This window comes from Meriones unguiculatus, chromosome 10 (genome assembly GCF_030254825.1).
Source record: "Meriones unguiculatus strain TT.TT164.6M chromosome 10, Bangor_MerUng_6.1, whole genome shotgun sequence".
NCBI lineage: Eukaryota > Metazoa > Chordata > Mammalia > Rodentia > Muridae > Meriones > Meriones unguiculatus.
The window spans coordinates 101,649,431-101,704,259 of record NC_083358.1 but is presented as its reverse complement, the minus strand read 5'-3'; the positions used below and the strand labels follow the sequence as shown (position 1 = coordinate 101,704,259).

The window sequence follows — 54,829 nt, the reverse complement described above, 5'->3', positions numbered from 1 at the left end:
GTTCAACCACTTCAGCGGCCCTAATTCCTGTCATAGTAGGTCAACCTCTTCTGCACATACCTAGATATTTACTTCCTCACTGAGGAAACAGGCTGAGCACCTACTGAGTATCTGATGCCATGTGAAGGCTGAGGATGTGCCAATCAAGGACGATAACAGCTGGCATTCACTGAGGACTAAATAGTGTGCCAGGCTACATTTAAAGTGCTTCACAGGCGTTCCCTCATTCAAGTCTTCCTTCACCCCCATAAGATTAAAGAGCTTGCCCGAGGTCACATAACTGAATCCAAATATGGATTCTGTAATATGGCAAGGGTAATGCCAGGGATATACCAGAGCTGGGAGGCCTCCCAGGGAAGGACTGCCTAATCCAGACAGCTACACGTCTGTTCTTTAGAGATCTAAAACTAAAACTCTGAGACCTCAGTCTCATCTTTTCCACGACAGAGCCCTGCAATGGCCTCTTGGTCCCCAGCAGCAGTTTGTCCGGTCAGGAGCTGATAGGACATCACGGGATGTGCTCGTCACATGCCACCCTATTCCATCACCCCATAGACATGCTCTCTGATGGATGATCCTGGGAAGGCAAAGCCTTGGTTTACCCTGGCAGCTGGACCGGAAAGTTGCACGGAGCTCAACAAAGACAGGCATGCTCACTCCTGTACATGAGGTAGCTCCGGCTGGATGATCAGGAAAGACAGGGTTTTGGGGACCTGGGGGAAATCATTCGAGCTAAGGCACTTCCCCAGGTCCACTCAGTCTCCAGGCATCACACCTCCCCTTCCCCACAGTACCAGATCCTGACTCTCCTGCCACAAGAGACAGCCAGCTCAGGACCCAAGTGCTGTGGAGAGGCCCTGTGAGCAGACATGACTGTGTGCCCCGTGGCTCTTTTTTTAACTAGCTGCAGATTGGGGGAGTTTGGTGACATATCGGGGACTATCCAGACACACAAAGAACACCCACCTAGGCAGGTGCCTCAGGCTTTCCTGACACAAAACGTTTCTTCTCTCTGCGGCTCGCCCTCCTGCAGTCTGTGTCAGAGCCAGGTTTGTGACAGCCCCTTCAGACCGGGACAGCGTTGAGGAGAAACTTGTGGCTAGAAATTCTAAGAGTCTCCGGAAACGTGAGTCCCTGAGATGACAGGGGACTTGCTAAATCATCGTTGAAAGGGACAGAGCCAATTTTGTACCCTGGTCTTTCATCTCCCCAGAAAATTGCTGACAATGACACGCGGCAGTTAAAATAGATTGTGAAATCAAAGAGCCGTACAAGCTTCAGATACCGCCTTCCTTAAATTATCAATAACGTTCTCTTTCACATGATCCACACATGCCGAACTTATTTTGCACGGAAGCCCATATGCGCACAGCTGCCCTCATGCCCTTTGCTTCCTCCACTCTCCTACCAATGAAGCAAGGGTACAATTGGATTCTCCAACTTATTGAATCCCAATAGCCACCTGCTTATGCAATGTTGCTTCCTGCCAGATCTTCCTGGTAGGGATGGATTCATCTCTATGATACCAATTTGTTTGGTAAACTCAGGAGCTAAGGTTCTTCTAGAAGATCTGGGTAAATTCCGGACTTGGATTTCTTTGATCTTGCTATGGTTTGAATGTCCCCTCTGAAATGTGTGGGGTGTGTGTGTTTGGGGCGGGGGGAATTGGAGTCCCAGCCTTATGCATGCTATGTGAGCTTTATACCACTGAGCTACATTCCCAGACTCTCCTGTTAGAACTTAACTGCCCTCTTAATTGTATTAAAAGCTGAGACCTGCCAGAAATTATTAGATCCGTGAGTGTTGTGTCCTCATGAAAAGATCAGGGATATCATCGTGGGCATGGGTTGGTTATCTTGAGGATGGATTCCTGATAACAAAAACTGAGCTAGATTTTCTGCTCCACCATAAGTGCTCACTTGCCCTCCCATCACAACATGACCCAAGCAAATGCCATCACCATATTCTTAGGCTCCCTGGCTCCCAGGACCATGAACCAAATTTCTTTTCTTTGTAAGTTCTCCAGTCTGTGATAGTCTGTTACGGCATCAGAAAATGAACTGAGATGACAAGCCTCTCCGGGGGCTCCCTGAGCCTCTCTCGGCCTCATATGTGTCCCCTGACAGCAGCCGCGCACTGCCCAGCTGAGCTTCTGGGGGAGGGGCAGGGCCATGGATAGGGAGGAGGACGCCATGCTCCTCAACACCAGCACAGCCTCCCAGGTCTTTGAAGGCCTCTCTGCACTCACCTTTCACAACTGAGTAACTTGAGAACAAAGGGAAGAAAGCACTATGCTGCTCTGAAGCTGAGGAAGGGCGGGAGGGGCGGGGGAGGGACGCAGGCGAGGAATAAATCAAGTGGCTGCGTAATTAATTTAGAATAACTTAAGTGCCGAGCATTAAGGAGAAACAAAAGTGGTGACATTTAATGAATCGTCAGTCGATATCTCACTCATTCCAGCTGTCTTTTAAAATGTCAGCTATCTCACAATTCCTTTTCTTTGCAGCTGAAAGGTGTGTGTGTGTGTGTGTGCGTGTGTGTGTGTGTGTGTGTGAGCAACAACCACCAGGCCAGCTGTCTGCCTGGTGGGTCAGCTTAGACACAATTTCAGAAGCAGAGGGTCTTGCCAGCTGCAGGGGAAAGAGGCAATGCCCACTGAGAGCTCAATGAGCAGCTGAGCAGCTGTTCACGGTCCCCCACTGACTCATTCTCCGAGCCCTTCACCCACCCTTTTGGCACCAACTATAAAAACACACAACCTGTTTTCATATGTTCATTCATCAAGAAAGACTAGGTGGGGCTTTGTGCCCAGGAGCATTTGCTGTGCAACCGTGGGGACCTGAGCTCGGATTCCAGCACCCAATAATAAGCCAAGTATGGTCTCAGTTGAGTCTGCATCCCCAGTGTTAATAGGCTGTGGAGACAGGAGGGTTACTGGGACTTAGCTGAAGAGCTCAAGTTCTGGGTTTAGGGAGAGATTCTGCCTCAAAATAATAGAGCTAAGCCATAGAGGACGATACCTAACGGCCCTCTCTGGGCTCTGTGTGCATAAGCATGGTCACATTTGGTGCTGCTTGTCTCTCTCTGTCTCTCTGCCTCTGTCTCATTGTGTCTTGTTCTGTGTCTCTGTGTATCTATTTCTGTGTCTCTCTCTTTCTTCCCAGAGCTTTGCATTTTCCAGAGAAGACCTTAGCTGAACTCCAGTGGGAGAAAGCCAGGCAACGGTTGCTCCAGAGAACTCTGGGCTCCGGAATTCCCATCAGAAGCTGACTGGCCCTTGGTTTGGTCCCTATAAACACCAGATTCTGCTTCAGAGACCTAGTGGGGAAACACGCTAGCTGGATTTTCACTTTAGGGGAAAATGTGAAGACACATTTGGTATAAAAAAATGTTCTCATCCCAGACACCCAATCCCTATCCCTGAAAGTGAGCTTCTCCCTGGGGGCCCCAGCTGAGAGCCAATCTCTCTGACTTTACAGGCTCCTTGAGGTATTGTAGGAGGAACAGCTGAGGCAAAATAGAAAGCTGGCTGGTGTTTGGCCAACCTGCAAGTTGGAGTGGCCTGGGCAGATAAAGGAGCTCCAGCAACCCCGGCTCATGTACTGGAGTACAGCTTCTCTGGCTAGAGAAGCAAAGGGCTGTGGTCGTTCCAGGCCACTTAGCAGCTCAGTCTTGGCCAAACACAGCTTCTCACAGAGTACACATTGACAGGTAGAAAAGCAATCACGCCCTTCCATGGATGGGCTTATAACCAGGTGTGCGAGGAGTCCATGCCAGCTCTGCAGCTAAAGCCAAAGGCACTGAAGTTCCACTTCCTAAAGACACTCACTAGGGACCTGAGTATTCACTCCGCTGCCTTCTCTCCGGCCTGCAGAACTGGTGGCTTATGACTGCAGGAAGCAGTCCCAACCTGTTCCTCTTGAGTTCTCTCCCGGGGTACCCAGACAGGCTTCCCTTCTGGGCACTCCTGCCACGCTCTTCCTTGGTTTAACCCTTGACTCCCCTCCCACAATCTCCATGTGCCACGTTTATTTAGTCTTTCTTGTCATTCTTCCCTCACTCTCCTGCTCTGTCTCTAGGAGCTACGAAGTCCCTCCTGGATTACTCCTGCAGTCTCCACAACTTGGAATTTCAGCTCTTCACCTTCCTCGGTGCCAATCCGAGAGCTGAGAACTCTAGTACCTGCAGGGGCTGGGCTGGTGGCATGGGTGTGTAAGGCCATAACATCAAGAGAGAATTACAGGCCGGGGAAACTAGAGAGTAAAGGCCCTGCTCAAACACAGCTAAGTTATTTTTGTTAAAGCATCACTGAGCAAAGTAGTCATGTTTGGCCCCTAGATAACAACTAGACACCCAAACACTTCTCCGTACTTCTCTGGTAGCTCAGCCGCCATAAGACTTTGGCATGACACCTCTCTGTGAACCAAGAAACTTTACTGACCCCCTCCTCTTGCCCACAGGAAGAGAATGAAATAATTAATGTTTGCAGAGAGCTTTAAAAATTAGCAAGGACTTTGCCTCCTGTGAAACTGACACGCATTCATCTTCCATTCAGAGCATGTCACAAGTGTCTGTGCTTCCTTCTCAAGCCCGTGACCCCTCTGTAATTGAGCTCGCCTTTCCCTACTCAAGAAACCCAACCCCACTTGGAGTTTGGGGCCTATCCCCAGCCTCTCTGGGAACCCCAGAGGGGACTGTCCCTCCCTCCATAGCTGAAGCCTACACCAAATCCACACAGCTATTCCACCTCTTTCTCACCAAACCTGTCTTCTACCAGGGATCCAGTCAGGCCCCTCTCATCACCTGGCTCCTTCTTGCTGCCGCCCTGCACACCTGGGTCATGGAGGATTCTGCTAGAGAAAAGCTCTACCATTGGAAAGGGACACAGAGAGGGTCAAGCACCAAGCTTAAAAGAAGTTGAGGGCTTCTATGACAGCAGTGCTGAAATTGTAGGTGCACCTAACCACCGGAAAACTTGGTAAAAATGGAACTCACTGGCCAGAGATTGCAACGCGGCAGTTCTATGCTGGAGCCTAGCAATCGTATCTCAACTCCTGGCCGCTCATTCCGATGCAGGGTGAAGTCCAGGCGCATGCATCCAGGAACATCTGGCCTCAGAAGTAGAGGCTGGACTTGAGTGTGAATGGTGGTTCCCCAGAAGACTGTTACCCAGCCCCAGCTTCCATAGGGCTATGCTCAAAATTTTGCCCAGCAGGGTAGTCACAGGAGAGGAGGGGCTCAAGTCTACCCCAGTCATAGAGTGTGATTACTTCCTCTGCCTTGGCATCTGTCTGGAAGCCCTTGTTCACAGGATGAACAAAAAAAAAAATGGTCTGGCTGGCAGAGATGCCCACCCTAGAAGCTCTGTCCTAGATCCTGGAGGTTACCTCCTACTCTCTTCAGTGCTGTCCACCTCAGCCTCCATGATGGCAGGCTGAGCCATCTGCTTCCCAAGACCACCTCCCTACTTCTGCCTCCAGACTGAAAACAGAGACAGACAGTTGGTCCTGACGGAGAACATCTGTCTATAACCCAGTCTGGGGACAAACAGGAATAACAGGAAGTTGGGGAGTGCTGCCCTGGCCTGGCAGCTCTTTTTGGCTGCGCTCCAAGTTGTCCATCTCCTTCAGCCAATCCTCACCTTCCCACAGCCAGCAAGCATTGCACAGGCTCCAAGAGACAAATCCCGGAGGATTTGATTTGAAGCGGACGTGTAATGGAAGTTTGGATTTCTTTAAAAACTCAGCTATCTTAGATAAACATGTTTTTGCTTTAATCCCAGGTGTGGGTTTTTAGTTTTCCTTTAGTTTGTCCACAGCTGATAATTGACTCATGCAGGGGTGTGGTCTTTGCCAGCTTGAGTTAATTGAATTTTGAGGACTCTTAAGGGTATAAATATGAGAGTCCAGAGAGAGGTGGCATGGCAGCTTGAAGGAGACAGATGGAGAGAACACTTTGAGAATGCTTCAAAGAAAGAAAAAGACTGTTCGCTGGTTTGCTGGTTACCTGGACTGCTCTATATCATGATGACTGAGATTGGTATTGCCCCAAGAAGAGCCCAATGACCCTACCCAGCTGGAAGAAATAAAGAGGTTCCCTTTCCCTTCTAACCATCTTCCTCTCCTACCTGGGGTAGGGAGGTTGGAAGGGAAGTAACGGCTTTAGGAACCCCAAATAAAGAAAAGTTTAAAACACTATTGCCTACACAGATGCTAGACAATAAGGAACCTGTAGGTACAAAAGGTAGAAGCAAGGGTGAGGGCCTGGGCAGACACTGGCTTTAGCCCCTGAGTCCAAGAACGGGACTTTGGCTGAGCCTCCACCTCTCTCAACCCATGAGAAACTGTTTTTAGTTGCTCCAGGGCCACAACCTTCCTCTTGAGCTCCCGGCTTTCTGCTGGAGAGCCCCACACAGATTCTGCAGGAAGTTTACACAGAATGCCAGCCCTGACGGACTCCCAGTCTCTTGTGTCTCCTCTGTTGGTTGTGGCACCTTTATTACTCTCAACCCTAAGCCCAGCACCTCTCATCCCACCTCACCCTCTCCTTGGCCCAGCTACTTGTCAAATCCTAACCCCCGTCCAAAGAATGTTCTAGACTCGTCCCCACCATCCGGACATCAACATGCCTTAGTTCAGGCCTCTTCGTTTTGGCTCTGGGCAGTGCAGGGGCTGACCGAGGGGTCTGCAGACCCCTGCTAGTCTACTGCCTATCCCTTGCTTCCCAGCTTAGCCCTCTCCATAGCTAGGAGTCATCAGCGTTGGAAAGAACCGTGATTAGTAACAAAGGTAATGTGTTAGAGCAGTGGATCTCGGCTCTCCTGATGCTGCAGCCCTCTAATACAGTTCCTTGTGTTGCGGTAACCCCAAGCCATGAGATTATTTTTGTTGCTACTTCGTAACTGTAATTTTGCCACCGTTATGAATCGAAGCGTAAATAGCTGTGTTTTCCGATGGTCTTAGGTGACCCCCATGAAAGGGTCCTTCAACCCCACCCCAAAGGGGGTTGCAACCCATGAGTTGAGAACCACTGTATTAAATGTTTGAAATTAAGCTGTCAAATCTATGGGGGAACATTGACAGGGTTTTCCTGGCAGTAGAATGTTGGGACTCGTTGTCCGTCTGTGTTCATACAGTCCTAGTTGGTGATTTCTCGGGAAGAAATGCCTAGTGTTCTCTTTCTCAGGCCTTCCTTATGGCGTTCCCACACCGCACCTTTGAGCCCTGTGGCTTCGCTCAGGCTGCGTTTGCCAACCACCCATGCGCTCTCACTCCCCCAGGAGTTCACTAAAACCCTTCCCTCACTCTAGAATGTTCTCCCACCCCGCCTCTGCCCATCAGAAGTCATCTTCCACATTTGCTGTGGTTGAAGATGGTCTGTCCTCCCTGATAGTCATGTTTTGTGAAGTTTGGTGGCCACTGTGTGTCCTTCAAGAGATGCAATCATAAAGAGGAAGTGTCTTTCTCACAGGAGGCTCATGTAGCAAGGGCAGGTTTTTATAAAGCGGAGTCACCATTTTGCCTCTTAGACTACACTTGCTATGCTTTTCTGTCAGGTTATGGCTTAAAAGAAGGTTCTTGCCAGCTGCAGCTGCCTGATCTTAAGACATTCGGCCCCCAGAACCATGAGCTGAATAAATTCATTTTCAGAATAAATTATTAAAATTTGAATATTTGTTATAGCAACAGGAAAAAAGAACTAAGAGAATGTTCTTGCTCAAACATCCCTCCTATGTCTGCCCAGAGTTCTGTCCTTTTGAGATCAAAATTAATAACTCCTTTTTGTCCCTGAGTTTCACACTTGTGCCTTCTTTCCAGAGTATAATCTAGGGAGGGGTCTCTCCCTCCAGAAGCTGCTTGAGAACTGAAGTCCCCCATACTGCAATGAATAGGCATCCAGCGTGGAATAGGTGCTTAACAAATGCTTATTCTCTAAAGAGAACTGGGAAAGAACGAGTAGATAACTTCTCCTACAGGCCAAGTTAGCAGCATCGTAATAAACCCAAGCTGCCCTGCGCTGTGCACACAGCCCAGGGTCACTTTTAATGGTGCTGGGCTTACGTTCTCCAGAAGCCACTTAGAGCCAGGATGGCTTTTATCTACCAATGACACTAATCATACCAGCTGCCATCTGCTGAGTTGATGATGAGGTGCCAGGCACCTTGCCCGTCCATTTCCATACGTTACTACAATTGCTTCTGCCGTTACCTGGGAGATATCTCCTCCAACACGGTCCTACCACATATATGAGGAAGCAAGGGAAGGAAGGAGCATTCCAGGCCGTGAAAGAAGCTAAGGTTCCAACGCAGAAGAGTCGGATCCTAACCACATTCTCCTTCCTCCACTGCCTGGGCTCCTTCTCTCCATACCCATCAGTCCAGAGCCAGTGGAACAGATGGCAGGCTCATTTCCTGCCAGGGATAGCAGAAGTCTCACAAAAGAGACTGGGCCCCTGCGGAAAGGACAGGTCGCTAACCAGGTTTTCTGTGCTCTGGTCAAACTACAGGTTCCATTGCAGACTAACCTTTCCCAGAACACCTGGTTCAGGCCACTGAGTGTCACTGTACTGAAAGCACCTCCTCTGGACCAGACAGCCTCCCTTCCTCCACGGGATAGTACCTGGGATACGGTGCCTCTGATGAAGGATGCTCTCTATATTTTGGCAAGTCCCACTAGGAAGGCTTGAATACAAACTGGGCCAGCGGAAAAGGGTAATTAGGCCGAGCTTTCCTGATGAGGTGGGAGGGTCAGCAGGTGTAAGCTCAGGGACCAGGGTCCTGGTGTGCATTTAATTAAATATCACCATTCGGTTCACACATTGGCTGCCAAGGCTTGGGGGGGGGGTACGGAAATCCCAGCCAACCTCTTTTCTCACAACCCCTGGTGGGAACAGAGGAAAGAGGGCTGCCCGCCCACCCTCGCCCCTCAAATCAACAAGACAAAAGCAGAGCAGCCAGAAGCTGAGCCACTTCTTCAAGCTCAGCCTTTGATTACTAAAAAGAACAACCAAACGAGAACAGAGTGAACCCTGGGGAGACAGGCTCTAGACTCCCAGGCAAACAAAAGGATTGGAGGAATGGAAAGGCATGCCTGAAAATAAGTTAGGCGGTAGCTTCCAGTCATCCCATTTAAATCCTAACAAGGCCCCTGCTCGGAGATAACAAAGGCCGTTGTGTTTAATGAAGGGTATAAATGGTAGAAATATGAGACAGGAGCTTTTGCAAGATGTTAATGAGGTGGATGGGAAACCTCTAAAAATAAACCAGGGCAAGTTGAAAGGGTAATTAGGAGTGCAAAAATAAACAGAGGGTGTCAAGTTGAAAGAAGTTCAGGGCTCTTTCGACATGCCTTCAGTAGGTAGGGCAGGAGAGGGGTAAGAACACGGCGTCAGAACATATATCTCCTCAACTGACCTTAGACTTTTAAGACTGATAAGGAGCTCCCACCACCTAGGGCAAACAAGCGACAGCTACCTTGAGGTCTCCAAAAAGACCTGAGCAAATATTAGGTGAGGGGCAACGTCAAACACCAAGTAATAAAAAAACCAACCTGGTTCATGCCTTCGAACTGATTGCCAGCAATTGTGCTGGTGTGTGGGTGCACGGCTGCACAAACACAGTTGCTTGTACCACGCGTTCAACCCACACAAACAAATCCCCACCTACCTGTTGAGATTTCCAGCCAAGGTCAGTTGTACATGACTAGAGAGTGGGTGGTTGGAAGCCCTTGAGGTGGATTTGAAATGTTCCTGTGTGCCTCCCACCTCCCGCCTTCCACCTCCACAAGGTCTTTCTCCCCTTCTCCATCACTGCTTAAAATACTGCCACATTAGAAAGCTGTTCTGCGGTCAAGTACGTTTGGGACATTCTTGGCATGCACTTGTCTAGGAGCTGTGTATTAATGCATTAGGAACAGACATTCCCTTTTGTTTAATTCAGTGTTTCCCAAAGATTTTGACTATGCAAAAATTTTTCCACAAAATACTATTTTCTAACATCCTTACCCACTGTCCACTTCCAATGAGCAGGTCTCCTCCAGAGAGGCTGGAGAGCAATGAGGCTAGTGATGGTAGGTAGAGTGGGGGGAAGAGAACCCCCCCCAGAGGAAAATGAGAAGGAGATAAACGCCCCTTCGTTCATTTGCTCCCTTCAAACATTTCTGCAAATGTCAAGTCATACCAATCCTGGTGACTACAAAGTGGTACTCACTTTAAGAGAAGAATTGCCTCCCCAGATTCTGGCCCAGGGCACATAGCGATGCCCTCTGAATTTAGAGTCCTTTCCGTTGCTAAGGAACTGAAAGATGGACTCATCCTAGGCTTTTACAGTTATTCCTGTAGGCTGTGTGGCCCAGGCATAGTTAACTTCACCTTTTTCCATCCCTTTGCTCATTTGTAAAATTATAGCAGCAGCAGCAGTAGCCACCTCACAGAGCTGCTTAGAAGGCTCCACAGGATTAATAAAGGCAAGTGTGTACTTTCTTGTATGTACTTCGTAATACAAGGCATTTATAATGACCAGAATTAGAAGTGTTTCTTTCATCTATATTTTCACTGTGTAATTTCCTACACTGTTCATGGAAATGTGGATGGATCTGGGAATTGTGTGTTCCCCTAGATCTTCTTTTTCTTGAGCTCACAGTTTATACTTATTATTATACTTAGGCTTGAGTACAAGAAAGAAGAAAGGCAGTGAACTTCAAGGACCTCAGAAGACCTGGAAACCAGAGAAATTGGCTAGGCACGAGGTAGAAGCCCCTGTCTCTTCCCCTCAGGAGTCATCAGCTCCAAGGATTTGGTTTGTTCTCCTCCCCGACCTTCCTCAGCTCAGCAAGTTACCAGGCTTTAGAATCCAACTCCAGAGCCCCCTCTAGACTCCAGGTCTCTGTGCTCAGATTTTGAGTGTGTTCGGAGGAGCCTGCTCATTCACAGGTCTGGCTCCCCAGCAGAAGGTCTCCCACATTCCATAGCTATGGCGTTACAGAGGGAGACATTCATGTGACACGGGGCTGTCCCTTCCAGCCTCACTGGACAGGGCATTTTCGTTCTGCTACACACCTGCCTGACGCATAGAACCTTTTCTCTGCTCCAGCCTTTTCAGGGATGCTTATGTCTAACTCGATCACGTTTGTAACTTCAAGCCACACCTCTCCTCCCCACAGAAGACAGCTTGAAGGTATAGTCTGCTCTTCCGTTGAGAGACGGTAAGTGTCAAGAGGTCATCACCACATTCAAATTTGATCTTGATCCATTCCTTTTTTTTTTTTTTTTTGTTATTCTGTGAGATTCTGCAACATTTGTCTTCATTTTGTGAAGTAAATGATAAATTTAACCTTGGCTATACCCCCAGCATCCACACAGTTTGCAAAAGCAGGAAGGCAGAATTTAAAACAGTTGTCTGTGTAGGGAAAAAAAAAAAAAAAAAAACAGAGGAGAAAGGAAAAGCTCTTCTTCAGGAACAAACAACAGCATAGTGTTTTGGTTCAAGTATACAGTAAATACTACTGCTACAAAGAGCCTTGGCTGGTTCCGCAAGCACAGTGTCCCTGGGATACTGCCCGTTCTTAATAGTTGAAATGAATTTCCAGTATCGTGCCCATAAATTTCCTGCTGTTTAGAATGTAGGATTAGCTTCCTCAACCTGACTTTCTTTCTTTCAAATGGTGATGCCATATTATATATGCCGTGTAGCTGACAGGCACAGCTGTGTTCTTTCCAATCTGCCTTTCATCCACAGTCTAACCTTAGCTACTTAGTGAAAGGGGGGTGGTGCTCCTTGTTTTGTGGGGAAGGCAGAATAAGAAATATCTTGGAGGAGCTTTTGAGGGTGCTGTGGCCCAGAAACTTTTCCCCAACAGCCCTTTCCCAATGGCCCAAATATCTATCTTTGTCAATCAGGGATTTAGCATTGGCACTAGAAACTCAATGAGACAGAAAATTAGGACTAGACCACAGTTTAGCAAGGACCATTAGTTTCTGAACTTGGTTCTCAGTAATCAGAGTGCTCCAGCTACAGGCAAAATGGGCTCTTTGCACCAAAATTATATAATCACCCTGCCCTTCTTATTTTCTGATAGACGGCCTTCAAGAAACACGCCTGTCTCTCTTCTTCTAGCCTTTAGCTAAAGTCGTAGGCAATGAACAGTCTTCTGCATCCTCTGTTAATTCAGTCATCAAGCCTCCCATAAGTTTACCTATGCATATGACCTGGATTTCCAGGGCTTATATGTGTCTATTCTTCATTTCTTCACCAAAAATCATAGCCTGCAAACTTCCCATCCTGTAGTATGTTTTTATTATATATCATTCCAGTGACAATACATTAATTTTAGATTTTAAGGCTTTAGCACTTGAAGCCCCACAGTTGGTACCAATTTCTGTTTCAAATGAGAACTCTGGTTATACACACACACACACACACACACACACAAAAAAAAAAAAAAAACTAAAGTGAAAAAATTTAAGTATTTGTTTTATGTGTGTGTGTCTGAGAGAAAGAGAGAGAGGGATTTACTAGAGTGGCCCCAGGCTGTGGTCCAGCTAGTCCAACAATGCCTATCTAACAGAAATCCCAAGAATCCAGTAGTTGTTCAGCGCACGAGACTGACTGTCTCAGCTGGTCTTCAGTATGTGCCAACATCCTGAAGAAGTAGGCCCTGATGCCAGCCAAGGAATGAACTTGCTAGCAAGGATGTGGGCAGGCGGGCAAGGAACAAGAGCTGCCTTCTTCCATGTCCTTTGTATCGGCCGCCAACAGAATGTGTGGCCCAGATTTGAGTCGGGTCTTCCCACCTCAAAGATCGGATTAAAGGAGGGTCTTCCCACTTTGAATCATGTAATTAAGAAAAATTCATCACAGGTGTACCGAGCCTCTTGGGTTTTAGTTAATTCCAGACGTAGCCAAGCTGACAACCAAATAACCATCACAGTATTCAACATGTAATATACGTAAGAAAGTGTGTCTGTATGTGCACATTTGGTCATTTAGTTTAAAGAATCAGATACTGAAAGTCACAAAAAAGCCAGGTGTCTCCTCTTTTCCTGTCTCTGTCTGTCTATGTGTCTTTCTCCTTCAGAGACTCAGGGGTGGTGATTTGGTTTCCAATCTTTTCCTCTTTTCAAGTCTCTTAGGAAAACAATGGAAGGTGGCAACTTGCTGCCATCTCAGCAAATTACAAACCCTTCTGACAGCTGCCACAAAGGAGAGTCTCATGCCGTTATCTGTGTGTCTGGAAGTCCTGGGTGGCTTGGTTGAAACTCTCCAGAGACAGACTGGTTGACATCCATTTACTCGAACCTGACCACACTAAGTTACCGGTTGGCCAGCATGTTGGCTGCTGCTGTTTCTGACGGTTGTCCCCGTCTAGTCCGCACTGGCAGTCATGGGAGAGCCACGCAGCCTGTAATTCGGTCCTCTTTCTGGAATTGTGGGCATCCGAGAATTCACCATCAAATATAAATAGCAGAATGTCTCAGTAGCTGTCTTTGCATGTGTGCACACCTCTTTCATCTCACAGGGTCTAAAGTCCACCAAGCCATGCTACCTCCCAGACTGAAATTATCACCTCTCCACTCCCAGCCCCACTTCTCTGGCCGTGACTGGGATCTCGGTAGGTGGCACCACCGGCCCTGTGTTTATCCAAATATAATGAGTGTTTTGCCCTTCACTGTTTCTTCTGCTCCGGCCCTTATATCTAAGCAAACATCGAGTCTTATTGATTTTTACCTCCCAAATATCTCTTGAGCCCATGTCACTCTGTGCAACCCTCCAGTGCTACCTTGGACCAGGCAATTATACTCTTGACCAGTTTACCCTAGCCGCCTTCCAGGTGATCTTTTTTAGCTCATCTTTCTCGTGACAGATATTTCCCCTGCAGCATCCAGACAAATCTGCTTATGTGGCCCCCTGCTTAAAACTTTCAGTGGCACGCCAGTGTTCTAGCTCCTTTTGTGATGTGATTTCTGCCTACTTTTCAGCCTTCCTGTTTGGCTTCACTCTTAGATAGACCCTTTCTGAATAGTTTTTTGTTTTGTTTTGTTTACCTCCCAGAATCCCTGTTTTCCATCTCTTTAGATGCGCCAAGCCCACTGCCTCTCCAGGAGTCCCTGTCTGACCCATCTTGAACCTCATTAGTGTACTTTCTGTGTGTTCTCATAAAGGACTTATTACTATTATAGTTCCTATCATTCTGTATTGCAAGTGCCTGTTCCTTTGCCTGTCTGTGTCGCAGGAACTTTTTAGGTGGATGTGGTGGCTCATGCCAATCATCCCAGCACACAGAAAGCAGAGGCAAGAAGGATCAGGAGTTCAATATCATCATCTGCTATATACCAAGTTCAAGACCACCTTGGACTACATCAGACCTTGTCTCAAAAAAAGAGGGGGAGATAATAAAGACATACAAAAGTGTCTTTTATCATTATCCTTGAGGCATATGCTATTCAATAAAGAACACACATATGCATGTGCACATACATGTATAACCTGCCCCATGTAGATACATCATCATTACAACGATTGCTCGTGTCTATATAGGGACCCCTTTTTTTCCTATGAAAGATAGAAGTATGTTTTGGGATCATCCCCAAAGTCTTCCAACCCTGGCACAATGTTAAGGAAAAAAGTAAAGAAGAAAACAACACTCTTATTTACTTATAAGAAAATGTGCTCTAAATATAGTAAGTTTTTTACTGCTAGCAAGTGGCTGTGTCTGGTTCCTGTTGGGAAAACCCCGTGGTTGGTAAGCAGGTCCCCATCTCTGGCAGCAGAGAGAAGAGGAGAAGCAAGAGTGCTCTAAAGAGAGATGTGCTGTGAGTGGTGTGAAAAACTGAGACCCTAACTCACAAGATGCTGAACTTGTGAAGAAGACAGCGGAGAGCCTGTTCTGGGAGCTTGTAACTGCCACTTGGACACAGGGAGGGGGTGACTTTTTGTTCCAACCATTAATGCAGGTATTATGGTCCTTAAGTGGTGATTTATAATGTTCCTAATGGCAGTGCACATAGCTGGGGCTGAGCGAGGATCAGATACAACACAGCAGGCTCAGGAAGCAGCTAAAAAATCATTGGCCAGGGAAAAGTTAGGTACAGGGTGACCTGATTTTCTGGAGAACAGCATGACAAGGTAGGCCAAGCAGAGGGTGGAAATCGAGGGTCAGGGTGGATGGCAGAATAAATACAGAGTGGATTAAACAGTGGCTGCTTGAGAGGAGTGAGATTTGTCTGTCTCACGGCACTCTCTGATTCCTGGTGCCATTCAGAGCCTCTTAATCAATAAGAGCACTGCTGCTATTGTTGTTGTTTTTACTATTATTTAGTGCTAAGAAATCAGGGCATGTTGCTAACACAAGCACTTTCCATACAGGGGGTGGACAGCCTCCTGGGAAAAAGACATTCATTAAATTAGGTTCTGTCCAGGGAACCCATGCCACTGGCAGGTGCTTCGCGACAGATGCATACTTGCATTTGTTTACCAGTTGTCCCCATAGGAAAAGAAAAGTGACACCAGAAACAAATGGCTCACCAACAGACAGCCACCAATAGGGAGATCTCAGGCAGGCTGAAGTTCTTTTGCTGGGTCCAAAACTTCGGGCTGAATGAAAGCTTCCTAAATGCTGACATCGTAGTTCTCCAGATGAACACGTGTTTGCATTAATTGATCTAACCACGAGTAAATTGAAGACCTGTGTTTCTCAGCGTTGCGCCCAAAGCCACTTTCATATCAGTCTTGCCAGGGCTGCGATCACGTTCCTCACACTGGCTCTGCGAGGAGTGTGTCAGCTCTATCACTGTTGCCTTCTCCAGCTCACCCCTACCAGTCTTACCCACTCCCTGGCCTTTTTAGATTACTGCAAAGAGCGGTTAGCCAGCCTCTGCCTACTCGCTTGTCCCCGTGTGATAGCATGATATATACATTTTGTTTCCCTACCACAGACCCTGGCTCTCAGTTCCCATGATAACCCTTGTTGCTTTCCTGAATGACTAGAACAATGAGTGTGCGCTTTTGTTGAATCATAACAAAAGCACCTCATGCTTAGTGGCTGAAGCTGGTTCAGAGCAATAAAAATGAAAAAAAAATAGTCCTTTTACAGCATAGAAAGTAGTTTGAGTCCCCAGAAGTGGTCCAGAGGGCATTGTTTTTCCCTCTAACCTACTCCTTTTTCTCTGCAAGACGAGCCTCTGAAGTTAGAATTTCCCTTCCCCAAAGAGGACCATAGGCCTTTCTGTCTCAGAACAGGCCACGTGAAAATTCTCTAACAGCGGTTTGTGAGAAGGGCCCCCACCCTCAGCCCTAGAGGAAGGAAAGCTGCACAGAAAAGGAGCTCAGAGGATTCTGGTCACACACCCCTGCCAGCTTCCCAACTGTGTCTGTTAGCATTAGCTCCTACTTTCTGTGTGTAATCACCTTCCCATATTGGCATCTATATTTCAGTTCCACTTATCCAAAGAAATCTCTATTAAGCCCCAAAAGGCAGGGCTGGGAGGAACTTTGGGTCGGCTGAACATGTGGAGGCTGACAGGAAGATGAACAGGGATTCATTCAGGTGATGAGACGGCAGCCCTTCCCAACTCCTCCAGGGTGAGATCTTGGGCTCAGGATGCTTCCTGACTTCTGTCCCTGTGTCTCTTCATCTGTTGCTTATTTGTCTCCTTTAAAATATTTTTTTTTACAGTAAAACAGTAACTGTCTATCCCTGAGTTCTTTGAGTCTCTCTGGCAAATTAACCAAACCCACAGAAGGGGCTGTAAGGACCTCAGTTTGTAGCCAGTTGATCAGAAGTTCCAAAGGCCCAGACCTGGCAGCTGGCATCTCCACTGAGGACGGTCTTTCGGCCTGAGCCCCGGGGGCTTTGAGATCTGCCGCTATCGCCAGGTTGAAAGCACTGGAACTGAACTGACTTAGAGGACCTCCTGCAGAGTCTGCTCCAGGAGTGATTGCTGCTGGCCAGTGAAGGGAAAGCCCTGCACGTTTTTGAGTCACGAAAGGATCTGTGTTGTGAGCGTGTCATAGACGAAACTGATTTTGCAGTTTGTTTTCCTTTTTAATATCGGGCCCCTGCAAGTCATTCTCCCCATGCAACAGCTTCTTATTTATAACTTATCCTAGAACTATGTCCGGGGAGAAGGGCTCTGGAGAGCTGTTTCGACAGTTAGAAGCATGTACTGTTCTTACAGAGAACATGAGTTCAGTTCCCAGCACCCACATCTCACAACTGCCTGCCAATCCAGATGCAGCGGCTCTGACACTTTATTCTGGGTTCCATGGACACTGCCCTCATGGCCGTGCACACCCAGTACACACACACACAACACGCACACAATTACACATAAAGCAAAATATCAAAAAGAAGGCAGCCCTCAAACAGGGAGACTCTGAAACCACAGTTACTTTTTTTTTGTGTGTGGAATATGTCAAAGAGAACCTCAGACACATCACTCAGAAATATCTCTGCATTATATATCTCCAGCTTCTATAGACTTTAACCTAAAAAACCTAAAAATGGTACCATTATACCTAACAAAAATCAATAATAATATTATTGAACACTGACCTCTACTGAGGTTTCCAGGGTTTGTTCCAAAGAGGTTTCCATAAGGATGTAAATGAGACAGGACATGGCGTTTGCTTTTGTCCCGCAGGCTCTTTTATTCTGTAACAGCCCTCCTCCTGTGTTTTCATGTCATTGTTCTCTTTGAAATATACACTGAGATCATTTTTGTGATGCGTAAATGTGATGATTGAGTTTTCGTGTCACTGTGAGGGATAGGCTTTTCTCAAACTGTGTTATAGCATCAGGACATTACTTGTCTGACATATAAAAAATACAAATCGTATCCGGACAGTCTGGGCTTCATCCCCGCAACAGACTCTCCTTGCAGACAGAATAAAAGCCCAGACTCTCATCACACCCTGGCCCTACTTGATCTGCAGCCATCCGGCCATGCCACAAAGGCCAACACTTTCTTATCACTGTGCTGACTCAGCACAGTCCACCCCAACCTGTTTTTACCCTGGATTCCATATTTCCCTCTCCAACTGCCCAGAATGCTTTATTCTGTTCACATCTGATGGAAACAGCTTCATGCCCAGGTGCCTGATGGGAGACAGACGACTTCCCTGACATGTTGTGATAAATTAGCTCTTCTTCCCCCAGGCTGCCCTCCATCACATCACTTTGTTCCCTTTCTTCATGGAGTTTATTACTGTCTGAAATTACATTCTCCTTAATGTATTTGCTTCCCGATATAATGGGACGTTAGAAGTTCCTTAGCTAAATGCTGAAAAAATAAACCTGAAATGTCGAGGCTAGGAAACCACATATAAAAATCCTCAAAGGAAATCGTCACCAATCTTTCCCTGGTTCTTGGTGTGTGTGTGTGTGTGTGTGTGTGTACCCGTGAAATCCAGGAAGAGGGCATCAGATCCCCTGGAGCTGGTGTCACAGTCAGTAGTGAGTCACTGAAGAGTACTGAAACCCAACCAAGCTCCGGGTCCTCTGGAAGAGCAGTAAGTGTTCTTAACCACTGAGCCATCTCTCCAGCCCCTTGTTTCAGTTTTTAAACTGAGGCTCTTTCACCAACTTAAAGCAAATGGGCAGGACAACCACAGGATCTGCCCACACTTCCCCTGCTGGGACAGGCCGCCGTCCTGAGCCAACCGATTCAGTAGAACCCAAAAGCAGGTTCTGTTTTGATGTTACACAGAAAGTACCTGGCCTGACAGCTTGCTGTCTCTGTCTACTGGCAAATGATCCTCACAAGACTGGACTGTGTCACCTCGACACTATATCAGCAAAACTAAAACGAAGATCTAGCATCCCATAAATATTGACTAATGGGGGCTGGAGAGATGGCTCAGAGGTTTAGAACACTCACTGCTCTTCCAAAGGTCCTGAGTTCAATTGCCAGCAACCACATGGTGGCTCATAACCATCTATAGTAAGATCTGGTGTGCAGGCAGAATGTTGTATAAATAATAAATAAATCTTTTTAAAAAAATAAGATTGATCAATGGACTCATCATTAGATTCCCAGTCATGAACCTCCAGTAAAGGAGCTTCTGCTTTGAGGTTCATTGCAGGTTCCTAAGATGGGTTGTCTTAGGTAAGTTGTCATGACAACACCCCACAAGTCGACTGGGTTAACACAAAACTTATGTCTTATTCACGAACGATCCAAAAGCACCATTCCTAAGCTGTTCTCCTCCAGCAGTGGCTCAGGGCTCCAGGTTCTCCTGTCTCACCACAGTGTCGTCATCAGCATCTTGCTGCCTCCAAGGTCATTGGCGAGAAAGGCACAGCTGAAATTCATCTGCAGCTTCCATTGTCTTAGCCAGACCTAGTCTTTTGGACCCAGCTAGAGAGAACTTAGAGTATTTCTGTGTCTGTCTAGACAGTGCTGTTCTCACAGTACTTCTAATGGTGGACGCAGAGCTTGTATCCTCGATGGTCAATTAGCATCCTGCTCCAGCGGCCACCTGGGAGGACCAGAGAGGTGACTCGAAGGTTAAGTGCTCTTACAGAGGACTTGGGTTGGACTCCTAGCACCCACATGAGGTTTTTTCTCAACTGCCTGCAGTCCAGTTCCAGGTGATCCAATGTTTTCTTCTGGCCCCTGCAGATACTGTATGCATGAACACAAGCCCATGCTCAGACACAGACATATACACATAATTTTAAAATAAACATTAAAAAATAAATTAAAAATAAATTCTCCAAGTAGAACTGAACCCAGACCTTGGACCTCAGCTAAGGGCAGACTCATCTCTCTGGTGCCAGCTGTTACATAGTGTAGTTTCCACAAAATGTTCTACTGACTATAAAATCGTTGGTATTTCACTAAGGGCCAAACAGCCACCTGCTACATCAGTAAGGACATCCCTGCTTGCTTTGCAAGGAAATAAGATTCTATTTACTGGGCATGGTGGTCCAGCTGCCAAGCGCTGATTCTACCTGCTAAGACCCTTTGCTTTTACCCATCCTGGTGGGAGGAAACACCCCAGCCTCTAAGAACCTTGGTTCCTCCATCACTTTTTAAAGAACTGGATTCCAGAGATGGCTGATGACAAGGTCACACAGCTTGCAAGGTCACACAGAGCTGGAGTCAGAGCTCACTCCTCTGCATCAGACATAGTCAAAATTTTCACACCAACCCTGACACTCAACCCTCAGCCACCTACTGTTCTATTCAAATTTAGTTTTCCTTGTCCTGGTGTCCTGAGAGGCTTCCCACATATTTGATATCATCCTTACCGTCTTCATTGACTCCTGGGGCATAATTTCCCCGTGAAACTCCTACCTGCCAGCAGTCTCACTCATTCTTCCTCTTTGGATCACACCTGTAAAAATTTTTTTGTCTATGCAGAACCAAGAGGGGTCTAGAGATCAAGGACCAAATTTACTGCCCCATTTCTGCTAACCTCCATTTTCAAAGAGGAACCCAGAGGCTTGATGGCCGAAATGAGCAGCAGGTTGATCTTTCTGGTTGTGATGTACTATGAAGAAAGCGGTGTTATACACTGTCTCAGCCTTTGCTGTGATGAATGAAACACCATGGTCAGAGCAAGTTGGGGAGGAAAGGGTTTAGTCAGCTTACACTTTCATAGCACTGTTCACTATCAAAGGAAGTCAGGACAGGAGCTCAAACAGGGCTGGGACTTGCAGGCAGGAGCTGATGCAGAGGCCATGGAGGGGTGCTGCTTACTGGCTTGTACCCCATGACTTGCTCAGCCTGCTTTCTTATCAAAGTCAGGACCAGCAGCCCAGGGTGGCATCACCCTCCATGAACTGGGCCCTCCCACACTGATTACTAACTGAGAAAATGACTAACAGTCAGGTATTGTGGACACTTTTTTTTTTTTCAATTGGGTCTCCCTCCTCTGATGACTGTAGTTTGTATCAAGTTGACATAAAACTAGCCGTACTTACACTCGCTTCCTCTGCATCTTCAGACCCTCTTGGCCTTACCCTGCCCTCAGCAGGACACTCCTTTCTTGGTTGAGACCATCTTCTCTCTCTCTCTCTCTCTCTCTCTCTCTCTCTCTCTCTCTCTCTCTCTCATACACACACACACCTGATCACCATTACCTCAGCATGTTTTGCATGCAAGGCTTCCCGCTCTTACCAGGGGAAACCTGGAAACACAGGAAAGTTAACTATGGAGGAACAAACCTCTGCCTGAGGAAAGGTGGAGATTAACAACACCTTTTTCTGTTTCTTCTGGACATGGTTCCAGATTCCAACTGCTTCTCACATCATACACAACCAGGTAGCAGAAAGCAGCTCTCTTCACACTGTGCCTTTGAATGAGTTTTTCCTGTGTTTGCCCCCTCTGGCCTTGGCTTGTGCTTTATAGTTCCCTTCAATCAGATCCTCACACCAAAGCCTTTCTACAAACCTCTTCTGATTGGGAAAGCCAGATTCAGGGAACAGGAGGTTGATTCTGGAAATGCCTGGGAATTCTGGGAATTCAGTTCAGCATGTAACAGTTCAGAGCCAAGTAAGAGCTGGCTCTTACTTAGAGATCCCTTGGGGTCCCTGCTTGGTCTCCCCTTGGAGATAGCGCACATTAGCCAGAAGATGCTGATCTGTTTAGCTACCACAGAAAGTCTAACTGTTAGCTAGGTTCACCTACCCTGGCTGAGAAATTTGAGTTAAAACTTGAGTCTTTCCTCAGTGAGCAAAGACACCCCATCCCCCAGCAGTTCTAGAGGCTTCTCAACACCTTACCTCCCTCCCCTCTCTCTACTGAGTAGACGGAGGCCCTATCATCAGAAGCAGCCAAGCCGGGGACATCACAATGACAAGCGGTGAGTGACTCAGTTCCTTTTTCCAAACTGGAAGCTGGGGTGTGGCTCGGCGGTAGAGGGCTTCTCTGGTCTGTATAAAGCCCTGAGTTCAAACACTGTAAAACAAAGGGGGGAAAAATCAGTATTTAGTTGGGCATCCTATGTGTCTCCCCCATGACACTCCAATTTCTAGGTTTCTATGCAATTCTTTTGTTAGTATTATTATAACAAGAGCAACATTTGGAAAAATGACGAATGCATCTTCTTCTTCTCATGCCTTCCAGTACATCTGACACTTTTCCGCGTTTGGTCCCAAGTATCCATCTGTCTGGGGAAAGATTAAATTGTTACAGAGTAATGCAAAAAGAAATAAGAAGTTAATAATCTGCTATTGACACTTGAAATGAGATTTCTCCGCAAGGCACTAATCTTTGAATCGGGCTATTATCTAGAGAGGGGGAGAATTGAGACTGGCTAAAAGGACAGGCTAGAGGCACAGTCTCCATGGTCTGCTACTCAGCAGTGTGTGACCTTTGGTAAGCCACTGAGTTTCTCTAAGACTCAGTGTTCTCATCTGTGAAATGGGAGAAGTAGGGGTACCTAACCCAGAAGGTTGTTAGAAAACAGCCACATAAAGCGTGCAATCAGCAAACACTGGTTTACTCTCTTCTGGATGCCAGCGCTGTGACATTTAGGAAGAGAGTGTTAGGAGCACAGTCAACGTTCCACAAACACAGATTACCCTTCCCAGAATTCCTTTTCCTCTCCCTTTAGCATTTCAAGCAGCAGCTCTTCAAGCACCAGGGCAGTAAGAAAGCTAAGTCTACAGTAGATGCCATGACAGATGAGTTTCAATCGGGTGAGATCTAGAATCGTGATTGGGTCAATTAAAGTGGGTGCCAGCCGTGGGCGTGGTACTGTTCCCTGACGTAAGAAAAGATGAGCTGGGTGCAAGCATCCGCCATTCTCCCGTGCAGCGTGGCCGGCGGCCAGGATCTCCGCACCATGACGGACTGACTGGACCTTAAACGTGAATTAAAAGAAGAAGCCCTTTCTCCCTTAAGTTGCTTTTGTCAGTGTGTTTCAGCACAGCACCAGGAAACGTAACTCATACAAAGGAGGATGTGGGAAAGCCCTTCCCTCCAGTCCTGAGGGACTGTAAGAAAATCAAGCGAGGAAGAGAGAGGGGCAGGGAAACAGCCATCACACATCACACACATGGAAACACATTCCACATGACATACCGTAGGCACACAACCACACACATATACCACACACACCATATGCATGTGTCATATATTAAATAAAGCCCATATGCCACACCATACTACATACAAATACCACCACATACACATATGACATACACCCCACATATACACACATCACAGATACCATACACCACATACATGCCATACACCACACATGAACATACTATACCAAACAAACACGTCACAAATCACACATGTACACGCCATGCACACATACCAGCATGGCATAGACACCACGCACATACCATATGGTACACATACCACATAAACACAGGCATGAACCAGATACCACACACACACACACACACACACACACACACACACACACACTCCACATCCCATCCCACAGACTGTTGAGGCCAAGCTTCTGAAATAACCAGAAAATGGAAAGTCCTCAGGACACTGAGACCTCATTCGGTGAAGCCTGGGTGGGAGGGCCACACAGCCTGCTGGGCAGGGGGTCTAGTCAGCTTTCTTACACCTCTGTCAGTTCCAGCTCCCTCCTGGAGCTGCAGCAAAGGAGACGACCACCGCAGAGCCAGGACACAGGATCTGCCGAAAACTCAGAGGGCCCTCACCCACCCAGCCAGAGACACTCTGAAGTCGGCCAGGGGATAATGTAGGGACCTGATCAGACTGAGAGAGACCAGATCCAGAAATGCACTCAATGACTAGGACTAGTGACCCAGGATGGAGCCCGGAGACTCCAGAAACCTGAGACAGATGATTCAGAGAGAGAGTAAGTGAGCGGAGGACAAGCACAGAAGGCTGGGAGAGCAAGGGCTTCTGCACAGGAAGGTCGGCTGTATCCTATAGGTGTTGCTTAAATTGTTGTCTTGTTGTGAACTGAATCTAGACTTTGCCACCAGCTACCCCGAGGCTAGAGAAAAACTAGAGATCCCAATTCTCTGTGGATTTCCAAGTATGAGTTTACGACCTTCATAAAGCTCGGGTGCTGTTATCTGGCGGATACGATCCTCTATGGAGTCCCTCCATTTCCAGGAATTGCCTTTTCTACCCACAGAGCCATCCAGCCAACAGAGGCCCCCATCAGCCCCCATGGGCGGCTGTCTCAGAGTGGACATGCTGCTCAAGCTGAAGCCATTAGAACATCGGAATCTCTGAGCCAAGAGACAGGAGCCTCTCCATCCTAACACACGTCTGTGAAGCTTTTTCAGATGGGAGATTCTCACCGTGGGGCAGCAGCTTCTGAAGGGCTCCTTCCCCTCCCAACACGCAAGTGTGTGTGTGAACATTCTATACACAAATAGCCTTTAGGTCTGTGCCATGTGCTTTGCACACCGGAAGAACCATTTTCATGTAACTGACTAAATCATCACTAGGGTTACTAAGCGTTAGACTCCTCGAAGGAAAATGACTATAGCGAGAACTCTAATTTGGTATTCTGCTAAGTGCCACAGCTGGCGATGAGGTGGCCCGCTCCCTGTGTGTGGGTTCACAGAGAGCTGGAACTCCTGCCATTTCGGGTAATGGCATGTTACTGTCAGTGTTTCAAACAATGTTGTTTTGAATCAGCTTCGGGCTTGGATAGGTTGATGGCACTGGCCTTCAATGAAGCTTTACATTTCCTATCAATCACTGCAAAATTTGGTTTTATGTTTATTTACCTTTATGGTTTTCAGTTTAATTCATTATGGTTGTTCTGTATTGTGATCCTTTTGGGCCTATAATTTGTTAATAGCTAGACTTTGAAACTATTATGTTTCAAAAAAAGATCAGCTAATGCATATTTTGAATATATATTCCTCTTTACCATCAGAATAATACAATGATAATTCTTGTAACATGCATTTTTTTTTTCACCTCTGAAATTTGGGGTAATTGAAAGGTGTCACGGTTTTTGTTATTCTTCAGCGGGTCACAATGAAAAAAATCCCAGGCCTCTTTTCTAGAAGGACTCACAAATACCTGCACACAAAGATCTGTGTGGACACTTCATTAGCTGGTGATGATGGTATAGTCAATGAGGAACAAGCACATGATGGTGGGCCCATTAGGTTATAATGGGGCTGAAAATTTCTAATTGCGTAGAGTGATTGCTGATCTCAGCTGTCCACTTTATTGGATCTGGAAGTAACTAAGAGACAGGCTTCAGGGCACAGAGGTTTCTGACCGGGTTATTGGAAGTGGGAAGGCCCACTCTGTATGTGGGCTGCGGGAGGCCCGGGACAGCTGCGTGTGCCTGCTTGCCTTTGCATCCTGCTGCCGGTTGATCCACTCCGGTGCTGCCGCTGTATTCCTTTGCTCACAACAGCACCCACTTTGGGATTCCAACCTGATCTGAAGAGTGCTGACTCTCCAGGAATAGTCCAGGCCTTCAGCATCAGTTTGGGACTGCTGAAACATCCACCTCATTGCCCAAGCAGCTACCTGGTTCTTAGCTTCCCTACGTGCAGACAGACAGTATTGGACTATGCAGATCACACCAGGTAAGCCAATCAGTAAGTCCTCTTTTAATCTGTATCCGTTCAATATCAACACATCCTCTCGTAAATGCACTCATTCCATTAGTTCGTTTCCTCTAGAAAACCCTGACCGGTACACTCTGCGTGCTAGAATCCAGGCCAGACTAGTGACCAGGCCACAACCTGCAGCAATCTCGCCTCTCGGGGACAGGCACCTACTGAAGGCATTGTCGGTGAATCTCTTTCCAGGCCTGGAAAAGTGAGTCTGTATCAAAAGAAATATTGGCGGCCACATATTCTGCTCCTCAGCCCCTTCCTTGCCTCCTGTCTGGGAATAGAAAACCTGACTGCAAGTCCTGCTGTGAAACACCCTCACACACACACCCCCAATTCCTCAATTGAGTCCCTGGCACATTATCTTTCTCTGGTGCTAGGGCCCAGACCCACCTCAGAACCCCTGCCATGCTGTTTTCTGTCTGTCTGTCCATAGTGTTAGTAACTCTTCTAAAAGGCACCTTACCCCAACAATCCACCGAAACATCCCTCTTGAACCTGAATCTAAGACCTTTCACACACAGCGACTTTGCGGTGCCATAGTTCAGCTCACCGCTCGCGCATCCGTGGTGTGCTCACCCGCTATGCTGTCGGTCACGGACAAGTACTCTACAGACAGTTCCGTGCAGTCCAGCATCCCTGATCCTGATAACAGGCAGGTGCCACCGGTTCACGTGTCCCTTATACATGATACAGGAGTGAAGAAGGAGCAAGCGGCGGGAGAACCCTGCCAAGAGAGCAGGGAGCAAGTGGGATGGGTGAGTGGATAGAGACGAGTGTGAGGCATTTGGCTGTGCACAGAAACTCCTAAAGAGTGGCCAGCTGTATTTAATCAGTGTTAGCCACATCTTTTGGCAGGGCTCCTCCGCTGCTGCTCGAACTGTTAAGAATTTCTGAAACTACAGCCGTTAGACTTTCAGAACTAAAGCAACTTCTCCTGCCTGCCCACCCTCACAGCTGGTTCAGCGCTAGCCTGGCTGCAAGCAGGTGCCGGTAGCGCTAGGTGCAGCGGACCTCCGCTTCGCTACACTTTGAACTCTCCTCATAGTCTCCATCCTGATGCTGTCTGCCTGTCTGTCTATGGAGTTAAAAACTCTTCTAAAGTCCCTTACCCCAAAGAGCAATTTGTTTCATTTCGGTGTGTTTCTGAAGCCTAAACCTTTCATCCAGACAGAGTTTGACCAATCCTGTTCAGCGTTCACACACTTTCCCGGAGTAGCTGCAATAATCAGAACCTAACCACTAGGCTGTACGATGAATTGCAATCACATTTCCATCCCACTTCATTTAGACTTTGGGTGTTTCCAAATTTGTGAATATTACATTCCGGAAACTCTCCTATTATTCCCACAGGCAAGCACAAACACTGACGATTGACTTTTGAAACTTGCTATCTTGAACTCCTGATCTGTCTGCCCCCACCTGTAGTGTATTGGGATTAGCATGTGCATGACCACACCTGCTCCATGCAGTGCTGGGGTGTCCACACAGGGCCTCCTACATACCGGACCTGCATGCTGCCATGAACCACACTCCTAGCCCCAACTGAAAGCTTTTTTATTGTTTCATCTCCCTGTCAGCCTTAGTTCCGAGTTTCCCAAAGGTCCTCACTCTTGCTAAGCTCCCATTAGACACTTTTGTTTTTTGACCTCCAGATTTAACTGGACAACCCATGAGCCCAACTCTCAGCCTGATCCTCTTTCTCCCACTTTCCACATCATCTCCCTCAATTTCTGCTAGCTACTGGGGTGCTCATTTTATCAATCTGGTCAAATAGGCAGCCCCATAAAGAAAAGACCTAGTGAGCTCATGATAGTGACTATTGCTATCTGTCTCCCTGAGGTGGAGTAGGAGTTATTCTGACTCACTGTCCAGGGCTTACAGTCCACCTGGCAGAGAAGGCATGGTAGCAGAACAGCCTGTGGCAACAACAGAAGCATCTGGTGACATCCAGCAAGCAACCAGAAAGCAGAGAGCTTGGGCTAGAATTGTTACACTAGGGTCCTTTAGCCCCCCCCCAAAGCCCTATGACTTCGTACCAGGCTCCACTTCTGAAACATTCCACAGCCCCCCCCCCAAAAAAAAAACAGCACCACCACCATCTGGTGACCAGGTATTCAAAGACATAAGCTTAAGGGGGCTGTTTGGGGAGTCTGAGAGACGGCCAAACAGGTAAAGGAGCTTGCTGTCAAGAATGATGATTTGAGTTCCTGCCCCGGAACCCACAAGGCAGAAAGAGAACTGACTCTAGCAAGCTGTCCTTTTATCTACACACACGCGCACACACACACACACACACACACACACACACACACACCATAGACTCTGGGGCTTAATTCACACTTACCAGATACAAATTTTAAAGTGGCCTAAAGGTGGCCCAGTTGTTGGGGGTGGGAGAGGAGATCCTTCTTGGGTGTCCTGGTTAGTTTTCCTCAACACAACACAAACTAGAGCCACTTAAGAAGAAGGGGCCACAATTAAGATATTGCCTCCATCAGATCACGATCTAGGCAAGTCTCAGGATGTAGCCCAGTGCATTGTGGGTGATGCAGTCCCAAGGCAAGTGGTTCCCGTAAAAAAACAGCCACAGAGAACTAGCCAGGAAGCAGCATTCCTCTGTGCTCTCTGCTTCAGCTCCTGCCTCTAGGCTCCTGCCTTGAGCTCCTGTCCTGGCTTCTCTCCATGATGGGCTATGATCTGTAAACCAAGTAAAACCTTTCCTTCCCTTTTGGTCAATGTTTTATCATGGGAACAGAGGCCACCTGATGATAAGGACAGGTTTTCTTGCTCTTAAAACACTGCAGAAGTGTGGATTATTCTTTGTAAATGCTTTAGCCCCTTACTGAGACAAAAGACAAGTTGATGATCCGAGTACTAGACTCATCTCACGGACAGCAGCCAGCTCGTCACCCATTGGTACCTCTAATAGGGATGCTCAAGACAATGGAACAGAAATCTCCCTCCACGCAGAAAGCAAGGGTGAATGGAGGAAGACAGATCTGTTGGAAGGACACAACCAGAGCCCAGACGAGTGCTCATAGTAGCTTCCCTGGTGAGGTGGCCAGTATTGGGGGTAGGAAGCTGATCTGAGATGCAGGCTCTCAGACTTGGTAATGGAATGGAAACTGATGATGAGAGAGAAGGCAGCAAGGACCACTTCCAAGCTTACGCAGCTTGAACAGCTCGCTGTGGTGGTGCCACTCACCAAGAGTGGGGAAAAAACACTGGGAAGAAATATTTGTGGGTGGGTAGTGATGGTGGAAATCAAGAGCTGCGCTCTGAATGTGTGAAGTTTGAGAGAGAGCCCGCAGAAGCGCCTGGGAGACAGCTAACTGTATGTTGCGGAGACGTCAATTACAGGCTGAATATGCCAGTCAGGACTTCAGAAGCGATGTTGGAGCTGGAGATGGAAATGTGTGAGTCACCAAGCATAAGGCTGTTATTTAAAGCCATGGAAAGGGTTAGAACCACCTACAGAGAGAAGATGGATTCCTGCCCCTCCAGTTCCCTCCACACTGCCCTCCGCCCTCCGGTCATCTGAAATACATATGTAATCACGGCACTCTGCTTCCAATTATGCAAGCACTCAATAGGGTTTTTTTCTCTCTTCCTTCTTGTGAGATGAAATTTTACTAAAATTGTGTTTAAGCTGCAAAAGGAAAGCTGCGTTAACACGTTGTACGTTGACCTAGTTTCTCTGAAGAAATTATATAGCACTGATTAAAAGCCAGTACAATATTTGGAAAGTTAAGGAGAAACAGAGAACGCAGAGAAAAAAAAATAATGAAGGCAAGCAGATAATTAAATTATTGCAAATGTGTTGCTTTTAACATTACTTTCTCAGAGTAACAGAGATAATTCATCTACTTGGCTGAAGATTTTAATTGCCTGAAAGGCCACTGGCTGTGTGACCTTGTAATCTGTGTTGACCACCTCTGTCTCCTCTTGCTTTTCCTGTAAGATGGGGATAATGATGTTTGCACTGGTTCTCTGCAAAGGTTGCTGAGAGGGCCAAAGGAGAAAACGGAAATACAAACACCCGAACCGCTTACCAGAGAGGGGGAGGCTATAAGCTCCTTAAGTTGGAGCACGGTGACCTACTATTCTTATGTCCTCTCTGCCCACAAGACTGCAGAGAGTTTATCATGGGGTATTATCAGAAAAAGGGAAAGTGCTGCCAGTGCTCCTCATGGCCGTCAGAATAAATGTCAGTTGGGTTCCCCTAAGAACAGTCAAAGATTAGGACTCTAATGCAACGCTGTTCGTGGGGCTATCCAGAATGAAGGAGTGAGGGGACAGGAAGAGACGAAGAGAGGTGACAATGCAGTGGGGACACCCCCAGTGGAAGCAATGGAGGGACTGATTCCATGAGAAGCTTGGGAGTCATTTCCCAAACTTCCCACCTAAACGGCAGGATGCTGAGCGTTGATCTCTCAGCTTCGGTCTCTCCCCTGCCTGAGGCTACCCCGGAGTACATTGATCAACCTCTTCTCCCCAAAATGAGCATTTCTTGTGGCTTTGTTGACACTCAGAGGCAGCAGGCAGAGTGTGCTGGCTGTGGAACCTCTTGAGCGCTGGGCTTGAGCATCGTCAGAACAATTCAACATGGCAGCATCTCGCACCAGAGATAGACAAGATGTGGTGTGGGCACCCAAACCTCTCTGCTACAAAACCCCAGACCTTCGAGCTACAGTTTGAACATTGCCTTCAAAGCTGGTAGTTGGAAAGTCACTCTCTAAAATACAGCAGTGTTGCATCGTTACAAGAGGTAATCAGTTCTTGACGACGCATGGACGGACTAATACCATTGTCACAGGAGTGTAATGGAAGTCTTGGCTTCTTTGAAAATTCAGTTATGTTATGTAAATATGTTGTTGTTGTTGTTTTAAATCCAAGTGTAGAATTTTATTTTGGGCTTTAGTTTGGCCACAGCTGGTAATTGCTTCCTGTGGGGCATGGTCTTTGCCAGCTGGTAACAGCCTGCCTCGTGCAGCACAGAGAGGGGCGTGGTCTTGGACTCTGAGGAAGATAAATTGGGAGCCCAGAGAGAGACAGTGTGGCGTGCAGTGTGGTGTGTGACAGCAGTTTGGAAAGACCAGAGATGGACAGTGTGGCAGTTTGTAGAAATACGGGAGAGATGATTTGTGGCACAGCATCTTGGAGGAGACTGCTGCATTTGCTGTGACTGAGACTGGGATAGCCCCCGACAGAAGCCATCTACCCCAAATGGATGGGGGAAGTAAAGGGGTCTGTGCCGCTCTCCCCATTCACCTTCTCCTTCTTACCTAGAGTTAAAGGGTTGGAGGAAGGGAGATAAAGGTATGAATATCCCAAATAAAACAGAGTTTAAAAATGAGTGCCACACAAGAGTGAGTTAGTTATACCGGGGGGAGATCCAATGAGTTCTAATGAACTCAATGAGTTCAGTCTCTCTCTTTCCCTCCCTTACACACACACACACACACACACACACACACACACACACACACCACCACACCACAGTGGTCACTTTCTGCTATGTTATGATACAACATAAAGGCCTTCATCAAATGCAGCCTCTCAGTCTTGGACTTTGAAGTCCCTAAAAGCATGGTCCAAATGGATTTCTATGTTTCTAAATTACCTTGGTTATATTGCTCTGGAGAACAGCACTGAACTAAGACATCTTGTCCTCGATCCTCAGGGAACTCGCCCTGCCATTGAGCTGTGCTGAAGAGGCAGCGCTATGGGGCTCTTTCTGTCCTTATATCCCTGCCCGCCTTCCTGTGCCACAACTTTTTGCATCAAGGTTGTCCGAAGGGCAACGAAACTTTTTGGTTGCTTGTGACGATCTCGGAAGCCACCACAGCGAGCAGAGCAACTATCCAAGAAAGTAGTTTGCTTCAACGCAGCTCAGTAGCTGGTGTCGGTTTAAACTGTGAGACCCTGACCTTGAGTAGTTTATTTGAGGCATCGGTAAGTGCAGCACGGCTTGGTGAAAGCTTTGCTGGTGATAAAACACTCAATCCCGTGTACACTATAAAGCTTATGATTACATTGACACTCTTTGTAAAATATGTGTGGCATCTTCCTTAAAGCTAGAACGCAACATAAGGGTTTAAGGAAGGGTCCAGTGTGGTCTTGGCCATACAGATAGTGCAAATATTGCCAGGCTATTCACCACATCTGGCCCCCAGACTTCTGGGTGGATAACAAATTATGCATCCCTTCCTTTGAAGGAATAAGTCTGCATGTTTAACATTCTAGGTTCCCTCGGTTCTCGTCTGTGTGTACAGGACCTCTATGCCCACGCCACCCCCCCTCCCCCAACAGCTGCTGACTAACAACTTACTATTTAAGATCAGTTCTCTGAAAGAACTGAGAGATGAGGTTCTGTCTCTGGGAAACGTGAACTGAGAAAGCTCAAGAGAATGAATTTACTGGCAGCAAACATCAAACCTGACAGGATAAAAAGGAAGGATGGAACCAGGGTAAGGTGGGCCAGTAGGCAGCTTGATCAGAGACATGTATCATAAAAGAAATGATTTTTCCACTGAGTATTAAGGGGGTGACCTGTGTTAACCAGATAAAGAAAATGAACTGAAGGGTGAGTGAAGCAAGACCATGAGAAAAAAAGGCAAGCTGGAGAAAACTGAGTGAGGATGAGAGTGAGCCATCGCTGGCATGTAGAATGAGGCACCTAAAAACAGACTGCATTCCCGTAAAGAAGACCCAGAACCACCCTGAGGAGGCTGGGCCTGCTGCTCCTGAGGCCAGGCCACATGGCTGTCCTACATGTGTCCCTCTCAGTAGTTCTACCCCCATGAAATAAAAGAGTCCAAGTTAGGGTTCTAGGTACCCAGAACTCTGTCAGACTCCACATGTGCCTTTTTGTTCTCACAATAGCTCCCCTCAGCATCTTAGGCAACTGTCTACCCTGTAAAACCTTGCTCAAAGCTGGGTGTGGTGCTACACGCCTAGTTGGGAGGCTGAGATAAAAGGGTTTCCATGGTTTGAAGTCAGCCTGGACTGCAAAGTGAGATCCTGCCTCAAATTTAAAAACACCCTCAGCTCAGACAACAGATCTTTTCTGGCTCCAGCATCCTAAATAAGCTTGTCCTCTCCGGTACCTACCTCCACTATAGCAGCCTTTGAATTACTGATATTCTCATCTAATGCCCTGATTCTGAGAACTCCCTGAAAGAGCCAATTCATTATTTGTCTATTTAACAATTGCATATTGAATGCTCATTATGTGCTTGGTGTTGTAGACATAAAAACGTAAGAAAAATCAGCTATGCTGAGATGCGCCCGTGATCCCAGCACTAACGAAGCAGAGGCAGGAGCCAGCCTCAGCTGCAGGGCACAATCCTGCCCAGAAAAATTGAGAAGAAAAGAGAGGAGGGAGAAAAGGGGTGGGAGCAGAGTTCTTGCTCTTGAGGAACTTACACAGGACTTGTTGGATGGATGGGTGGATGGATGGATGGATGGATGGATGGATGGATAGATGAATGGATGGGTAGATGGATTGATGGGTGGATGGATGAATAAATGGGAGAATGAGTGGATGAATGGGTGGGAGGGAGGATGAGTAGACAGATGGAAGGAAGGAAGGAAGGAAGGAAGGAAGGAAGGAAGGAAGGAAGGAAGGAGAGATGGTTAGGTAGATAGGTGGTAGATGGGTGGATGAGTGAATGGATGGGTGGGTGGGTGGATGGATGGATGGATGAGTGGCTGAACCTCTTCAGTGAGAAGGTCCTCTATTAGGGAATAAAAGGTCTCCATTTCAATTCAACTTTCAGTTAACTCAGTCTTAAGCCACATACAACTCCATCTCTGGGTTGGTTCTCTTTTATTATGGAAAAAAATCACCCTATGACTGACAAGCTTGAGATAATTTCCCTATGTCATAACTTTAGACAAATCTCAGGGGTCTCGGCTAGAAAACCAGAAAGCCAGGACCTGCCTGACTGGGAGACACTGCCTCCTTCCATGCATGTGGCAAGTGGCTTCCTGCCCCTGTGTGCCTCTCCACAAGCTAGCCGAGCCGCCTAACAAATAGCAGCTGGCTTCCCCACCCCCCAGCAAGTCATCTGAGGGGAGTGGGTGAGAAATGTAATTCATAACCTCTCCTCAGAGGTTACACACTGCCAGTTTCACCATATTTTGGAAGGCCATGAGCAACGCGTTGTTCAACCTAGCCTACATACGAAGGGACAAAAATTATATGACACCTCTTGAAAGGAGTCGTCTAAAAGAAGCGGGGAGTCAGGTGTGTCGATGTGTGCCTTTAATCCTAGCACTTGGAAAATGGGACGGAGTTCTGTGAGTTCCAAGCCAGCCTGGTCTACATTGTGAGCTCCAGACCAGCTGGGGCTACACAGTAAAACCCTGCTAAAGAAAGAGAGAAAAGATAGTCGTAGTGACCATATTGATTTATCTTATTTTCTCCAGATAAACAACCTCTGTCCCACCCCTCCTCCATAAACTTTCTCCAACCAAGTAAGACACAGGTGCCATCCCCCAACTTTCCCCACATCAACCTCATCAAAACAAGCAACTGCCCTTTGCGTTTTTAAAAGGTCATATTGCTAATCCCCATATAAAACAGAGGCAAAGGGGGTTAAAATGACAAATCTAAAGGAATTATAAACGACAAGAGCTGACAAAGCAGCAGCAACGGGAATGGGTGAAAACACGGTGTCCTGGTTCCGTGTCCCTGACCTCACTTCAGATGCCTGCCAGTGTGATGCTCTCGCCCTGGATTCGCCCGCGCTTCCTGCCTGGCTAGATACGCTGCTAAGTTCCTGAGGCCTTACCCAAGGATATCTACTTGATTCTTCGACAGCTGATCGAATCTCTGGTCTTTTCTAGAACCACCGCAACTCATGAACGGTCTGGGTTTTCCTGTTGCTACTGTTGTGATTTTTGAGGCAGGGCTCCCCATGTAGCCCAGACTAGCCCAATCTTCCTGTCTCAACCTCCCAAGTGCTGGGATCACAGGTATGTGGTACCAGACCTTTGTTGCTTTAGGATACTGCCCATGCTGGCACTTCTAGGCTGGACCCAGATCCATGGGAAATGGCAAGGAAGTCCTGGCTCCAAACAGCACCTGAAGTCTCCCCCCCCCCCCACCCTGGGTTTTGGCCCAAGCAATGTTATTTCTTGCTTAGAAACTTCAGTAGTTCTCTGACTGGTCTGCCTCTTAACAGCCTTCCACATCTTACAGAGGTAAGCCTTCCAGAGTGGATTACCTCTGTAGCCGGACCTTGCTGCTCCTGTGCTTGAGGCCCTTCAATGGTTCCACCCCACCTTCCCTCAAAGGTCTAAACAAAGTTCACAAGGCTTTTTGTGACACAGCCTGACACTGGCGTGCGGTTAGCAGGGAGAGCTAGGCCTACCATGTTCTCCATCCCTTATGGGTCTTCATCCATGCTCTTTCCTCTGCCTGGAAAGCTCACCTCTCGGGCTGCTCACTCCTCACCAGGCTTCATACCTATTGGCTTGCAGAGGTTAGCTTGGAGAGTATCTTTTCCAAGAATTCTGTCTGACTTCCCCCTGCCCCAGGTTAGCCAGCCTACAAGGCTTACTCTCACTTTTCATAGTTGACTGTATGTCTCTGGTCTATCCATGCTGTTAAAAACATTGAAGGACTAACCTAGGCTCTGTATCTTTATCGTGCTTGGCTCATAGTACTGGCAGAGTGAACACGATCTGATTGGTGAGTGAATGAATGAATGAACAGAAGTCCTTCATGTCTGTCTCCCAGGTGTCCCTGGGAGTTCTCTGGGAAACCTACTTTGGTCCTATTCTCCTGAGGCACACAGTTGCCTGAAGAACTCTGACTTAGAGAGGACAGATGAGTGCTAAGAAGGGCTCAGCTCTTCTGTGACCTTCGCTGGACTGGACCACCTTCAGAGCTGTTGGCTCTGGAAACAGGGCACCTCAGCACCAGTCCTCAGTAACCTCTGTGATCCATGTGACAGGACCCTCTTTCCTTCAGACCCCCAAAGAACAGGGGGTCAACTGCCATTTTTTTTTCAACCTCTCTGTGTGACTAGTCATCCAGGTACACAGGATAACCATTGAGTTGGGCCATTCCCCTTTCAACATCGAGACTGCTATTTCCAACTGCTCTTTATATGGTCCCTCCTCTAATAGCAGGTGAAACAGTCCTTCACCAGAAAAAAATCCAAAGCTAGAAAGACCCAGAACCCTGAACGTTGTGACTACTGTTGACCTAAGATAAGAACTCAGGGACTAGGAGTGTAGCTCCGTGGTCCAGTGTTTGCCCAGCATACATGAAGCCAATCCCCAGTGCTCCAACACACATCCCACTTCAGAACAACTAAGAAAAACAATTTATTCTGAGCCAAAGACGAAGGATGGTGGCCCAGGAACACACATGGAAGTCACTCTGAGTCACCATAGAAGATGTTACGTGGGCTTTCACGAAGAACAAGAGAAGGTCATAAATCAGGAGCTATGTTCACCGGTTTCAGGAGTGGAAACATCAGGTAGGCTGGTGGCAGGAAATTGGAGGCGTCTCTTTGTGTTACCTTCTGGTCGCTGTGACAAGACACCTGGTGCACAAATACTCGGGCACAGACATCTCAGGCCATGGCTTTGGGCCTAAGGGGGGATAAACACCATGGCAGCGGCAGGGCTTTGTCAAGAAGAGCGCTTCGCCTCACAGAATGCAGAAAGCAAAGAGACACATCTCTCCAGGGCAGGCCCCAGTGATTTGCTGCCATCAGCCTGTGCCCCATTCTTTCTCCTACTTCCTAGGAATATCGACAGATTATTAATCTACACGGCAACTAGCCACTGTCTAGGTCAGAGTCCTCAGGATCCAATTTCTTCCCCTTAAACCCATCAGCTGACAGCTAAGTCCTCAACTCATGAGTCTTTGGGGCAAGGAGATGGGGAGATACCAAACTTGTTTCCAAACTTGTTTCTAAGTGATAGCACTTAAAAACTGCTTTTGAGGGGCTGGAGAGATGGCTAAGAGGTTAAGAGCACTGACTGCTCTTCCAGAGGTCCTGACTTCAATTCCCAGCAACCAAATTGTGGCTCACAACCTCTATAAGAAGATCTGGTGCCCTCTACCGACATGCAGGCACATATGCAGGCATACATTGTATACACAATCTTAAAAAAAAAAAAAAGACACTGTTCCAGCAGATATGTCTTTAGTAAAATAAAACTGTTTAAAAAAAGAAAAAGAAACTGCTTTTGGTATAAAGCATTGACTCCTCATTCAGACTGACAAGTTTGAAAGGTTCTAGGTTTGGGCCTCAACGGGGACAATAAGTCAGGCTGTCCCTTTGGGTAAGAGATTTATTAGAAAAGTTATTAACTCCACAGGCAGGCAGGCAGCAGCAGGACCAGGCCTCTGTGACAGAGTAGAGTCCTGTCTTACAGGCTTTAGAAAAAGAAGGGTAGAAAGGAGATTGAAAGTTTCCTTTTTCCAGATGCTGTTGATCGTTGCTAGGGGTAACCAGGAAATGGAGACTTTAAGAATGTCAAGTGATGAATAAACACTTTTCCTGGCAGGATATTACTAGGGGTCGATAGAGTGGGGAGGGCAGAAGCAAGTTCTAGAAATCAAATTACTTCCATTTCTGGGATTGTTACAGTTCAACAAAAATGGTCACTAAAGCAGGACAAACATCTGATACCAATGTCTTGATTTTGTTTCTGTCTGCCTCCTTTTTTTGGCAGAAAACACAGAGATAAGTCGTCCTTAACTTTTTCTCTTGAGTCACACCTTGGATTTTCAGCACAGCTAAACCCAAATGGGGGCAAGTCTCCATGACAAGGAGGCAGCGCCCCGGAGCAGAAGTAGGAGGCTTAGGAGAACCAGGTCGCATCCATCCAGCAATGATGGTAGTAACAACCTCAGGACCACCTCACAGAAGTGACAGTCAGTTAGACCACACCTTAACCAGGAGTTCATAATGCAGACTTTTTGATCTTTACTCTAAATTTTTCTCTACTTAAGCCCAGAGTTTGTGTCACTAGACCCCTCTATCTGACCCCCCCAAAATGTACCCATATTGACTAAATCTCTTCTTCCTGCTTTGCACCATTAGTCATCTCTTTAATAAGCTTACATGAGGATGGGTGGCCCAGTCAGCATTTTGAGGATGTTGGAGCTTAGGCTTTTTTCCATAAAAACTCCAGTTACAAAACCATAACACTCCTCTTTGGGCTTCAGATGTTATCATACAGCACTGTTAGCTTCAGGCTCCGGGGAGGTTAAGCTTCATAATACATTCTGGGAAATGTGTCTATCAGTCATGAAAATGTTAGGTCAGATACAAAAGTTAAAGTAATAAGAAGTCCTAAGATAGTCCAAGATAATTTTGACTTGGACCTATAGCATTCTATCTGTCCACAGCCACAGTGGTCTCCAAAGTCAAGTCCAAGGTTAAGCAGGTACCAGATCATTCATATAGTCACATTGTTTTCTGTAACCTGTCCTTTGGCTACTTTATTTCGTTCCTTTTTCTACCACCTTACATCACCCCATCCCATCCAAACCCCCAAAACTAGGTAGGAAAGAAAAGAGCAGAGAGGGGAAAGAGGGCATTGATCTCGTTAGAATAATATCTGCTGATTAGGGACATTGAGCTCCTTGAGGCAAGTTTGATCTTTGTCATCAAGATATCACCAAACAGCAAAAAGCAATCTAGCAACCAGCAATGGCAGTAGCAGTAGCAGCAGCAGGAGGAGGAGTAAGCAGCAACCAGCAACAGGAGCAACAGCCTCACCACCTCGTGGGGCTCTTGCATTTTATATACTCTGAAGAGTCCCCAGAATTCCAAACATAAACTATCCTCAGCTGACAAAATCACATCCCTGCCAGAACCTGAGACAAATCATAGTCGGCTGCTCTGGTCAATCTGGAGCAGCCCCATTTCCCCACACCTGGGACTGGAACAAAAACACAGTCACATAACATTTCTGTGTCTTTAAAGAAACCAAAATCTCATTATAGTCTTCAGAGAACTTCAACTCATACTACCACTATGTTCCCCAGGCCCATATGTGTGTGGTTGGAAGGCTGAGTTCTAGAGTTACCACCTAATGTAAGGCTGGGATCCACCGCTGACTAGTGGAATGACCTTGGGCAAGTCACAGGAGTTTATGTGTGTGTGCGTGTGTGTGTGCGTGTGTGTGTGTATGTGTGTGTGTGTGTGATGGGGATCTCACTTCACAGCCCAAGTTAGCCCTTAACACATGCTCTCCCTGTCTCAGCCTCCAAGTGCTAGGATTATAAGTATCTGCGACTGCTTCTCAGAACTCAAGAGAACTTTTTCGTCTTTTGGTGCCTTCTCAAAATTATTGTGATGGTTAAATGAGACCATCAGTGTAAAGGAACTTGGAACAGAGCAGGTCCTCAAATAAATGACAGCTATTACATTTGCACCTAAAGGAAGACAAGATCCACATGAGCGTCCCTCATTCTCCAACTCCTCTCTTCATCTCATTTCATCCCTTCCACATCTTCCTTCAAAGCCTTTCCTCTGTTGGTGTAATAGGTACTTTCCTAATGCCATGATGAAAAACCATGACCAAAGCAACTTTGGGAAGAGTTTTATTTTGGCTTTATATTCTCAATTCAGTTTAACCCTTCTGGAAACATTGTCCTGGACACACCCAGAGGCGTGTTTCCATGGTGATCCTAAATCCAATCACGTTGACAATGAAGAGTCACCATTACAGGATGGAGCAAGACTCGCCCATTTTCTTCTTATCCTGCCACTAACTGAGGGAATGTTCTCAGCACTGGGTTCTCAGCTGTGTGTTGAGGGAGGGACATAAGGAATTGTTTCCACTGTACTTCTGTTTTCCCCCCCACAACAAATGAGATCTGAAAGCCAACACCTCTGGCTACAACAACTGATTTCCTTCCAAGGACTGCAACATAGAATAGAGAAGGGATATATAGTATTCCCCATTAACACAGCCTTGATCCTACTCTTTGGGAAATTATCCCAGTGTTATACTACAGGGACAGTCACATCCTTATAAGCTTAGTTTTTAATTGCAAAGTATCACCCTGTTAGCCCAAAAAAGCTTCCACCTGAAGCAGAAGGCTAATGACATTGCTCCCTTGGCATAATTTTCCTGCTCCTCAATTTCTCCTTTACAAATAGTTGTTTTTCTTGCTGCACATCCCACCATCCATTTCCATCTTCCTACGTCGAAGCTCAGCCTCTTGTGGGAACTCCCACTCAGCCTGTTTTCCAGCCTGAAAGGCTCTGTTTGGTCTCAGCTCACTGCAAAAACAACTAACACGCCTTAAACCCAAAGATAAATCAGCCAAGCTGCCAGCTTCTGCCATCCATCTCACAGACCTGCTGACCTCTTCCAGTGCCCAGCCCAGCCCAGCCCTGGAACTGGAACTGTAGTTGCATACCCCCTCCCCCCACCCATCTCTACCCACCTAGAATGTCCCTGGGCCCACATTTCTAGAGCAGAGCATCCCAGGTTTGGGTTTTTCCCCTCTTGTTGTTGTGTTTTCACTTTTATGCGGTGGGGCATTAATGAAGCCATCTTCGAGGCAATGCTCAATCCCAGGTCTGACTATAATAAGATCTTCCCACAACTGAGCGGTACAGCACACCCCCACATCCCATTGAGAACCTTTTCAATCTATTATATTGTGACACCGTAATTTCTCTAAATTTTTTTGAACACGCAATCACAACAAACATAATTCCTTCCAGGGAAAGAGAATGTTCACCTCCACTTCACAGTCGTCCCCCCCCTCCCGAAATCTGGAGAGAAGTAATTCTACCTAAATCTCAAACCCCACAGTTCCTAGAGCAACCAATAACCAAGAGCCTGTAATGGGCTTCCCAGCTCGCCCCACCCCACCATCCGCCCCAATTTCCTCAATCTGCTCAGCAACCAGAGCCATTAAATCCAGAAAACTAATTTGTAAGGAAAACAATGAGAAGAGCAATAGTTTCTCCGTTGGATTCTAATGCAAAGTCCCACCAGGACTAGGGCCCCTGTTGTAAAGAAAGGCGAGTGTGGTGCCTGGAGAGAACCGGCTATTAACATCGAAAGCCCCAGTGCTTTGGAAGCTGACCTGCTGCAAAATAGAAATCTGCCCTAGCAGACAGGGGCTAGCACTCAGGTTCACGTTATTTATCCTGCAAACCGAGTTGCTAATAGCAAGCAATCATGGGCTTGCCCCCCCACCCCCCCACCATCCCAACCCCACCTCCTGTGCAAGCAGATGGGGGCGGGGGGCAGAGAGCCTGCAGAGTTTGATGAGCCATCCCAGGACACGTGCCTGTGTTACTTAGGCGCAATGCTATTTGGGGAAGGAAAAGCAGGGAATAAAGCTGGGGAGTGGGAGGAGAGGACGAGCAAGAAAAGCCAGGAGGGGGTGAGCCACGGGGAAGACAGGCCGGTGGTCTTTGCCCAGCCCCTGCAGACAGCTGGCCTTGCCTGAAACTCTGATGTGCTCTGTTCCCCCGTGGATGGGGGCGGGACTCGGAGATTGGTAGATTCACCTTGAGTCATCCAGTGAGTCACTAACAGGAGGCAGAAATAGATCTTATGATCCAGTGTTCTTGTCACAGTATCTTGTTTCTGCAACCAAGACATCTAGGAGGGGAGGGACCCGAGTGCTCCGAACGACCAGGTTGGTTCATTTGAAGAGATGACTGAGTGCTTCCATTCCCAAGGCAAATTAAGAACCAAAGATGTTTCTCTGGCCAACTCAACCACTCTCTCCACCTCAGGTTCACCTGTTCTCCATCCCCATCAAGGTCCAACCCATTTGAGCCACACATCAAGTCCAAACAGCACTCTTGGCTCTCACCGGGAGCACGTGCATCCCAGAAAGTCTTCCTTGATTACATTCACTCAGTTTTCCTCTCCTCTAACTTGTAGTCTTTTACAGATGAGGATGTAAATATAGTTGTCTACCTGATATCCCTTGCACCTTCAGCCCTGTGTCCTGAGAATACAGACTTCGTCTTGTTCCGTACCCATTCACGTACCCTTTTAAAACACAGGCTTTATTATTATTCAAGTATAGCTGTAATTAAAAAAAAAATAGTTTGTTCCAACAGTTTTCTAGAAAAAAGCAATGTGCCACACTTTCCAGAGCCACATGGGGACACCCGATGGGGATTTAGGATAAAACGGGGGCAGAGGAAAAGTGCCCCCCAAAAGCCCTTCTGCAGCATGGAACAGATTGAGTAACCGGGTTAGGATTAATTGATTTCAGCTAACCCTGGAGCCTTGAGACTGTCCCTAGTTGCCTCCTGGCTAACCGTGAGGTGATCAGAGCAGGTAGAAAGTGGCCTGAAGTATGAGAGCCTGATAAAAAGGTATTTTGGAGCATGGACTCTGCATTGGTTGATTTACAAACAGACCTGGGCAAGCGATTTACTGTGTCCAATAACTGAGCGGCCCTGGGAGGAAAGGTTTCTAAGAGACAGCAAGGCCCCCAGGAGACAACACATTTGGGAAAAAAAAAAAATTACAAATGCAGCAATTACCTTTGTGGCTGCTGCAACTATTCTATGGCCATAGGAAAAGCCAATTCTGGACAAACTACCAGTTGCACAACCAAATTAAGTAGTTCTGACCTGCCTTCTTCACAGCTGATATTTTCTCTTGAAGCTACAGTTGGCCTTAGGCAGGTGACATGCTTAGGAGAGGAGACATGATTCAGGATGGGTTAAGGGAATGAAATGTAGCTTCTGTTCAACTGCAGTTTCAGGTCAGTATAACTGTCATTATCTGAAAAGACAAAATTTCCCAGGGCTTTGAGGACAATAGATCCATGGTAGGGAGCTTGCGTAGAGAACCCAAGGCCTAGCGTTCACATCCTCAGCACTGAAGGGACAGGCAGATACACGGACACACAGAGACACGCACTCACACACACAAATGTGCCACGCACACTCATAACACACAGTGTTTCTAAACCTGGACTGGCCACTATCCAGATATGTGCCCTCTGCCAAATCACATCACAATTCTAAGCTTCAGTCTCCTCAACCATGAAATATGGGAATTGAACTAAATTATTCCTAGTCACTTCAGATTCACTTTAAAAACCTCATGATTCTAAATATAAACAGATCGCCTCAACCTTTTTTTCTTTCTTTTTTTTTGAACTAAATGCCAAGTGCATATGATCACATCCGTTATGGGGGGGGGGAGGCAGAAACCTGCCACTCAGATCTTAAGGACAGTAGTAGATAGTTTTGTTCTACAAAGATACAGAAGTTAGTGCGGCCTATCATATTAATACTGTTATCACAGGTTGGAGTCATGCCTCCTTTTCCTAATCTCCAATACTATGATCTTATTCGGGAATACGTTATAATTGGTTAAGGCAAGGTTATACGGCCATACTGGAGGAGCATCATCCTTTAGTCTAAAATGATTGGTGTGTTGGCTGGGCCTGGCCGCACACTTGTAATCCTAGCACTTGGGAGGTGGAGGCAGGCAGGTTTCTGTAGGTTGGAGGCCAGCCTATGCTATATAATGAGTTCAATACCAACCCGGGACACACAGTGAAACCTTATTTGATGGTTACTTTGTGTTACTTTGACTGGACTTAGACTCCCAGGCAGCTGTCAGTGAGGCTGCTTCTAGAGAGACTTGAGTGAGGAGGGAGGCGTCACCGTGAATGGGAAGTGCATGGCACCACTTCATTAGCTAAGGTCCCAGCGCAGATAAAGAGGAGATCGCCAGCATTCTCCCCTTTATGACTGTGGACTCAGCGTGCAGCCACATCATGTTCCAGCTCCACCATCTCCCCACCGTGATGGACTGTGCTGTCAAACCGCAACCCAAAACAAAGCCTTCCCTCCTCCTCCTGCTTTTGTCAGGTGTTTTATTACACCGATGAGAAAATTAATTAATACGTCCTGTCTCCGTGAAATAAAGAATGAAAGATAGTGAAATCAAGCATCAGTGTCCTGATGAAAGAGGGAAAGATAGACAGAGATGGTCTAGCGTGTGAGGACAAAGGCACAGCTAGTGACAGCTATGTGTCTACAGGGGCGTCAACGAAAGCACGCAGCTCCCAGCCCAGGGATTTCAGAGCCGCCACCAAGCTCCAGAAGCTGGGAGAGGCCGAGGGAATCGTGCCGTAAAAGGAGCACAGCCCCACTGTCATCATAATGTCTGATTTCCCAGCACTGGAACCATGAGGCTCTACTTTGGACCACCCTATTCGCAGCACTTTGCTGCAGCAGACATAGAAAGTTAATATAGCCACTAACTGTGAGTGTTTATTCAGATGCTTACCATGGACCAAGATCTACATTAACTGCTCTGAGTGCCGATCACTCAATCTTTGCTGCAATCTCGGGTGGTCACCAACACTTTAGTCACATTTTACAAGTGAGGGTATACAAATATGCCCTTAACAACCAGGTCAGGGGTGGAGTTAAACTTTAAAAATTAGGATCCTGCTATAAGGATCTTAGTGTGAAGGGGTTGAAGCTACTGTGGACACCACACTTCCTGGACTTGCCATTTCATTTTGCTTGATTTTGATGTTTGTCGAAACTGTAAGGTACCTCAGATCCAGTAGGTCCAAAACCATCATCTTCACTTTTCCCTTCTAGTCCATCTCCTTAAGTTTCCCATTAAAACATTTTCTTCCCCCTTCCCTCCAGCCATAGTTAGTACCTCTGCGTATTGACTCAAGTCATCCTCCCTTTGGCTCCTTTTTCACTCAAACCCTGAACCCCAGGCTGTACATTAAATCCAATGATGCCTCCATCTCCATTGCCACTACCCTGGTTCCACCCTCCAGTGCCCCTGCTCTGAAGGGAATGCTTTATGAACTCTGCCTGTCTGAGCCTTCCAAAGGCTTGTCATCATACCTTGGTAAAACCAACTCTTGGGCGAGGGACATTGCTCAGTTGGTAGAAGCCTTACCTAGCATGTACAGGCTGTGATTCAGTCCCCAGCACTTAACATAGAGGTACACACACCTATAATCCCAGTACTTGGAAGGCCAAAGGATTACAAGTTCAAGGCCAGACTCTGTTACATATGGGGTTTGAGGTTGGCCTGGTCCACATGAGATCCTGTCTCAAACACAGAAAGGAAAGAAAGACAGGTAGACAGAAAGAGAGATAGAGAGAAAGGAAGGAAGAAACAGAGAGAGAGAAAGGAAGAAAGAAAGGAAGAAAAAAAGAAAGAAAGAAAGAAAGAAAGAAAGAAAGAAAGAAAGAAAGAAAAGGAGGGGGAAAGGAAGGAAGAAAACATAGAAGGAGAAAAAAAAACAAAAGAAAAAAACCTTTTTTTCATGGTCCATGACTCTCCTTTGGCTTCGTCTCTGCACTGCCCTCACAGTCAGTCATTTGTGTAGTCCTTGAACATCCCTTAGGCCTTTGGTATGAAAATCTTGTCCTATCCAGACCCTCTCTGGCTACCTCCTCCTCATTATTCAGGTCCAAAGGCCTTTCCTGACCCCTATATTTAAACTAGCCCTATTTCCTTGCCCCAATCAATTCTATTACCTGGTTTTATCTCCTTCACTCTGAAAAGTTAGCATATTTTTATAAACTTCCTTTTTGGTTTGTCATTCCATGAGAACAGGGGTCTTTTCCATCTTGGTTCACCACTTTGCTCTAATGCCCAGATTACAGTCTGACCCCACAGGTGCTTCCTAAAGGCTGCCTGGCAAGGACACCTTGAGGTTCCCAAGTGGAGCCTGTGCTTTTGCTGTCTCTCTTGCATCTGCTGATTCTCCTTGTTCACTGAGGCCTAAGAGGTGTTTAGCAAACGCTTATTGGCTGCTGTCTTAGGGTTTCATTGCTGTGAAGAGACACCATGACCACAGCAACTCCAACAAAGAAACCATTAATTGGGGCTGGCTTACAGCTTCAGAGGTTGAGTCCATTATCATCGCGGTGGGAAGCATGGCAGTGTGCAGGCAGATATGGTACTGGATGGAGAAGGAGCTGAGAGTTCTGCATCTCCATCCACAGGCAACAGAAGACTACGTGTCACCCTGGGCGTCGCTTGAGCCTGGGAGACCTCAAAGCCTGCCTACACCGTGACACACTTCCTCCAACAAGGCCACACCTACTCCAACAAGGCCACACCTACTCCAACAAGGCCACACCTACTCCAACAAGGCCACTCCTCCTAATACTGTCACCTCTATGGGCCAAGCATTTAAACACATGAGTCTACAGGACCAACCTATTCAAACCACCACAGCTCCACAGAGGGACCTTTGTTCTACAGTTTTTGTTCTTCTAGGATGTAGAATTTCCTGGTGGTTCAAGGAGTTTACACTCAGAAGCATCTACATAGGAAAGACTCAGAAATACACACTCTAATACATGCTCCAATTTCTTTTCTGCGAAAGCCATCTCCACTCAGTAAACAGGGTCATCCTCCATGTACGTGAAGCCTTGACCTGCCTCGAATGTGGGACCTGCCTGGCCGACTAAGCTCAGATGTTTAAATACTTTCTTAATTACTTCTAACACAGAGAACACATTTGGAGCCCCTTGCCAGCCATTCGGCAACTCTTACCACTCCAAACTGCTGAGGAAAATGAGCTTTTCTGCCACAGGAGACAAAGAAGAAAAAAAACAAAAACAAAAACAAGGACTATTTTTTTAAAATTAGGTCTGTATTTGGTGTTCTGTGAAGACACATTGCATCCTTTTTAATAAACAGAAGTTGGTTTGTGTTTCTTGAAATTGATTTCTCCATTTCTCCCAGCACTCTCTTTTGCTGGACCATTGACTTTAAAAATTGTTATTACATTGATTGGTTGGTTGGTTAGTTGGGTGACTGACTGGAGGGCATACTGTGTGAAGGTCAGAAGATAACTTGCAGGAGTGATCCTCTCCTTTCACCACGTGGGTCCCAGGAATCGAATGCAGATCATTAAGCTTGCATTAAGTGCCTTGATCTTCTGGGCCATTTGCCAGCCCTGGATCACTGATTTTTGAAACCCCTGTCCCCAACTCAAAAGCCCACTGGGCAGGCAGGGCAGGCCTGGCCAACAAGGTCATGGAAGCTGGTTTCTTGAGGCCTTTCAAAAGTCTCCAGGAGGCAGTGGGCTGGGAGAAGCCATGCCTGAGGTGTGAGGTCCTGGACATGGGCACTGGTATTCTGACACTAATGTCTCGTGGGGTTTATATCTCTGCCCCAACTCTATTCACCCACTCCCATTTGGGTCTAATTACTCCAAACTTCGAAGGAGGAGTAAATGGTTCTCAGAAGGTTAAGTAAACTTGGCTTTCGCCTCTTAGAAGCAACATCGTTACCTTGGGGCAATAGAACCTCTCAGCAAAAACACCAAATTCTTCTTTGTTTTTACAAAAGGTATTGGGAAAACAATCTGCTTTTCTGTGCATTTTGGTCAGGGTTATCTTTTTTTCTTTTTTAAGCAAATAATAGAACCCACTTGCCTTACACAAAATAGTAAAACGAACCGTATAGAAACAAGAGTACCTTATCAGTCTGTGGATGAGGGAGGAGATGTGGTCTCAGGAAAGCTCCAGATCTGAGCTAGAGTCCACAGGAACCCAGCCAACCCGTCCCTTCTCTGCCCGTCACTGTAGAGTCCCATCAGCTCTTTCATGGGTCCAGATGTGACATGTTCCCTTCGTTTTCATATGTTTGAATGTTCGGTCCCCAGCAGATGGTGACAAATGGAAGGCTAGGGAACCTTTAGGAGGCGGGTGCCTCACGACGGAGTGGATGGCTAGAGGCGGGGACCTTCGGGTTTTGTAGCCAGGCCCAGCTTCCTGTCTGGTCTCTGTTTCCTGTCGAGGAGGGTGTAAGAAAACACCCTCCTGCCGCAAGCCCTCTCCTGCCATGCTGGGCTGTGTCCTCAAACGCCGAGCCAAAGTAAATCCTCAGTCCCTGGACTTGCTTCTCAGGTGTTTGGTCATAGCGAGGAGAAAAGTAACGCAGACTCCCATTTCCGCTTCTCTCCGTAGTTACAGCAATCAGCTCCCACGTTCAAACGTTCTCATTCACAGGCTCTCCCTCTCCGTGAGCCGCAGTTCACAGAACAAGACTGATGGTCTCAGCTTGAGCACGGACCCACTCGTGCTCCACCCCGCTGCTGGCCAGGTGAACAAACATGAGCGTGTATTGGAAAGCCTCCACAGTGGCTAGATAGACCGGACAGAGAGGGTTCTCAGGCAAAGGCAAAGGCGGCGCTCCCCCGAAGCACCACCGCCATACTGGACACACAGCCACTTAAAAGAAATTATTTTATTATTCATTTGTCATATTATTCAGGTGCACACAGAGACCACAAGGAGGTATCAGATCCCTTGGAGCTGGGGTTGCAGGCAGCCATGAACCATGTGACGTGGGTGATAAGAACTGAACTCTGGTCCTCTGCATGAGCAGCAAGCACTCCTAACCTCTGAGCCGTCCTTCCAGCCCCACTTTCGGCCGTTTTTTTTTTTTTCATCCAGACAATTCTTCTGTTCCCACACCTCTAACCTTGTTAAATGTTAAAAAGTGCCTAGAAGATGGCCTTTGATTTGTTAGTTTTATCTGAAAAGTATCTTTAAAGTTTTTTTGTTTTTTTTTTTTTTTGAGACATTGGATAGTCTGGGACTGAAATCACAGGCAATTGTAAACCTCTGGGAACCAAACCTGGGTTCTTTGCAAGAGCAGTAAGTGCTTTTACTGGCTTAGTCGTCTCTCTGGCCCTAGAAAACATTTTTTTACTTGGTATATCTAATAAATTCTGAAACCATTTTTCCAGATTAGATCTGTTGTTCTTTTGAGTGCCTGAGCTGGGATCTCCAAACCAATAGATCCTAACGCCTACCCTCAGACACTGAGCACTGAAAGCATGGTCGGTCCTGAGACTGTTTGAATTAAGGCTAAGATGCTGTGATGACAGCAATAATAACAGCTGGAAGAGGGAAGTGGACAAGGAAGAGGGAGAAAAATGGGCTACTGCACTCACGGCCGAAAGGTGTTGTATGGTAAGCATGAGGGGACTCTGGCCAGGCCTTTCCACAAGCAGTTTAGGGATACTGGCAGTGAGAATTGCTTTACCCACCTACACTCAGAATTGCGATCACCCCTAGAAGTCTCTGCAAGTGCTTAGCTTGATTATACAAAATATTACTGATTATTTTCATTTTCACAAATAGCTTTCATTTATGCTAATTACCATGTAGCACAAAGATGATTATGTGTTGATTAACTTTGCTTTAAGATTAAACTTCTGCACTTTTTTTTTTTTGTTGTTGTTCAGGCTTCTTAGTTTGTTGTATTGGCCAGAACTGATTGTGTACCCAAACTTAAAAAGAATTAGAAGGAGCATCATCTCCTGGGATACCAGGCTAGAATACACATGACTCACACAGCCTTCCCCTAGAAGTGGGGACAACCAAGTATTCTGAACAACAGCTCTTAAGATATCTTGCATGTTGGAGCTGGTGAGATGGCTCAGAAACAGTTAAGAGCAGTGGCTGCTCTTACAGAAGATCCCGGTTCCATTCCCAGCACCCAAACATGTGTAATTCCACTCCCAGGAGACCTGATACCTTCTTCTGGCTTCTGTGTGTTGCATGAACATGCTACAGAGGCATGCATGTTGGCAAAACATGCATACATATAAAATAAAGGCTTAAACATTTAAGGAGAGATATCTGAACATCCTTTTCAAGATGGAGAGACTTTTGGAGTCACGAAGACATACGCTATGCTCCATCTAATGACATTTTTAAGGAGCTAATAGAGAGGTGAGACACTGGAGGCGTGTTCCTTATAAACTGATATGCTGGGGTCAGCTTGCCTGGTACAGTAACTGACCAGGACCCTTAGCCTGAGAGACTGTGGAGAGGCAACTGACATATGCTAGATGCAGACTACCTTAAAAACAAGTGCTGACAGGCACTTTGTAACAATAATGGAATAATAATGCACAAGGAAGGTAACATCTATGGAGCCATGTCTGTAGGCCACGTGTTACCATGTCCAGTCCCTTGCAACCCCAAAGGATTAGTGCCCTCAGCATCCTCAAAAGAAAACAGATCTGAAACTCTTGGTTGATGGTTGTGTTGGCAATCACAGAGCCCGACTTGAATTCAGGTCTGCTGGGCAGCGAACCTCAGGGGATTTCCATTCTGAGAGATCTCCAAGGTTAAATAAGCTTTAGTCTCTAGAATCTCAGCTTCCTCTTTGGAAAGTGGGATAATAAATGAGCCTTCTTTTCTTTCTGCTGGGTACCAGCTGCTTGCTGTTGAAATGTGCAACTTCATGAATCCTGGGCAAATGCTGCCGGTCCTTGCTGGATGCTACCCCTCTGGATGCAAGGCTGTCATCAATGATGGTACCTCACATGGCCCTTACAGCCGTGCTCGACTGGCTGGAACTGACCACTATCCCCGAAAAGTGAAAGCTGCCATAGGCAAGAAGAAAATCACCAAGAGATCAGAGCTCAAGTCCTTTGTACATATGCATAGCTATAATCACCTCGTGCCACAAGTACTCTGTGGACATCCCCTTGGACAAAACTGGGGACCACAAAAAATAATGTATAGACATGGCTGAGAGGGTCTTTGTATGGCTGAACAGGATCAGACACAAACACCATACAACACAAAGTGATGCCCAGCACGTGTCTGATTTCCTTGGGGTTGCCTCTCCCCTCCTGCCCTCTCCAACTCCTTTCTTCTTTTCCTCCTCCTATTTCTTATCCTCTTCTTTCTCCCCATCTCTTTCCTTGCCCCCTTCCTTCTTTCTATACTCTTACTTTCCATGCCACCCCAAGCTGCTGTTTTGTGGGAAAGGATGAAGCAGAGAGCTCAGGAGAGCCTGCGTTTTAGTTAGTCAGCACTGAGTCACCGGGAAGTGACTGTCCCTCTGGAGACGGAAGCAGCCTGGAAGTTTCTCACTTACACTGAGCTGGCTGCACACGCAGCAGGAGCTCTGGGCAGAGTTGCTAGATGATAGATGACACTTGCTCCAGGTAGTGTGCTCACTGGATGAATGTGAAGCCCTTTCTCTTCATGGAATCATTTTCCTGCTGGGAGAGAGACACCAAACTGGGATTCTCTTACAAACAGGACACCTGGCCTCAAGGGGGTGTGATACATCATGCATGGTACCTGTGACCAGAAAGTCTCAATCTGACTCACAATGGTGGCACTGTTTTGCTCTTCAGCCTTGAGAAAGTGATTTACCCTCTCTGAGCCTCAGTTTTCTCATCTGTAAGAGGAGAGTGGAGATAATGTGTTGGAGATGTGTGAGTCGTATAATAAATACTTTGTAGCCCGGTGGTGGTGGTGGTGGTGGTGGTGGTGGTGGTGCATGCCTTTAATCTCAGCAGTTTCGAGGAAGAGGCAGGCTGATCTCTGAGTTCAAGACCAGCCTTGTCTACAAATCAAATTCAGGACAGCCAGGGCTACACAGAGAAACCCTGGCTCAAAAAACCAAAAATAAACAAGTAAATAAACATAGATCTTTGTACACAATGTGTTTGTGACTGATCACAAGTATTAGTAATGGCTATACTTGTGTGTTTTTCTAGTAGTAGGGAGAGAACAGAGGTGAAAGCCAGTGCTGGAGATGTCCTTGAGTGGAATGTACAGTGGCTTTATCTGCTTTCTTCGGGAGACTCACTCATGGTCCCTCAGAGCTTTCATCATTAAAAACAGAAAAACAGCCTGGAGGCAGTGGCCCCGCCTTTAATCTCAGTACCTGGAAGGCAGAGGCAGGTGGATCTCTTGAGTGCAAGGCCATCTCCGTCTACAGAATGAATTACAGTACAGCCAGGGCTACACAGAGAAACCCCATCTCCAAAACCAAAACAGAACAAAACAAAAAACAAACAAGCAAAAAAACCAAAAAACAACAAAACAAAACAAAAACTGCATGTATCACTGACCAGAACTTAGAGAGCACATATACACTGAGAGAGGGGCAGTGACATTGCTGGGCAGTTGTGAAAACGTCAGGAGCCTGGGCTTGGGCTCTTCCGGGACACCGTCCCCTGTGGATCACCCCACAAAGCTAACTGAAGGAGATTGGGGCTAAAGCCCATCACCCTGAGATAGCAATCATCCCACAGCCTGATCCGCATGAATCCCATGCCCCAAGCTATGACTCACTCTCAGCTGTTTATCCACTCACTGTAACCTGAACTTGGGGAGGCAACCAGGCACCAAAATGAGAACCACCTCTCCACCCTACCCCAGTGATCCTGCATTACAAAGGCAGGCTCAGACCTCCACAGTCCTACTTCCTATCAGACCACACCTATACTCAGAAGCCAGTGTGGTGTCACCTACCTACCCCCAGTACATCCAGTGTCTTAGCTGCTTTTCCTATTGGTATGATAAAAACCCTGACAAAAGTAACTTAAAGGAGAAAGGGTTTCTTCTGGCTCACATTTCAAGGTACAGTCCATTTTGGCAAGGCAGTCCTGACAGCAGGAGCTTTCGGTGGCTGGTCCAGTGGCATCTGCAGTCAGGAAGCAGAGGACAGTGGATCCTCAGCTAGCTTCATCCTTTAGATGCATCCCATAGCCTGAGCCCAGGAAATGTGCTGTCCACTGGGTGAGTGAGCCTTCTCACCTCCGTTAGCCTGTTCAAGAGAATCCTTAATAGGTATGACTATGACCAGAGATTAACTAATCATCAATAATATCCGTCACGAGTTGAAAGAGATCTGCCACAAAAAAAAAAAAATCACCAAAAAGCTTCCAGCAAATCATTTCATCTCTCGGAGCCTCAGTTTCCTCCTTAATAAGAAGGAGAAACTTCTGTTTTCCCTGACTTCCTCACACTGCCAATATGAAGATCACCTTTTCAAACACGGGCAATCCAAAAGCCAGGAGAACAAAGAGGCTGTTTAAATGTCTGGCATTAGGGAACTGGAGAGACAGAAAAAAGCAATAAGTTAGTTTACAGGGTCAATAATGCAGTAAAGAATAAAAACGAAACAGGTTCCTCTTAAATGAGCTTGAACAATAGCGGGCCCAACTTTGAATTCTCCACCTCTCGGACTGTCTGTGGTCCGTAGCTGCTGACCTAACTGTAATCTGTCTGTTGTGTGTGTCTGCGGCTGACACCTTTGGGTTGGGTTTGCTCTGTGTTTATTGAACAGCATAGAGAACACAGCATGGGGAAGGAATGAAGACTCCTTTACAGAAATCTCTAAAAGAGTTTCACAAGAGAAGTTACTTCGCTGACCTTGAATAGCACTTAAAATCCGACACAGATGTCAACATTTGTGGGATATTTTTTTTGTTTACAGTTGCTTCCGATCCGTTAGCTACTCTCAGCTACATGCACACTCATACCCACCTATATGGTATTCTGGGTCAGGGATTGAAGAGTACATAGATGAAGGCCATGCATTTAGCCTAGGTAGCAAGATCTGACTACATGCCAAATCTAAGGCATAGCGAGGTTGGTTACATTGCTCTCTTAAAGGCAGGTTAAGCTTAAGCAGGCTGAGCACACAGTAGGATAGCAGGTTGAATACATAGTTGTAAATGGTCTCCAGGCAAATTACTAATTTGGTGACAAGCTTTTTTTTTTTTTCTTTTTTTTTTTTAAGTTCAGTCTCTTTGGGGGTCAAGAGATATTTTCAGAAAAGCGTATCACCACAAACAGGTTAGTTTTCTCAACTTGACCAAACTGACGTTACTTGGAAGAGGAAACCTCAGTGGAGATCACATCAGATGGCCTGTAGGCACATCTGTGGCCGCCTTTCCTCCACTGCTAACGGATGTGGGAGGGCCCAGCCTCCTGTGAGGTTGGGCTGTTTAAAATGGTGTCTGAGCATGAGCCTGCAAACAAGCCAGTACTTAGACTTCTGGTCTTTGCTTGAGTTCCTGTGTTGGTTTCTCTCAAGGATGGACTTTAACTCATAAGATGAATGAACCCTTTCCTCCCCACATTGCTTTTAGTCGGTGTTTTAGCACAGCTACAGAGAAGCATGCTAGCACAGAGAAAAATAACTGAGTCTTAAAAGCATGGCCATGAATAGAAAATTAAAAAAAAAAAAAACTAATAAAGGACTGGAGAGATGGCTCAGCAGTTAAGAGTACTTCCTGCTCCTCTACAAGACCTGAGTTTGGCCCCCAGGACCCATAACTGGCAGCTCACAACTGCCTGTAACTCCAGCACTAGAGGGTCCGAAGCTCTCTTCTGGCCTCTGTGGGCGTAAACACACGTGTGTCATACTCACACATAGACACACCCATACACACAAAATAACACAATGAGCTATATGGCAATACTATTCCCATGAATTAAAAGACATGCTTATAAGACAATTGTTTTTTGTTTTGTTTTGTTTTTGAGGATCCAACATTAAATAAATACAGTAGAAATGAGGTGAGGTCTTGCTGTAAAAATCAGCGAGCGAATGGCAGGGGTCTTGCGTGAACCAGTGGCATAATGTGACACGAGACATAGATTAACCTAATCCTGTGTACCTGAGACCCAAGGAAAAGAGAACTTGTATTGGTGAATATCCGCTTTATAGAGTAAAAGCAAATGGACACTCTTTTGTGATATAGCCATTCCCCTACTAACTCACTGAGTAAACACTTGCTCAGCATCTGTGTGCCAAGTACCAGGAGGGTGGAGTTCTGTGTCTTTTCTAATCCTCCTCTACATTCTCTTGTTTTCAGACAAAAGCACAAATAGTCACAAGGCAGTAGGTAGTGTCTGTGGGTGAGTTACTTTTGTGCCACTGTAAAAAATATCTGACAGAAATAGTGCAGAGAGGATGATTTGCTCTGGCTGATGGTGTAAGAAGTTTCAGGCCATTGCGGTGGGGAAGGTAAGGTGGAGCGCCTCAGTCCACGGCAGCGGGAGGATGAGGTGGAGGAGAGCTGATCTTACAGCAGAGGGCCAGGAAGCAGGAGCAAAGGCGGGAACTAGGCGTGGGAGTTAGTGTTCAAAGTCCACCCCTCCGGATCTACTTCAGCCATCTCCCCCGAAGTCTCATAGCCTCCCAAAACAGCACCACCAGCCAAAGAACAAGTGTTCGGGTATGAGACTGCAGGGGACATTTCAAAGTCAAGCCCTGGAACCCCACCCCTGACCCAAAGGTTCACAGCCTTTCTATAACGCAAAATAAAATTCAAAAAAATAAAATACAAAATGCAGTTAGTACTGCTTCAAGAGTTCCCATGGGGCGAGAGACGTTCAGAGGTCAAGAGCACTGGGAGAAAATGCCTGACCGAACAACATAAGGGGCGGGCGGTTAATTTGGTTCGTGGTTTCATTCCATCTTAGCAGCAGAGCAGGAAGAACAGCTCAATCATGGTGGCAGGAGCTTGTAGGGAGGAG

General features: G+C 46.7%; 1 long non-coding RNA gene and 1 other non-coding gene across 4 annotated transcripts; one reads left to right on the top strand and one right to left on the bottom strand.

Moving 5' to 3' along the window:
• Nucleotides 1-17,583: 17,583 nt before the first annotated feature.
• Nucleotides 17,584-47,326, bottom strand: LOC132656945 (uncharacterized). 3 transcript variants are annotated; one of them, XR_009594783.1, is made up of 4 exons: nt 46,995-47,326; nt 20,417-21,900; nt 20,250-20,335; nt 17,584-19,620 (listed from the first exon to the last, which is right to left on the bottom strand). It is a non-coding gene; the product is annotated as an uncharacterized LOC132656945 (long non-coding RNA). The 3 variants fall into 3 exon arrangements; XR_009594782.1 differs by having other exon boundaries at nt 17,584-20,335; nt 20,417-20,530; nt 21,726-21,900; XR_009594781.1 differs by having other exon boundaries at nt 17,584-20,335.
• Nucleotides 17,708-17,812, top strand: LOC132646211 (small nucleolar RNA U13). Its single transcript, XR_009584327.1, has one exon. It is a non-coding gene; the product is annotated as a small nucleolar RNA U13 (small nucleolar RNA).
• Nucleotides 47,327-54,829: the final 7,503 nt, after the last annotated feature.